General features: G+C 35.6%; 1 protein-coding gene, 1 long non-coding RNA gene and 1 pseudogene across 3 annotated transcripts; all 3 read left to right on the plus strand.

Annotated features, from left to right (window-relative positions):
• The first annotated feature begins 6,873 nt into the window (after positions 1 to 6,873).
• On the plus strand, positions 6,874 to 9,288 carry LOC117338029 (annotated as a pseudogene).
• Positions 9,289 to 16,845: 7,557 nt separating this feature from the next.
• On the plus strand, positions 16,846 to 60,580 carry LOC117337036 (Wilms tumor protein 1-interacting protein homolog). The gene is given in 8 exon segments (XM_033897788.1): positions 16,846 to 18,473; positions 25,731 to 25,846; positions 37,100 to 37,153; positions 40,403 to 40,465; positions 42,445 to 42,575; positions 50,993 to 51,044; positions 52,152 to 52,220; positions 54,580 to 60,580. Coding segments are annotated over 8 exon segments (2,502 nt in total). The 5' UTR covers positions 16,846 to 16,963; the 3' UTR covers positions 55,087 to 60,580.
• On the plus strand, positions 24,102 to 24,793 carry LOC117337037. Of its 2 annotated transcripts, none has more exons than XR_004534740.1 (3): positions 24,102 to 24,491; positions 24,532 to 24,635; positions 24,728 to 24,793. It is a non-coding gene; the product is annotated as an uncharacterized LOC117337037 (long non-coding RNA). The 2 variants fall into 2 exon arrangements; XR_004534739.1 differs by having other exon boundaries at positions 24,103 to 24,491; positions 24,532 to 24,687; positions 24,728 to 24,782.
• Positions 60,581 to 64,510: the final 3,930 nt, after the last annotated feature.

The raw sequence follows: 64,510 nt of genomic DNA on the forward strand, positions 1-64,510 counted from the left end.
TACTATCTTTTCGTAGGTCATTTGCAAAATTAATTTTATAATAAATTTCAATATCTTAAATCAGTGCATTTATGATTGATGATTTTCTGATAATTTATAACTTTCATTATTATTACTTGTAATCAGAGACCTATATAATACACTCTCATATTTTTGAGGAATAAAGAATGATGATGATGAGCCGCTCGTCAATTTGACGCTTAAAATTTTGACTAACACTAGTGCTGCATGCAAGTTCTTTTGTGTTGTCCTATATACAGACTCACCAAAGTGTAGCTATGGTCAGTGACACTAATTGACCTCAAGGGGTTAATTACAAGAGTCAGCCAACCGTGAAACACTCCAACTGTCGCCAAATTGGGTCACAGGTGAATTCTCCAATTAACAACTTTACCTGAAGTGAAATTATGTTATTTACAACCTAGATATATTTGCTAAGAAACAGTATATTTCAATTGACTTAAGGATATTGGAACTGAACTGCAGCCATTCTCACACAAAAATCGGCAAAATCTCTCTCTTTTTTTTTCTCAAACGAAACTTATAAACATGAATTTTTATAAAAAAAGACAGAGACGTGTATATACTTATATACATATTATGACTGTAATAACTGTATGTTTAAAATGTTCTGAGTATAAAAGAAACACAGATATATTAAATAAATTCTTGTAAAAACTCTGTCGTCTATCTTCACCGGATATTGTTTTAATATTGATCCGAAATTGACTTTATGTATTTAAATTGGAATGTAACAATTTTTTAATCATATCTGCACCGTGTAAATTTTGAATTTTTATAGCCATCTAACATTTGGTGGTCTTACTCTAATTATTATATTAATTGCACAAGTACATATGTTTTAATGCAAAAGAAGTGTAACTAGATCTAGCTCAGTAGAGTTTTCTGATCCGATACAAAACGATAAATTATACTGTATCTTTAAACCTTCAGTCAAAGATGATTTACATCTAGTTAAAGTTATTATAAAGACAGTCTAAGGAAATTCTGGGTATATCTCGCAGGTGAAAAATGGAGGTCTATAGGTTAACACTCCCCACCCCTACCCCCTCCCCTCCTCTCCTCACCCCTGCTGATACAGGTGTGATACCCTTTGATTACCTGGACAGTTCAGGTATAGCCTCAGAAAATATTTCAATACACTGGCCGGTTAGAGATACACAGATATGTCAACTTATAAATCTTCCCAGGTGTGAGAAATTAATCTTCATATATGGTAGAAATTACTTCCATAACTGTGAATGTATAAGGTGACTTTAAGAGTAGGATGGAGTAATTTTTAGTTGAAATATGTTGAAAGTCGTATTGACCAGTAAATCTATATAACACACGCTATAATAGCAACAAAAATTAAATAAATATTTCATACAGAAATTAAATCTAAGTAGTCAATCATATATACTTCATAATCTTACTTATCAAGGTAAAGTAATAATACAAACTGGTAGTTCCGTTGCCTTTGTATAATTTATATAAAATACCACTTAAAACTGCAAATCACCATTCTACTGTGCCATGCACTCACTATTTCTTGCATATTATGTAATATGTATAACCATGGATAATATATTAAATCATTATCTTTTATTCTTATTTTGTATTATACAAGTTCATGTGGAATTTGCATGATGAGGATGTTGGAATTATAAAACGTGTAAAAAAGTTATAGTGTAACATATGTATATCAAAATAAGATGTTCTTAAAATTTAAATGATTTCAATACAGTAACCTTTGTGTTGATTATTGAATAATATACAGTTTATTAAAGTGTCTTTAATATTTCAATTTATGTCTTAATAATTATGCTATTTCAACAACATAGAGAACTATTGAATTAATATTCAACTCAGACGGAAATCGGGCTGTGAATCACGAATGATTAAAAAATAAACCCCTAAAATTTTACAAATGATACAGTTGTGCAATAAAGAACATATATTTGAGTCCATTCTCTGAAATTAATACCGATTAAGACCCCGTTTTTAGCCCACATTCTGATTTTTAGCCCACCATCACATATGTAGGTTGCCCTTGGTCCCTAGTTACAATGTATGAATATTTCATTTTGGGACCAGTCAGAAAACAACATGGCCGACAGGCAGCCATCTTGGATTTTGACGATATCTATCGTTAGCGATATTCAACCGGAATTGTCTTGTGTCATTTATGTTCACACACACACACACACACACACACACACACACACACACACATATACATAGTGAAAAAATAGTTTGTTTCCATGTGAAAGTAAGAATAAAGATATAATAATAAAAAAAAACCTCGACGACTGGCTTTCAAGCGCTTTCGCAGCTCTTGCTGCTCATCAGGAAAGTGTTTATTTTGAAAAGACAACTTAATGACGTAATAAATAATGTGACGTCACAATGGTATACATGTATATATATCTATAGTCCCCAGTACTTGATTCTCTAGCTATATACATACGATATATATAGTCCCCAGTGCTTGATTCTGTAGCTATATATATACGATATATATATATATATATTCTCCAGTACTTGATTCTGTAGTTATATACATACGATATATATATATAGTCTCCAGTACTTGATTCTGCAGCTATATACATACGATATATATATATATATATTCTCCAGTACTTGATTCTGTAGCTATATATATACGATATATATATATAGTCCCCAGTACTTGATTCTGTAGCTATATACATACGATATATATATATAGTCCCAGTACTTGATTCTGTAGCTATATACATACGATATATATATATAGTCCCAGTACTTGATTCTGTAGCTATATACATACGATATATATATATAGTCCCAGTACTTGATTCTGTAGCTATATACATACGATATATATATATATATTCTCCAGTACTTGATTCTGTAGCTATATATATACGATATATATATATAGTCCCCAGTACTTGATTCTGTAGCTACATTTGTATATACATACGATATATATATTCTCCAGTACTTAGTAAATAGAATGTCGCCCGTTAGGGCGACATGAAATATTTATCTGTCACCCAAATTGTATTCATATCGACTGTATACTACCATTTGGTAACAGTTCAATGCTTATACATGTATTTACATTCATAATGATTTTTTATTTACTGTAGGCAGAGACCTATATACTATATATAGGTCTCTGCTGTAGGTTATGACGCGTTTAAATTTGCCGCTTACTCTATCACTGACGTCATCAAGTTCAAATACCGGAACAGCCGAAATTTCCAGAAGGAATAATATAGTCCCTGATGACGTTATTAATAGCAAGCACATAAGATCGTTTTTGTACACATTTTGTGTATTTTTCATTTTATATACGTTTGTATGTATCGTCAAATTGTTCACAATTGCATAATTTCTGATTGTTTAAAATCGAAACCGTTTTTTTCTGCGCAATGATATAAGTTAACATTTAGAAGTGATGCGGCGTTGAACGGGCATTGCCCAGGACAAACTCGATTCCTCGGCAACACTTATGTTTCTATTGACTGGATTTACGTTATTTTAAGAAGAATATCAGCTCTTAAATTCTAAATGAAAGTCGTCTTGACAGTAGGGGAAAACGATTGCAAGGATATTTCGTTCGAAATAGATTCCAGTCTAACCGGTCAACTCAGTGTCGCTAACTTAGCAGACGATTTTGTAAGGTAGGCCTTTGACATCAGTGAATAACTACAAAACTAAAATCCAGTTGGCCTACACATACACAACCGGAAACCATGTTGATACTCCCGATATTTATACAATATTTTTTTTATAAATACTTTACTTTTATTGTTGTCGTGTCTTGCTTTTCTGAAAATTCGGAACGAGTCCCTGTGAGTGTGACGACATTGACAATTTGATCATATTTCGTATAGATCAAGAATGGCACTTACAGTTATTTCGTGTTGACTACATTTTTCTAATTATAAAATAATACTCTCATAACTTGTGACGTTGCTTTATTTTTCGTTGTGGTTTCTGTAAATAAATGCTAGCATTCCAAAGCTCTCTAAACCGAAAGTAACTGGCGGCCATTGTTTAACCTACAACACCTGGAGCTGTATTCATACACTGACCGAATCACTGTAAATTTTAGTATACAGTCTCATGAATACAATTTGGTTTACTAACGACATATAGACAAATGCAACACAGAATGTAAATATACGATATATATATAATCCCCAGTACTTGATTCTGTAGCTATATACATACGATATATATATATATATTCTCCAGTACTTGATTCTGTAGCTATATACATACGATATATATATATATATATCTAGTCCCCAGTATTTGATTCTGTAGCTGTATACATACGATATATATATATAGTATCCAGTACTTGATTCTGTAGCTATATACATACGATATATATATAGTCCCCAGTACTTGATTCTGTAGCTATATACATACGATATATATATATTCTCCAATACTTGATTCTGTAGCTATATACATACGATATATATAGTATCCAGTACTTGATTCTGTAGCTATATACATACGATATATATATATAGTCTCCAGTACTTGATTCTGTAGCTATATACATACGATATATATATAGTCCCAGTACTTGATTCTGTAGCTATATACATACGATATATATATTCTCCAGTACTTGATTCTGTAGCTATATACATACGATATATATATAGTCCCAGTACTTGATTCTGTAGCTATATACATACGATATATATATATATATTCTCCAGTACTTGATTCTGTAGCTATATACATACGATATATATATATAGTCCCCAGTACTTGATTCTGTAGCTATATACATACGATATATATATATAGTCCCAGTACTTGATTCTGTAGCTATATACATACGATATATATATATATATTCTCCAGTACTTGATTCTGTAGCTATATACATACGATATATATATATATAGTTCCCAGTACTTGATTCTGTAGCTATATACATACGATATATATATATATATATATTCTCCAGTACTTGATTCTGTAGCTATATACATACGATATATATATATAGTCCCCAGTACTTGATTCTGTAGCTATATACATACGATATATATATATAGTCCCAGTACTTGATTCTGTAGCTATATACATACGATATATATATAGTCCCAGTACTTGATTCTGTAGCTATATACATACGATATATATATATTCTCCAGTACTTGATTCTGTAGCTATATACATACGATATATATATAGTCCAAGTACTTGATTCTGTAGCTATATACATACGATATATATATATAGTCTCCAGTACTTGATTCTGTAGCTATATACATACGATATATATATATAGTATCCAGTACTTGATTCTGTAGCTATATACATACGATATATATATATTCTCCAGTACTTGATTCTGTAGCTATATACATACGATATATATATAGTCCCCAGTACTTGATTCTGTAGCTATATACATACGATATATATATATATAGTCCCAGTACTTGATTCTGTAGCTATATACATACGATATATATATATAGTATCCAGTACTTGATTCTGTAGCTATATACATACGATATATATATATAGTCCCCAGTACTTGATTCTGTAGCTATATACATACGATATATATATATAGTCCCCAGTACTTGATTCTGTAGCTATATACATACGATATATATATTCTCCAGTACTTGATTCTGTAGTTATATACATACGATATATATATATATATAGTCCCCAGTACTTGATTCTGTAGCTATATATATACGATATATATATATAGTATCCAGTACTTGATTCTGTAGCTATATACATACGATATATATATTCTCCAGTACTTGATTCTGTAGCTATATACATACGATATATATATATAGTCCCAGTACTTGATTCTGTAGCTATATACATACGATATATATATATATAGTCCCAGTACTTGATTCTGTAGCTATATACATACGATATATATATATAGTCCCAGTACTTGATTCTGTAGTTATATACATACGATATATATATATAGTCCCCAGTACTTGATTCTGTAGCTATATACATACGATATATATATAGTCCCAGTACTTGATTCTGTAGTTATATACATACGATATATATATATAGTCCCAGTTCTTGATTCTGTAGCTATATACATACGATATATATATAGTCCCAGTACTTGATTCTGTAGCTATATACATACGATATATATAGTCTCCAGTGCTTGACTCTGTAGCTACATAGCTAGATATATATACGAATGATTGTTCTTGGCTGATTCATACTATTCAAGTCGGTAAGATGTTTTCTGTTCATCAAGAACACGTACAATTTAGAAATAAATAATAAATAATAGATAACTATATTTTCTTTAAACAGCAGTACCTTACCATGATTGTATATTGTATGGTGTTTAGATGTGATAACAGTTTTTGTAAATGTAATTTTGCCATGTTTATGTAGGTATGCTAATATTTCATTTAACCCTGTAAATATTATTGCTTACAATAATATAGTTATATATGTATATAAATCTAATTATTAAGCCATAAAAATCCAGTACTATAAAAATCAAATCTCTAGATAAATCAATGAGAATTAATAGGTGTTAAAATTTATACATAGTGGTTACATATTAAATATGCTAGATTAACTGATTAACTATAGTATCGTGGTATTTGTGGTGTCAAATACTGATTTATTGTTTTAGAATTTTAAATTAATTCATAGGGACGACATGAAAATACTAAGAGATTGATTGAAAATAATACATATGTGTACTGAGTCATCAGTGTATGCATGTGCAACGTAAACCGCTGACCTAAATTCTTTCGATACCTCTCTAGAATGATCCTTCCAGTAGAACTTTCTAGACGTACTAGATCATTCACGATTTACCAGTACGTTCTAAACACACGAGATGATTCCTGAAAACATCGGCGAAGGGTATATAACCATGGCGTACACAAGTTGTGGTCAGATTCAGAAAAGTGATCAGTCCTACACGGAATTAGCAGAGAGGAGATATTATAAATCTGTGTACAGTATACATACACAGCTTCAGGACATAGTAAACAGAATATATTTCTACTTTCGATTTGACACTTGAAGACGGACATGGCGAACTCACGTAAAGCTCCAGCTATTGGAATAGATCTAGGTACGACATATTCCTGTGTCGGAGTATTTCAACACGGAAAGGTGGAGATTATTGCCAACGATCAGGGCAACAGGACCACGCCTAGTTATGTGGCTTTCACAGACACGGAGAGACTGATTGGTGACGCAGCCAAGGGTCAAGTGGCTATGAACCCACAGAATACAGTGTTTGATGCAAAGCGACTTATTGGGCGTAAATACGATGACCAGAATGTCCATTCGGACATGAAGCATTGGCCATTTAAGGTCGTAAATAACGCTGGTAAACCAAAGATTCAGGTGGATTCCAATGGCGCCACCAAACAGTTTACACCAGAGGAGATTAGTTCCATGGTACTTACTAAAATGAAGGAGACGGCTGAAGCCTTCTTGGGTCAAAAGGTCAAGGATGCTGTGATCACTGTGCCAGCCTATTTTAATGACTCTCAGAGACAGGCGACAAAGGATGCTGGGATGATCGCTGGGCTTAACGTCCTCAGAATCGTCAACGAACCGACCGCTGCTGCTCTGGCCTATGGACTGGACAAGAATATGAAAGGAGAGAAAAATGTCCTCATCTTTGATCTCGGTGGAGGAACATTTGATGTGTCCATTCTAACTATCGATGAGGGGTCAATTTTCGAAGTGAGATCTACTGCTGGTGACACACACTTAGGTGGGGAAGATTTCGACAACAGGATAGTCAATCATTTTGTGCAAGAGTTCAAACGTAAATATGGTAGAGACTTGAGTCAAAACACCAGGGCATTGAGGAGACTACGTACTGCATGTGAACGTGCAAAGAGGACTCTGTCGAGCAGCAGTGAAGCAAGCGTTGAAATTGATTCTCTGTTTGAGGGAATAGACTTTTACAGTAAGCTCACGAGAGCCAGATTTGAGGATTTATGTGCCGACCTATTCCGTTCAACTCTAGAACCTGTGGAAAAGGCACTTCGCGATGCCAAAATGGACAAATCGAAAATCCACGAGATTGTCTTAGTTGGTGGATCTACACGTATACCAAAGATCCAAAAAATGTTGGAAGATTTCATGAACGGAAAACAGCTCAACAAGTCCATCAATCCTGACGAGGCAGTGGCGTACGGTGCTGCAGTTCAGGCCGCTGTGCTAAATGGCGACAGCAGTGACGTCATAAAGGACGTTCTTCTAGTTGACGTGGCCCCTCTGTCCCTCGGAATAGAAACAGCGGGAGGCGTGATGACGAAGCTGATCGAAAGGAATACTAGAATTCCAACCAAAACCTCACAGATATTTACCACGTATTCTGATAACCAGCCAGGCGTCAGTATTCAAGTGTTCGAGGGAGAACGAGTTATGACCAAGGACAATAACCAACTAGGAAGGTTTGAACTTAACGGTATCCCTCCAGCACCACGAGGTGTTCCACAGATCGAGGTCCAATTTGACATCGACGCTAATGGGATACTCAATGTGTCGGCCGAGGACAAAAGTACGGGGAAATCAAACAAAATCACCATCACCAACGACAAGGGACGTCTGAGTAAAGAGGACATTGAGGAAATGGTAGCTGATGCGGAAAAATACAAAGATGAGGACGAGAAACAAAGGAAAAGAGTTTCTGCCAGGAATGAGCTCGAGAACTATATTTTCAGTGTCAAACAAGCCATGGAAAATGTTGGAGACAAACTTTCGTCAGAGGAAAAATCAGCTGTCAGTCAAGGATGTGATGATAATCTGAAGTGGTTAGACAGTAACACAATGGCTGATGTGGAGGAATATGAATATAAACTAAAGGAATTCCAGAAACTGTGTTCACCTATAATGACCAAACTCCACGGAGGTTCCCCACAGGGATAATACCAGAGGGGCACCTCAAGGGAACTGTGGTCAGGAAACACGGGACGGTACAAGTACAGGTCCGACTGTGGAGGAAGTGTATTAAGGAATCAGTCATTAGCTGTAAGATTTATAGTTTCAGGGACATTTCATTATTTATGTTTGAGTAGTGATTCACCTAAACCATAGAAATACCTTGAATATGCATTGCTATTTCCAAGGTTTTGCTCTGATATTTGTCTCTGTTTTCTTAACTATATTAATTGATCATTATAATGAAATACAATGATAATTTCTTGCTTAAGCGTGTTGTTCCTGTGCCAAGAATTACTTTGTCATTATTAAGTTTAATTTGTTGACTTTTGTGTTGATGTTGTTATCAATAAAATAAGATAAACATTTTTTTCTGTTATTGTTTTTTTTTTGTATTAATATTATTGATAAACACCATTCTAGAATATGGATTCAGTTTCGCAGGAAATCATAAAGCTGTGTTTTCTATTAAGTCATATATCTATGGGATTACATGCATATATATACATTGTACGTTCATTGCTGAAATGAGTACACGTGAAACGAACATCATTTCACTAGAGAGTGCACTATAGAGTACACAAAAAACCAACACCAGGTTACTAGCTAGTGCATAAAAAAGGAACACGAGTTCACTAACTAGTGGACAAGAAACGAACACAAGTTCACTAGCTAGTACACCTAAGTATACTATACTATACTATACTATACTATACTATACTATACTATACTATACTATACTATATACTATACTATACTATACTATACTATACTATACTATACTATACTATACTATACTATACTATACTATACTATACTATACTATACTATACTATACTATACTATACTATACTATACTATACTTGAGTTAACACTAGTACACTGGAGTCAATATCTTAGTGCACTGGAGTTCACGATGTAGTCACTTATAGAGTTAGCATGTTTGTGCACTAGACCTGATATACATGATAGTGAAACTGGACTGGTCTGAACGTTGGCCATGTTTCTCAAATGGTTTGAGTGTCCGTCTAGAGTTCGGAGGTTCCGGGCTCGAGTCCCGCTCTTGTTGTTGCACTTCTCCTCTCCTGTTACATATGCATGTAGATTGAAAAATTGTATACAAAGTACAAAGGACCTCTTACAGTAACAATGAAATTTCCCCACGTACCAATTCGATCAAAACCAGATGTTGTTTGTAGCAACCTTAGAGACAAACCATGAGGTATGTTTGGAAAATTCAAAGGGTCCCAGGGGCCTATGCATAAAATTAGTAGGTCGATGTAGACTTTGAACTATCTGTGGTAACCATGGTAATACACCGCAATACATTGTACACCTATCTGTCGTAACAACGGTAACACACTGCCATACATTGTACATCTATCTGTGGTAACCACGGTAACACACCGCCATACATTGTACATATATCTGTGGTAACCACGGTAACACACCGCCATACATTATACATCTATCTGTGGTAATAACGGTAACACACCGCCATACATTGTACATCTATCTGTGGTAACCACGGTAACACACCGCCATACATTGTACATCTATCTGTGGTAACCACGGTAACACACCGCCATACATTATACATCTATCTGTGGTAACAACAGTAACACACTGTCATACATTGTACATATATCTGTGGTAACCAAGGTAACACGCCGCCATACATTATACATCTATCTGTCGTAACCCCGGTAACACACCGCCATACATTGTACATCTATCTGTGGTAACCAAGGTAACACACCGCCATACAGTGTACATCTATCTGTGGTAACCAAGGTAACACACCGCCATACAGTGTACATCCATCTTTGGTAACCACGGTAACACACCGCCATACAGTGTACATCTATCTGTGGTAACCAAGGTAACACACCGCCATACAGTGTACATCCATCTTTGGTAACCACGGTAACACACCGCCATACAGTGTACATCTATCTGTGGTAACCAAGGTAACACACCGCCATACAGTGTACATCCATCTTTGGTAACCACGGTAACACACCGCCATACAGTGTACATCTATCTGTGGTAACCAAGGTAACACACCGCCATACATTGTACATCCATCTTTGGTAACCACGGTAACACACCGCCATACATTGTACATCCATCTTTGGTAACCACGGTAACACACCGCTATACAGTGTACATGTATCTGTGGTAACCAAGGTAACACACCGCCATAGCTTGTACATCCATCTGTGGTGACTACGGTAACACGCCGCCATACCTTGTACATCTACATGTATCTGTGGTAACCAAGGTAACACGCCGCCATAGCTTGTACATCTACATGTATCTGTGGTAACCACAGTATCACACTGTCATACATTGTACACTCTGTATGTGGTAACCACCGTAACACACCACCATACGTACATTGTATATCTATATCTGGTAACCACGGAAACACACCACCATGCATTGACATCAAGCTGTGGTAACCAATGTAATACACTGACGTACACTTGTACATCTCGCTGTGGTAACCATGGTAATATACCGTTATATGCGTCTCATTGTGGTAACCATGGTGATACACAGACATACAGTACATCAAGCTGTGTAATAACCATGGTGATACACAGAATACACAAATTTATATATGGTAACCAAGATAACATGATGCTTCATCACAGGGTCGTAGTAAGTTGTCTTACCTCTGTACATTGTATAAGTATTGTGACATATTATTAGTACTCACCTAGTCAATCATTCATAGCTATAGTGATCTGGCTGAATGTTTCTAACGTAATTACTTCGACTTACACAAGAAAGTGAAAAATAACAAAACAGACAGTATAAGTTCTAATTCACCCCTTAAGTGTACCCGGAACGATTTGCTATGTTCAGCTTGAAAATTTTGATTTAGGATGAAACTGAAAATGTTGAAAATCCGACTTTCATAGCGACTTCAGTTTTAGAGTAATTGCGATTTTTCTCGAAAACACACCTGAAGCCCAAAGCAGTTGACCTCGTTTCGGTGACCTCTGACCTGTGACGTCACAGGTTTAATGGCAGAGCCGCCATATCAGTGTTTGATTAGACAACAATAATGTAAGTACCGAATAAACGTTTTGAGTTATATTTGTGAATTATTTAATAACAAGTGTTACCGAAACCAGGGAGATATAATTTTCTATTATTACGTGCCAAATACAACGTGTATCATCTTACTAATTTTCTATTATAACAGGTCGTATATAACATGTAAAATTTGAATAATTTTCTATTTTAACGGGTCGTTGTAACAGAGACATATATCTCTGGTTGTAACATGTATAATATTTGAATAACGGGCCGTTTATAACATGTAACGACTTACATCATATAGCCTTTATTGTGAGCAGAGACGTATGGTTTGTTGCATACCAATATTGATTTCGGTTATAATACTTCTAGTAATAGAAGTGTAAAATACAATTCATACATGATGCGAAATAAATGCTGAAAATTTTGAATTTTTACTAGCCAAAACAGCAATGGATACGTTGCAAATCCACTTGAAGAATTGTCCGAAATTGATAAAACTTGTCCATGAAAGTTCAACATCGTGGTTATAGGAATGAGCCAACTTCGGTTAATTATTCTATAGGCAAACCTTTGAGATACGAAGTTGTTTTGCTTGTAAGGAAAACGAAACTCACTGAATTCCAAAAATGATGTGCTTGATTTCAACAACTTGAAAATGTATTCCCTATAGTATAAATGCAATTCTTAACAAAATTCAAACTCAATTTACGTACAACCTGTAAAAGCATATCTTCGGAACTTTTTTGAAGTGCATGGAAACCAAACGCGTCAACTCACAAGCAATTATCGGCGCGTGCCGATTAGAACACCAGAAATCACAGACACCTGTGGTGCAGTGACAGGTGTGATGAGCTTGTGGACCGTAATTTCACACCTGGTAATTGTTTAGCGGGTATACTAACCCACTCAAACTTGAGAATTCATAATTCTCCGAACATGTTTGTATATGTTTTTCTAATTCCTATTTTAAGAGAAGACATGAATACACTTTAATCATTGCGACTTTATAAGTTTTAGTATTAATTATGATTAGTCAGTGCAGAGACATATATATATATGTCTCTGGTCACTGTATGTCTCTGGTCAGTGACTCACGATGAACTAAATTGTATGTTTTTTATCATAAAAACACGGAACTAAAATTATGGTTTTAATAAGTACCTATGATATGTACCTGTAAGCACTTAGCCCCACTCGATTTGCTCTCTTCTCAGAAGAGAAGCCTTCTAAGAAGATCGCATTCCGTTATTTGTAAATCGAGTAAACCGGGAGAATATAACCCAAAATAAAGTTTTTAAGTTTTCTCCAACACTATGACACAAACACGTGCATGTATGTGTCATATATCCTTCTCTAGTGAAACTCATCACTCGCACATTTAAAACATGGTCGCCGCCATCTTGGAAGATAAATCTTCCAGCTTCGAGATAGATCTTCCAGAAGCAGAAGAGTTACAAATCGAGTGACCGGTTTGGTTTGGTTTGGTTTATTTTGTTTAACGTCCTATTAACAGCTAAGGTCATTTAAGGACGGCCTCCCGTGCGTGCGACATGCATGCGTGTGGTGAGTGCGTATGTGTTTTGGGAGGCTGCGGTATGTTCGTGTTAAGTCTCCTTGTGATAGGCCGGAACTTTTGCCGATTTATAGTGCTACCTCACTGAAGCATACTGCCGAAGACACCCAGCAGGACACCCCACCCGGTCACATTATACTGACAACGGGCGAACCAGTCGTCCCACTCCTTGTATGCTGAGCGCTAAGCAGGAGCAGCAACTACCATTTTTAAAGACTCTGGTATGTCTCGGCCAGGGGACAGAACCCAAAGCCTTCCTCACAGGGGCGAACGTTCAACTAAAGGCCAAAAGTGAGGCAGTGTCAAGGGAGACGATATATTCTAGAAGAAGAAGAGTGCAAATCGAGTGGGGCTCAGGTTTACATACGGGGGAGGTTTTGTCTATTGTAGATCATGACGAATCTCTATAATATATTACTTTCTATTCTACCATGTTTGCTATGCAACGCCAGTTTTGATTGGTTGAAAACCATGTATTACTTCCAATAATACACGCTCGTGCCAATAGTACACGCTCGTGAGTCACGGCTGTTACAATTTTATATATCTAATATTCACATATTTCATATAAGGTTACTAGAGCTGAGCGGGCTAATGGGTTAGTCTTTCATTACATTTTTATCACGACGCGAGTTCGAATCCTACGGAGGCCCACCTTTTTTCTTTCTTTTTTTATCCCCCCCCCCCCCCCACCCCCTTTTTTTTAATTTTCAAAATCAATGCCATATGATAGATGCTCTTGATCGTAGTACTGTATTGCCTGTAAAGAAATGTATATTTCATCATTAAATAATGCAATACTCAAGAAATAAATTACAAGATTTTCCCGGGGTTTCTTTGCTGTTTTTCTGTTAGAAAGAGGTCGAGAAAGAGGTCGACCAGTACATGGTAGAATAGAAATAATCAACTTTGACTCGTGTATTGTTGCGGCCTTCGTTATTAATTTAATTGCAAAATATCCTCGTCCTCGTTGTATATCCTGCAACAATACACGAATCATCGTTAATTATTTCTTAATTAAAAGCGGATTTTGTATAGAATACAATGTATAAGTTTACTGTACGTGTGTATCGTCTTGTCTCACAAACCAGAGTATCCAGAACTGCTGTATTGTTGGTATGTTTATTAATATTAATTTGCGAATAAAATGGCACATTATTTTATTAGAAAAAAAAGTTGATGCCGTGTTCAATTTTATAGAAATGAGTAAGAAATGGTTAACACATAACTAATATACATTTATTGGTGATTGGCCGATTATTGGATCGTGTGTAACATCTGTATGTCCCTGGTATAACATCAGTCTGTGTTACCCAAGCGGTCATTTTCAGAGTCCTTTTCACTAAGTTTTTTTTTTTTTTTAAAGCTCAAACTGATATTGTTGGATTCCGACTTCTTGTCGGCAATATTCGCCAAATTCAACAACCTAAAATCTCATGTCCAGATCGTATTCAGACATGTCTGGGTTGCTACTGTTCACACTGTCGTCTTTACTGCTGGCCAGTGGCCACCATTTCAGGTACTCCGTTAAACCTGTGACGTCATAGACTGAAGAGTGACTGACCACAGGCGCTTGCATAGAAAATGTGATTTTCATTATATATATATATATATATATGACAGTGGTATGTGTAATCTGTTAAGTACTTGTACTTAACAGATTACACATACCACTGTCATATAAAACAAGAAATATCTTTAAAAAAGATAAACGGCATAGTTCTAATGCTGGTGGTATAATTTACACATACCACTGTCATATAAAACAAGAAATATCTTTAAAAAAGATAAACGGCATAGTTTTAATGCTGGTGGTATAATGTAAAACTGCAGGTGAAATAAATTAACGAACTTAATTAATGCGTTTCAGCACGGATAACAAAATTATATAAGTTTGAATAATTTTTGGTGATAATAAGACTGCATTTGAATCTGGAATATAATTTTAGTAATGTGTCATTTTAATAGATACATCCACTTATTCAGCTTGCATTCAATCTTAATTTAGTTTCGTCTTTAACTGCATATCTGCATTTTGCATTTACCACTACATTGACCAATCACATACTTCATCTTGACCAGTAACGCCACCCTTCGCGTCATATCCGGGCCAAAATAAAATTATACGGCTGTGCCGAAAAAATGAAAATCACATTTACTATGCAAGCGCCTGTGTGACTGACCGATACGCTGATATCGCGTACTTCGATGTGCGATATCTCGGCACTCGGCCAACCGATTTTGATGCGGTTTGCGACATTCTTCTTTGATGGTACATATAATAACATATTTGAATATCGTTTTTCGTTCCGGATACACTTTAATAAACAATGTACGTACATTACACACAATGTTTTATGGTATACAATTTTTTCCGTGTATTGAGTAAGGGGGGTAACTCGTGTGGACTTGGATCTTCTAAGTTGTTTCGTTGCGATATCAGAATCGTTTTATGATACAAAAAATATCTTTATATTACATTGGAATTTGTTTACGAATCGGTACATTTATGGTAAAATACATTAGTGACGGAACTGTAGTTATTTACTTGATAAAAACATGAACCGTCATAGTCAGGGACCAATGATTACACTTCATGAATACTCTGGAAACTGCGTAATAATATTTTTTTTTTCATAAATATATATATTTGTGTGTTTGTATATTTAATTCGTGCATCATTTCAAGAAGTATGTTAATTTTTGAAAGAAATAACACTTTGGTTGGAAATCAGAATTTGTTGGGAATAAGTCTAATTCTATTTACATGATGCACATTGTCATTGATTGTATCGAAGCACGTGTCACCAATTAAACATCAATTAGGAAACACGCGATAATTAGCCTTAGCTAACTAAGAGTTGGCATTAAAAGTGGCCATTAGGGAAAAACTAATCTATCATTACTGTTACTTCTAAACCTGTACATTTCAATGATAAGCTAGTTTTAGATGGCTGCAAATACTATCAACATTCCAAATAACGTGGTTTTCACTAATGTTTTCATGCCTATGTTAATCATCAGTCGAACTTCCGGCACATCGCGCATATTGATAAAATATAGTTCTACGTGTTTTTACTAAAAAGAACCTCTCCTTTACAATATTGTCTATATCATACTTAATTTTGAAGTGTTCATTGTATTGTTCTTGATTTGCTATGCGTGAATATATAGTTAAATATGCGTAAACTATGATGGTAAATGGGAAAATTTATCCCGAGTGCACTACTTTCTCATGTGTATTAGTGTAAATATGAATACGCCAACCGCCATTGTACGGCGGTAAGAGGTTGTGTTATGGTTCGGAGATAGTGTTATTCGGTTCATTTGTGATTCGATTGGATCTACGTGAAAATATACCAATGTATAGATTTATGGTGAAATGGAGAACTTTTCTCACCAGCTTGAAAATGGTGTTACCGGGTCAAACGCGGATTTAACATACTTGAGAGGGGTGATCGCGAACCGGGCTTCGTCTGCCGTCGCTGACGATCTCAAAACTAAACAAAGTATTTGTATGGATCGCAGACAGGTCATAAACAACCAGGGCCAGCTTCACGTGTCAGAAAACAAGACTGTCATTCGATCTGGATTTCAGAGTCAAGGGTTCCAGGGATTAGAAAATACACAAAAGTTACCTAGGTCATTAGAAGGGTTAATACACAACGGCGGAATGAAAGTGAATCCTCAAAGTCAGTTACCCACTACCGTTATAGGTAACGGAATGGTGGAGACCGAGCGGAGTATTGTGATCGGGGGTACGTCATACCCGGCACCTTCCAAGGAACAGCTTCTTCATAACGCAATGCATCACATTTCAGGATCTAGTCACTACGTGTTGAGGCAGCAGGGATCTAATTATTCCAGTCCGAGGTCAAGTATGGGTAGTGGTGGTGATTCCAAAAATTCAAGTCCTAGAACTAGTCTGATCAATCCCCCGCCCCCTCCCCCCTATGAACAGAGGTTCATGAGTGGCAGTCCACGTTCGAGTCTAGCAAGTCCGAGGTCAAGTTTAAGTACAACTTCATTGGAATCCAAACCTTCAAGTCCACGGACTAGCCTTGCAGGAATGTCCGGAGTGCTGTATGATAAATTTCCAAGTCCAAGAACTAGTTTAGCAATATCACAGGAAAGTCTACAAAATTTACAATTGGGAATGCATCACATGTCAATGCCTAGAAGTAATATACAACTACTTAATGACAGTCGTTTTAATGAAGGGGCACCCCCTGCTTATATCTATACTGACCCTCGTGCTAGAACGTTGTCTTCTCATAACCACACTAGTGTTAACATTACGCACTCTCAGACAAACAATGTCAACAGCAATAACAATGTGACTAATATAAATCTACTTAATAATCAAATGAATCGGGTTGGGAGCTCTGATAAAAGCTCCCCGTCACACTCGGTCCCTCCAGCTTTACCTGCCAGAAAGCCAATAAACCAACAAACACAGCCTAAGCATTTAGACTTTGAGAAAACTTTGACTGCTCTTACTCAGCAGTTGGAGGAAAATATACGTGTGTCAGCTTCCAGGAAAAACTCTTTGGATTCTCAGTCTTCAATTCCCAAGGAGCCCCCTCCGCCATATCATGGTCCCCACAATACCGAACTACCTGTGCTACCCCCAAGAAATCCCCGTTATACTAGTCCCAAGCCCTCGCCCCAGCCCCAGGTGTTTGGTCAACCATCATCTTTGGGGTCCCTACCCACATCCCCAGCCCACATGGTGCGGACACCACCCTCAGCTGCAGTCAAGCCACAGGCACAGCTGCAGTACCAGGTACCCCAGTCACCACGGGGGTTGACCGAAGCCGAAAAGAAAGTGGCAGCATTGACACAGCAGTTAGAAGATGAGATGGAGAAAACCCCGCAGGGGGAATACTTTGGTAAGTAACAAAATCAAGGAAAAATAAAAGATTTTTTAGTTATCACTTAGTGTTGATAATGGAATCCTTGGGAACTCCCTATTTATACATTATTTTATATATTTTAATTTTTTTATATTTCTCTGCAAAATATTATTCAAGTTTGCCTAAAATTATACATTATTACCGTATTTGACACAATAAACACACTTGGCCCTCAAGTGCACACCCACCTTTTTCAGGAAAGGAGATGTTTGTGCTAATATGAAAAGTTCCTTACCTAACTGATCAACCAATGTAATCTTCAGTCTTTTAACCAAAGACTCTGGATTGCTTTTCATTATACACATAAAGGTATATAAATGAACCCATTTTGTGTTTTTTGTAAGCACACACTGTATTTATTAGGTTGACTACAACATTTGCTTTTTCGCAGAAATATATTGATCTGTGTATTCTGTTCATTTTTTTAATATGGAAATATGTTGATTTTTTTCAACAAAGACTGCATGATATTAACATTTTGATATGTTCAGTGTTTATAGCTAATAGATTCGGCTTTAATGTGATGGTGAGTTTAAATAGTTATGACAGGATGCACAGTGATTATTTAATACTAGAGTAATTGTATTTAATCTCAACCCTGACATGGTAACTTTCACTTTCCATTATATTTGTACAGATAACACCTCTAGGTGACATTTGTCACCTTTAGATTGTAATCACCTGTTGTTTACTGTACTGGATGACCTGTACTGGAACATTGTGGTGATCTTTTAGGGTGCTGTAGTTCCTTCGCTGGCCCTTTGTGTGTCACTGAAGTGACATGAGGATATATTGTAGTAAATCTGTACAACACAAAACACTGAACTTGTATACCTCTAGGTCATTCAATCAAGGTTACATGTTAAAAAATAATTACTTTTTGTCACACGCAAATTCAGGATTCTGTGGAATTTGGATTATGCTTCTCTTTGGAAAAAAAACTTCACCCACCAATTAAAGTTTAGGTCATGCTTAATATGTTTTGTACTTTAATTTCATTACACAGGCCAGGGAAATATATATATGAATAATATGTTATAGATTCAATATATGAAACTTAATGCAAATATGTTGGTATATCTGGAAGAAAATAGATACAGATTAAAGAACGGTTTTAATTTCAGGTTCCTGACTAACTGGATTCTAATGATATTTCTACACAAAATTCTTCTTGATTGCTATGATTTGACCATGTCAGCTGCTCAATTAACACATGTACTACAGTTAATTTTGACAAAGAATGTTGGAATTTTAAGTAACATTATTTTAAATGTTGCAAACAGCTTTATATAAATTTAGAAAAGAAAACTTAATATTTGAAGATAATGATATATAATGTAGGAGATTGTATAATTAAATACACTGTATAATGTATCTGTTTATATGTAAATTTTATGTTTGTTATTCATGTAGTAATACAGAATCTTTGCATGATCATTGTGTCAGTAGCACACAGGTTTGCTTTGACATTCCTGGCACATGCTGCTCTGGTACATCTGTATGCCAGGAATGTGAGGGATGTGGATCCCCCGACAGCTTGCTATTGATTTTAGGGTAACACTAGTGTCGATGTTGTACTCCAATTTTACTATAGGGATATGCACAGGATCACTACATTAAATTGGCTGATTATTCTAGCAACATCAGTAAATTTCACCTTATTGAGGATGAATAAGGGGGTTAAAATTAGGAAATGCAGATTTTTGATTAAATGATTAAAAATAAGAATTTGAGATAAAATGATTATCTGCTTGCTGACTATGTGATTAATTGAGGAATAGCTGATAGAAATTCTTGTATCTTGAGCAGTATAATGAATGGTGGTTTAAAAGTTTGCTTAATACAATAATTTTCATGTGCATAAAAAAGCCACTAATTATATATATATATTAAAATAACAGCAGGAAAGTTTTATTCTTTGTAATATTATTAATTCATTTATAAATATGGCATATAATATATTAGTAGGATTTTAATATGCAAGTAATGAGTGCCATGGTGATATTGATCTTTTTTAACAAGCTGTGACGGTATAGGATAAAACTATCCTAACAATTAAATCTGTCAGAGGTGTGTAAGCCCAATGTGACATAATGATTATAGATATAAAAAAAACCCAAAAATATCACGATCCATAATCAAATGTCTTTTTATAATGTAACAGTTAATTACAATGCACTATACTGCTGGTGTAATCAGTGAGAATACACTTCCTATCTAGATCTGTTACAGTGATATAGCACTATACTGCTGGTGTAATCAGTGAGAATACACTTCATATCTGTTGATATTACAGTGATATAGCACTATATACAGCTGGTGTAATCAGTGAGAATACACTTCATATACAGTGATATAGCACTATACAGCTGGTGTAATCAGTGAGAATACACTTCATATACAGGGAGATAGCACTATACTGCTGGAGTAATCAGTGAGAATAATACACTTCAAAAGTAATAATGACTTAAATGTGGGTAATTGTATTATTGATAAGTCAAGATCAAATTGCAGACAATCACATCCTTGCTGAAATATGGATAAATAGATGATTACATCAGTTGTATCTTTTTCAAAAATGTATATAAACTAAGTCATAAATGAAGAAAAATACCACATACATGCATTTACCAGTTAACCTGTAAAGTCCAAATGACAAGTTATTCATCAGCTAAGTATTGACATCTCATGAAGTGAAATGTGTTTATAACAATGATTTTAGGGCATACACTTACAGACCTTGTTATCATCAAAGTACATTACTAGACCATCACCCCCCTTGCACAGGAAGTTCTTATGACTTAGTTTTGTACTATATTAGGACATTCCTTCGGTTTTAATCATTGTTTGTATATACTTTTACAGGTATGGGGTATATGTGTACCTGTCGGTGATATTGCTGTTAATCCATATATTGTACTTTAGAAACAGATTACTGGCCAGGTGTATTGTGCCAGATCTACAAAGTTCAAGAGGTTTATTTTTTATTTCTTGACTATATAATTTACCTATAATAAAATAGGAATATAAGTGGTCACAAGTTAAGACTACTCTCTGCAATCCCTGTTCCATATTGTGATAGCTATAGGTAGGAAGTTTATTAAGATTGGAACCACATTTTTATATCATACATGGCCATACAATTATGAAAATATTGTGCATCCATATTTTTTTGCAGCTACATGTCTAAAATGTGGAAAAATCATGATTTGATTAACATAATTAATGTACAAGGAAGATATAATTTGAAAAGATTTTTTTCTCAGAAATTCACAGCAGTATCTGAACATAAGTCCTGTCAAAGACACTTGTGAAATCAGACCTGTCCATGTATGTGTTATGATGTGGACACAACTGCTCAACCTCTAACATATATCTTAAATGATTTAGGTAAACATGGACAGTACCTTTCATAAACCATACCTTAGTATGCATTAGACAGCTACAGTACATAGTATGTCCATGAAAAACCATTGAATGCTTTTAAACAGTGAAAATGTGGACAAACAGAGGACATGAATCATGGTGTTTTTATATCTCGGCTTTATTTCAGGGTGACTATTCAAGCAAACAAAATTAAATGTACCAGAAGTAATATCGTACATTAGATTTAAAAAGATTTTTATTTCTCTTAAAAAAGAATTTCTTAAGGTGGCATTTAATTTAGTTTCAAGAGACTTTATTTTGTTTTTAATGACAAATTATGACGCTTTCTTGATGAATAGACAGTCAGGTGATCGGATGCGCTTAGCATGAGTCATAGTTCTTTGTGTCACCCAGGGTATACCCAGCAACAGGCCAGTGTCGCCTTTGTGGATGCCGTCTAGAAATATACTTTTTACCCAGAAATTTTCTATTATTTTCACATGTATACAACATGATAGAAACACTTAGTAAAATATCAATCTTTTATTTGTTATTTATTGTGTTGATGTGGGGAATTCTCCTTGAATGGCATGCCATTGAAAGGAAGCTTTTAAATGTTTTGAATCTTTACGGACACTTTGAATTGTTTGCACTAAAATTGTTTCTGTAGATTGTTGAAGTTTTAAAAGTTTCACTTTTATCTAAAGCACCATCCTTTGTGTTTCATTGTTTGCTTGTATGTGAAGTATTTTGATATCTAAATGAACAGGTAATTTTTAGCAAGCTACAGTAGCTTTTGAGAATTTAATCAAACACAGGTAAATGTTGGACATACCAGGTTTGCTGTGGAGGATTTCTCTGTATTGACTGTTACAGTCAGCAGGATTATTACACCCTTTTACCTCTAACGGTCTGTCCACATTCAAGGGGCGCTTGTTTTCATTGGCCTCGACCACCTGTCTCCCTGGAATGTGGGTCTGTTTTTCGGGTAGAAAACTAAACTTTCCATTAAACTGTGAATCAGAGCACCCTGTATATTGGTTCATTAAATAAGTTCTTCAAGTTAGCCGACGTATCACAGCTGTCATACACTAACCATAGCAGGTCAGCATAGAACTAGGGAAGTTTGATAGCTGTCATACACTTACTATAGCAGGTCAGTATAGAACTAGGGAAGTTTGATAGCTGTCATTCACTAACCATAGCAGGTCAGCATAAAGCTAGGGAAGTTTGATAGCTGTCATACACTAACCATAGCAGGTCAGTATAGAACTAGGGAAGTTTGATAGCTGTCATTCACTAACCATAGCAGGTCAGCATAAAGCTAGGGAAGTTTGATAGCTGTCATACACTAACCATAGCAGGTCAGTATAGAACTAGGGAAGTTTGATAGCTGTCATACACTAACCATAGCAGGTCAGCATAGAACTAGGGAAGTTTGATAGCTGTCATACACTATCCATAGCAGGTCAGTATAGAACTAGGGAAGTTTGATAGCTGTCATACACTTACCATAGCAGGTCAGTATAGAACTAAGGAAGTTTGATAGCTGACATACACTAACCATAGCAGGTCAGTATAGAACTAGGGAAGTTTGATAGCTGACATACACTGACCATAGCAGGTCAGAGAGTTGGATAGCTGACATACACTAACCATAGCAGGTCAGTATAGAACTAGGGAAGTTTGATAGCTGTCATTCACTAACCATAGCAGGTCAGCATAAAGCTAGGGAAGTTTGATAGCTGTCATACACTTACCATAGCAGGTCAGTATAGAACTAAGGAAGTTTGATAGCTGACATACACTAACCATAGCAGGTCAGTATAGAACTAGGGAAGTTTGATAGCTGACATACACTGACCATAGCAGGTCAGAGAGTTGGATAGCTGTCATACACTAACCATAGCAGGTCAGAGAGTTGGATAGCTGTCATACACTAACCATAGCAGGTCAGTATAGAACTAGGGAAGTTTGATAGCTGTCATACACTAACCATAGCAGGTCAGTATAGAACTAAGGAAGTTTGATAGCTGTCATACACTAACCATAGCAGGTCAGTATAGAACTAGGGAAGTTTGATAGCTGACATACACTAACCATAGTAGGTCAGTATAGAACTAGGGAAGTTTGATAGCTGACATACACTAACCATAGCAGGTCAGTATAGAACTAGGGAAGTTTGATAGCTGTCATATACTAACCATAGCAGGTCAGTATAGAACTAGGGAAGTTTGATAGCTGTCATACACTGACCATAGCAGGTCCGTATAGAACTAGGGAAGTTTGATAGCTGACATACACTAACCATAGCAGGTCAGCATAAAACTAGGGAAGTTTGATAGCTGTCATACACTAACCATAGCAGGTCAGTATAGAACTAGGGAAGTTTGATAGCTGTCATACACTAACCATAGCAGGTCAGTATAGAACTAGGGAAGTTTGATAGCTGTCATACACTGACCATAGCAGGTCCGTATAGAACTAGGGAAGTTTGATAGCTGACATACACTAACCATAGCAGGTCAGCATAAAACTAGGGAAGTTTGATAGCTGTCATACACTAACCATAGCAGGTCAGTATAGAACTAGGGAAGTTTGATAGCTGTCATACACTAACCATAGCAGGTCAGAGAGTTTGATAGCTGTCATACACTAACCATAGCAGGTCAGTATAGAACTAGGGAAGTTTGATAGCTGTCATACACTAACCATAGCAGGTCAGTATAGAACTAGGGAAGTTTGATAGCTGTCATACACTAACCATAGCAGGTCAGCATAAAACTAGGGAAGTTTGATAGCTGTCATACACTAACCATAGCAGGTCAGAGAGTTTGATAGCTGTCATACACTGACCATAGCAGGTCAGTATAGAACTAGGGAAGTTTGATAGCTGTCATACACTAACCATAGCAGGTCAGTATAGAACTAGAGAAGTTTGATAGCTGTCATACACTAACCATAGCAGGTCAGTATAGAACTAGGGAAGTTTGATAGCTGACATACACTAACCATAGTAGGTCAGTATAGAACTAGGGAAGTTTGAGAGCTGTCATACACTAACCATAGCAGGTCAGTATAGAACTAAGGAAGTTTGATAGCTGTCATACACTAACCATAGTAGGTCAGTATAGAACTAGGGAAGTTTGATAGCTGTCATACACTGACCATAGCAGGTCAGCATAGAACTAGAGAAGTTTGATAGCTGTCATACACTGACCATAGCAGGTCAGCATAGAACTAGGGAAGTTTGATAGAACTAACCATTCTCTTGATACACTCGACTTAATATTATGAATTTTAAGTTATTGAGTTGTAAGTGAGTAGAAACATTAGGCATGTACAGTATATATTTTGATTTAGACTTTAACTGATGTGTGACTGTATGACTAAGTGAAGACTTTAAACTCTAGTCGTCAAATTATTAATCACTTGCTCCCATTCTAAAATAAAACTGAAAGAAGAAAACATTTTAGAAAAATCAGGACAGTGTTTTGCGTGGATAGATTTTGACTTTCTGTTTGAGGACAGTGTTTTGTGTGGATAGATTTTGACTTTCTGTTTGAGGACAGTATTTTGCGTGGATAGATTTTGACTTTCTGTTTGAGAACAGTATTTTGCGGTATAGATTTTGACTTGCTGTTTGAGGACAGTATTTTGCGTGGATAGATTTTGACTTTCTGTTTCAGGACAGTGTTTTGCGTGGATAGATTTTGACTTTCTGTTTGAGGACAGTGTTTTGCGTGGATAGATTTTGACTTTCTGTTTCAGGACAGAGTTTTGCGTGGATAGATTTTAACTTGTTACTTTCTGTTTCAGGACAGTGTTTTGCGTGGATAGATTTTAACTTGTTACTTTCTGTTTCAGGACAGTGCTTTGCATGTGGAGATCGTGTGGCAGGATCCAGTGAAGCATGTCAGGCTATGGGCAACCTGTATCATACCAAATGCTTCGTTTGCTGTTCCTGTGGTAAGTGAATTAAAGCCGCTGTGCCTTTGAATTTCAGACCATCCCCAGTGTCTCCTGTGACTTTGTGGTAAACACTTGTCTCATGACCTACAGACAGATTGGTAATGGTCACCTCTCTTGTCAGGTGTTGTAATGGTAGCCTGCTGGGTGGGTAGGTCTTGTATGCCAACCTACCCAGTTATTTCTGCCTGGTCAAAACAGCTTAGACTTTGAAGGGAAATAGGAGCGGAATTACCAATGTGTACATTACATATACCTGTGATGGTCAACAGTCAACAATGTCCTGCTGAGGTCCAGCCAAGTCCCTGACACCTCATATTCTCTACCACAAATAGACTCGTAGCTGGACAGAAGGTCCACACAGTATGGACACAATTTTTCACTTTCAATAGACCTAGATATACAGCTCTACTTTCTATAGACAAACAGCAAGACATCCTGATGGTTTTCTATTCATCCAGACCAGATAATGGATGGACAAGACTAGATGTGTGTTGGGGTCGATGTATTTATTTATATAGACACTCGTCACTTTCTGTTTTATAACTATCTTGTCCTCAAAGACATGACTTGTCACTTAATCTTGTATGCTCTCCGTGTCAATATTCATCCAGTTATCCTGACCTATCCAGCTATCACTAATCTAGTTGTTCCACTAATCCAGTTATTCTAACCTATTCAGTCACCACTAATCTAGTTGCCCCACTAATCAATCACCACTAATCCAGTTATCCTGACCTATCCATCTATCACTAATCAGTCACCACTAATCCAGCTATCACTAATCAGTCACCACTAATCAGTCACCACTAATCAGTCACCACTAATCTGTCACCACTAATCAGTCACCACTAATCCAGCTATCACTAATCAGTCCCCACTAATCAGTCACCACTAATCAGTCCCCACTAATCAGTCACCACTAATCCAGCTATCACTAATCAGTCACCACTAATCAGTCCCCACTAATCAGTCCCCACTAATCAGTCACCACTAATCAGTCCCCTCTAATCAGTCACCACTAATCAGTCCCCTCTAATCGGTCCCCACTAATCGGTCCCCACTAATCAGTCACCACTAATCAGTCCCCATTAATCAGTCACCACTAATCAGTCCCCTCTAATCAGTCACCACTAATCAGTCACCACTAATCCAGTTATCCTGATCTATCCAGCTATCAGTAATCAGTCACCACTAATCAGTCACCACTAATCAGTCACCACTAATCCAGTTATCCTGACCTATCCAGCTATCACTAACCTTAAGCTTGTATATCCCTTACAGTTGCCGGATTTTATAGTTTTACACAATACCTTTCATTTGAGGATGATGGTGTTTTATGTTGGTAAAAAAGGATAAGAATTCAGACCCTTTGTTTGTATCCTACTGAGTATTGTCCAGCATTGGATGTAGTAAAAGTTACAAAGTCAGTTGTGGCTTCGGAAATGAGCTTCTTAAAATTTTGTGTCTGTCTGTTCTTGTTTGATTTTGGAATAATACATTTTATTAATATCAGGAGATCAAATTTACGTGAACAATATCTGGTAGTATTTATATTGCAAGTGAATGTCGGTCATCATCCAGTAACAATAGTACTTCACTCATTATAGTACAATATGGAAATTCTTCAGCTTATACACAATTCAAGTGATTAGTCTAGATGACTGCCTGTCAGAGCTTGTCAAACAGACTTTAAAGACTGAGCGAAATATTTACTCTGTGTGTCCCGACAGACTTACGGTTCCTAATCCGTTTAAATTTTATCTGGTGTGTTTTGATCCCCTGTCTTTATAGTGTAAACCAAAGGTTGAGGTCAATATTCTAATATTGAATTTACTTTTGAAGTGTAAATTGGAATTTTCATTTTACCTTTATCTGAAATGTTTGAAAATGAAAAATGTTATTTCATAATGTTAGCCGTGCATTTAAGAAACAAAAAAAAGTGAAATTCATGTTGCCAAAGCAGGGCATCCAGTAGACCCTTGAGAGTATATTTTTGACTCCCCAAACAGAGATCTGACTCTTGGGTTTGAAGGGACATGTCTATTTGACATATGTTTTGACCCTTCAGATTTCTTAGAAATAGTGATTTGACTTCTGAAATTGCTAAAAGTCAAGGGTCAACTGGATGCCCTGCAAAGAAATAGTTCTTACTTGTACTGTTGCACTATATATTAAAATATCACGTTAAAAGTTTTTTTTTCTGGCAATGTCATACGTACACGCAAGTAAAACAGAAATAGCCTTTAGCTTGTCCTAGAAATGATATGAACCGTCAAAATTAATACCAATTATGAATTAATATTGAGATATCATATTTATCATTTACTATGGAGATAATTTATTTATCAATTAATATAGAGATTTTTTCAGTTAATATTCATCAATAAATATGAAGACAACTTTGTATTCATGGATTAAACATGTAAACTTGTCTAATATTATGTTCTGTCTCTCAATCTATCACATCAACCTAATTTAACATTCATCAGTGTCATCACCCAAGAAGATTCCCTATCAATATCCCATCCAATGTGTAAGCCAAGGTGTTAGAGAACCTTAGCTGATAATTACCATGTATGACGCGATATCGACCTGTTCATCATCAGTTAAAGGTAGTTTGTAATTTATTCTTTATCCTCAAACAGGTCTTTTTAGGACTGTTAATGGGTCCCAGTCCCGGTTGAAATTATTTCATTTTTAAGCCAAATTCCCAAAATTTGTAGTTAACTCTTGAAAAAGTTTTTCCGAATTCACCAGTGCCAAACCAGTGAAAATCTTTTATTCGATCATGAATGGTTAAACATTCTATCAGGGGCTTCATATTTAATGGCTTGCATTTACAAACGTGGCTTTGTGTATAAAAAAAGAAAGAAAACCTGCACAGATCATATGTTATATAATATCATAACGATAAATTTCATGTAAAAATGAATACATGATCACCACATTGTCATGTAAAATTTTGCAGCGTCTGAGACATAAGCCTATTGAGGTGTCATGATCAGATTGGACAGGATCCATGAACAAAATCTGGCACCGTGTATCAGAATATAAAATCCCTACCTATGGTGTGATGATACTGTCTCCATTTTTCACAGTGTTATCATTTCTATAACTACCAGAGTAAGTCTTGGGTAATATCTGTGTTTTTTATGCTTCCACAATTGTTAATGATGAGCACTGCCTGATAAATCCAATACTACTTTTACATGGTTACAGGACCTTTGGACCTCTTTTGTTTTAGACTGACAGCTAAGTTTGGTGTAACATTCTACCACTCCCGACAAATCAGTGAATCTTCACAGGTTGGGACAAATCCTGAAATCTGTAGCGTAATCTGTGTCTTGGTACAGTAAAACAAAGCACTTATCTAATTAGGGAGGTTGGACTGGGTTGGGTAACAGTTAAAGGGTTTACTTGTGTATTTTGGTGGTTTGTTGTATGGCGAGGTTCACCAGACCTTGTCGGTGATTAACATTGTGACAGCACCAAAGCATACATTGAAGTTTTTTATCACAAGTCAGATCGACAGGCCTGTCAGAATAGAGAATAAAACTGTTTAGTGACACTGGAAGCATTTAAACGCACCTTTACAGATGTAAAATGTGTGCAAAAACCTCTCCTTGTCTATATCGGGATTATGACAGAAGTCAACTGAAATAGTTTGCTCATGTATCTATTAGCTGCAGGAGCTTCTAAATTTGAACATGACTTAATGTTAATAATGAAAATTCAATTATATAGCCTCAAACCTGTCCTCAGGAATTTAAAAAAAAAGCTACAGTACAAAATTGATTATGATGTAATTTTGTAATAATGAAAATTGTAATTGTATTGCTTCGATTGTTTTCTCATGAATTTGGACGAATAAGCTACCGTACAAATTTGAACATATTCTAGTATCAATTAGATACACGTTTCATTTTAAGCCAAATAGGATATTTAAATCACCATTGATTCGCCACAAATTGTTCAATTACATTAACTTTGCTCAATATTCTAGGAATCATGGATCCATTTAATACTGTTATAGATTATTTTCATAATGAATGGAAATTGAAAACTGCTATAATGGAGTTTCACATTTGAAACATGTTCCAATGTCTATGGTACAGGGTTCTGTTTCAATAATGTGATTGTATATGCGACAGGAAATTACTCTGCATATTTGATGAGGATAACTGGACAGGAAGGAAGGATTCACCGGCCCATTGTGGGTTCAGGACACAATTTGTGTAGTTGACAGTATAAAGGAAGTACGCACATGTCTGTGTGGTTGGGGAAATACCAGTCACAATACAGGTTGTTCCTGATCCTGATCATATCATAGGCCAAGTGGTGTATCCTTATGTACATTATAATGTCATGACTGTCATTTATAGAGCTCAGTGGGAGACACTGTCCAACTCACAACGTAAATCTCCCAAAATTTCTGCCATTCGTTTCAACGTAAACCAGTTCAAGGATTTCTACTGATTCTAGACTTACAAACCTTTGAATTGGGCAATATGTAGAGATATATAATGGTCAGACATCAAGTAGACCTTTTGGAATACATGTTTTACTCCCCAAAATGATATCTGATTTTGGGTTTAAACCATGTCTGTCGTCTTGACCATTCAGATTACTGAGAAATAATGATTGACTTCTGAAATTGCTTAACATCAAGGGATCAAGTGGATACTCTAGAGAGGGTATGAAACTTGTTGTCATTTGAGGTGTGGTATATTGCAGTAGAGTTAAAGGTTTATATTTTACAGGTTCTTAAGGTGAATTACTTTGAAATCTGGAACCTGATCGTGCTGTATCTGTAAATAACCTTCTAAACAGCAGAAGTCTAAGACCAAGACGAGGCAAGAAATATTCCTGGGCCAGTAGATTAGGTCAATAGGGCAAGTAAATGTTGGTGATGAGTGGAAATTTCTGGTAATTTCTGCCTTTTCTTAGCGTAAAATAAGCTTCCACTAGCTAATTCAGTTTAACTGGACCACAATGTTTCACCTTTGGGCAAGTACTTTTGAACCCAAAAATGGACCAGAGATGCTGAAAGTTATTCCATTTACCCTGCCAAGATATTCTAGTGTACCCTCAGCCTAGATTAACAGTACCCATTTTTGATTCTGAGCGGGTCTGAATCCATGGTGATAAAGCTACTATGTCCTATTCACAAAGCCAGTCTTTTATTAGGTGAAAAATGTGCAAGTGTATAAAAGATTGCTGTGTTGCTGTGCTGATCTGACAGATGAAAGGCTGCAGGGGTCTCCCAGGTCAGGCTAGCTATGCACAGACTATTGGGAGGTATTTTCTTACTGTGTGTATACACAATTTCCACAATAATATCCAGGATAAGTACCTAGGTCTTAGAAATCCCTTGATCTATATATAACAACTGATTTCTGATTTGACTACAGGTTTATGTGCGAACATTTCCTCTTTATGAACAGGTACTGTATTTTATGTATTTATTGTTTATGTTCATGAGAGTATGAATACATACCTGTACAGATTCAGTTTTAGTTCATGGTTATAGACTACTGGTATGTTCCAGCAAATAGTACTGCAGGGCTCCACTATATTGCTTGTGTATCTTTTGTACAACCTGTTGATCAAGTTGTAACTTATCATTTGAAGGAATCAAAGTGAATCAGTATTTTATATTTCTGTTTTATTAGTATAATTACTGAAGTTGTTGCTGATTTGCTGGGTCAAAGACATTCTTATCGCCATGACTGCTTGTAGAACATTACCTCTTTCAGCCTCTGTAATCAGGATCTAATCACCCTCTCCAGGTACTACCTGTCTGTACTGCCATCTGTGGTGAGGAGTCGGTTGCCTATGGTGGTATATAGGGTTTGAGCTTTGCCAGCGCTGCCTATCGCTGCCCGTCTGTGATTGTAGTATCAGTAACACTGAACCAAAAACCTACACACCACATCAACAAGGTTACTACCCAAGGAATTTTCATAGAAAAGGGATCTGGAGAGCAAGAACCATTTTTTTTTTAAACTTTGACAAGACTTGGTTAATTATGTAGGTGAATCACTTCGAGAAAATTAAATTTACCACATGAGTGATTGGAAGGTGAAACTGATGCTCGTCTTGAATTTCCATACCCTGATGAGACTGAAGTCTTATGCTTCTATTCTACTTCCATTCCATCAAAGTTTATGATAGTTTTCTGGTAATTATTGGTGTGTGATATTCTGTTGTCCTGGTGACTGACTGATCGTCATGATGAGGTTGACAACGGTTGTTGGTAGGGTTCACCAGCCAGGTTTATTGATTGACTTGTCTATGTCTGCCAAGTTTATCTTGTCTTCATCCTGAATAATTAAACATCACAAGCAACTGCTCCGATATAATAAACCTTTTTTTGGAGCTGTGAAATATCCCAATGCATAATTAATTCAGGCGATGAGTCGGTTACGTTAGTCAGACTGCTTGCTGATAATGTAACATAATTGTGGTGTGTTGTGAAAAGTGTGTGATAGATTATCTCAGTACTTGGTGAGCATGACTAACACAGTATGTAACTGCCCCGGGCATTCCACTGTGATAAGAGCCAGGTGTAAATGTTATAGGTAAACACAACACACGTGGCATCCACTTTTCAGTCACATTTGTTACTTTGCATCCCGCTACCCTGTGTATTAACACAGCAAAGAATTATTTTTTTTTTCAATTTCATTTTAAAACAAAATCATTTATGTATTATATAAAGATATCAAATGATATCCAGGAAGTATTTGCTGCTTGTGGGTAAACGTATCACCATTGTGTTCAAATTCTAGAAACGAGGAAGTTAACGACCAGGATACACGGGAATGTATGTTTATATGGAATGTTGTAAAAAGTGATTCATGTTTAAAATGGCTGGAAGGTTCTGTCATTGATAGTTTGTGTTATAGACCTGTGATTATATAAACAGTACCAATAATTAACCATCAGGCTATAGAACAAAATGGTTCTGGTACTAGGTACTGAAACATTCTAGTGAAGTTGATTGATTAATCTTCATGAAAAGGCTTACTTGGAAAATGTATGAAATAATTTGGGAATGTAAAAAAATGCTCAAATTAAAAAAAAAAAAATATTATGCCATGGTGAATGGGTTAGTCCAGATTTAATGAATCATTGTAGTAAGATTTTATGAAATGCATTTATTGGCTAATATTGATTGCTTAAGTGCACATTGCTTGCCTAACTACAGACTATAAATTAAAACAAGACCGACTGAAGTTATCACAGGTGACATGCAAGTTGTATAACTTGAGAATGCAGCAGATATTCGATCATGAAATGTCTACCTTTATTATAGAAACACCAGTGATCATTGTAGCACCTCTAAATACTGTTATATACAGGTATACAATTTTATATATCTGATAAGTCCAATATTATATAAGGTTTAGGGGATCTGTTCTAGGTAGCTGATTGCAGTTTGAAATGTATAGGTTATCTATCATGATCAATCTTGCCTTGATGACAAGGCAGTCTTGGTACTGGAAACATCATCAGTTTTCTAGAGTAATCGTATTTCTCTTTAATTTGGTCCTATGTTTTGCTTCTGAGATTTGTTAACATTTTTCTAAGTTAAATAAAAAACTTGCAGAATCTTAATAAATTTCAGGTGATATAGTTCGCTAGTTGATTTGAAAATTTATTAAAATATGTTACGTGTAAATCTAGCGAAATGTAGTTCTGCGGAATATTGTGTGACTGACCTCCATCTTTATACCTGTTGAAGGGGGATAATTATAGGGAACTCAGAAACTCGACCAACCCATATATCACCTGTGGCACACAAAGCAGGGAGGAATTACCAACAGGGACAAGCATCAGAGGTTTTGTAAGACTTCTGCCTACATAATGAATTGTGAATTCTTCTGTCATGATTCGCCTAGTAGTCGCAGTGTTTGCTGTTCAGTCTCATTATCTCATTAAAATGTCGGGTACCTACCTAGCTTCATTCCTCTAGGCGTTCTGATCACGATGACAGCTGGTCCACAGGGCATGGGAATGCTGCTTGCTAGTCAGTGTACTGCATCAGAATTGCGAGAGTCGGGTGTTTGAATATTAAAGATTGGTATCAATTATTGCATTGTATGAAGAGTTCTGGTAGCTGGATATGTGGTGTGAAATTCTTTCGAACAGTATGTGCAAATCTAAAACCATTAAAATAGAATTGGCTAGATCTCTTGTTCTTTTGCTGAATACATTGAAAATATTCTATTGTTACATTCAAGTTGAAATAATCAGGCTTTTGAGAACTGTAACAGAAACTTTCGCATTATGATTAATGTGATTTTTCGCTCTTTGTTTAGGATTTAAAAAACATACATGTGCCTTGTATTCATACAATAAGTGAAATATATATTTCAGTCTTGATGGCATCAGGCATCTATGAAAACTAAAACCCTGCACAATGATATAATTCTTTAATAATTTGATAAAAATACATGTATTATCACTGTATGGCATCTGTTCACCATAAATATCCAGCTACCATATTACTGTCTTCTGAAAGGTTTTATTTATGTACTTTAAAATGGAAGGAACCCTGTAGCACAGACGTTCCTTTGTTGTATGTTACTCAGTGGTAGCTAACACGTAACATTCATTACACGACTAAATGTGAATATCCGTGTAAACCATCTCGATACTTGTTAACCGAAACTCCAGGTAATGGGTTGACAGGTGAAAATCAGAGTGCCAGCTGACAAAATTTATACCACAGGACCGTGCGACAATTTCAGAAAATCTTTTCTGAATGCACGCTCCATAGTCTCCTTTATTTGCCTGTCTTCTCTAATGCTAATTTCCAACTGAGTCCTCTTTAGGGTATGCATACCCTCCATGTCCAGAGACTCATACTCGAGACTCGTGTCGTTTCAGGCCAATCAATGCACCATTTCTTATCAGGCTGGTCAACTTCAGCCATAGAAAAACCTTGTATTTGTAATAAAAACTAAGAACACCTATTTTTACCATAACATTTTTATTTAAGATATATTAAAATAGTACTTTTTGATTGATGAAGCCTGATGACATGAGATCCTGTGTAAATATTGCTGAAGATGTAGAATATTTATAGGTAAGCTGTTGGGCTGACCTGAGAACTGTCCGTCATGGAGTGGTAGTCCAGACTGTCCAACACACACTTCAGCTTTTATCCTTCCAGACAATCCCCCTCAATTTTTCGCAATCAACAAAAAGCTGACTTTCTTTACATGAATGGACAGGTGAATTTCACAGCTGAGTAAAACTTTGTGTGGAAGAACAGCCCATACTTGTGTTCCAATAGCCCTCATGAGGGAGCCAGGCTTCATTATTCAGAGTTCATTCTAGCATTTTAGCCAGATATTCAGTTTATTTTTACTCTAGAGCAGGTGTTATTTGGTGAGGGCTTGAAGTTCATGCATGAAATTGTTTACATGTGGTGACATTCCACAAAGGACATTCTATTCTGTATAAAGATTATAGACAGATTTTGATGATGAGCATAATACCATTTTAATTTTTCGAACAAGTATAGACAAATATTTGTGTTAATTCTGGATAAGATCCAGACATATTTTATAACCAGTGCCATGACTTTTAATATCGGCAAAATTGTACATGCTTCACCAAGTTCACTGGGTTAATTTGTAAATGTCCTTGTTTCATTGCCATGCCTGTCTGTACAGGAATTCAACATGTTGACTCTGAATTATTTTAGTGGTTATTTATCAAAGTCATCCTGACATATCACCAATCACTGAGAATTTTCATTAGGTTCAATTAGTGGATTTCACATTCCATACAACTGTGAACTGTGGTGAATGCTTTCCCATGGGCACATTGGAATTCTCGTTATTTCATGATGAAAATAATTTTGCATGTACAGTTGAAATATGCCATTTAAACTGAAACAACCCTATCACTTCTCATTGCAATCAATACATCTGGTGAGAGAGTTATATCTAAACCGCTGATCGCGTTGGAAACCATGTCACACTCACAGGTTATTCAACTCACAATTCTTTCTGTTGTGATATTTTCAGTCAGATAATTTTATTTTGACGCTAAATTGAATGCTTTACAGTGTTCCATAGAGCCAGTATCGATTGTAGCTCATTCGCCACATTCCATGCATTCTTCAGAAGTTGGGGCCTTTTCCATCCTCGATTATTGGAAATTGTTCAATAGAATGATATGGTTGCTAAAAATGTGAAGCGGTCTGTTATTGAGAACTTGATCTGTACTGCTCACACATGTTGTTATAGCTTTATGTAAATACAATTCATTTTTTTATTAGGAATATGACCCTTAAACTTCCCTGTTTTTATTAGAATGCTAGGTATTTCTATACACAAGGTCATCCAATGTTGAAATTTCATTCACTTCTCACCATAAATGCTGGTAATATTTGTTAAGCTAAGGCTTATTCAGTAAATAGTGGTTTTCCTTGGCCTGTAGATGGCAGTGATTGGTGATCTTTACTTTGTAAAGTTTGATTCCTTGGATTTTTGTTATTCATTCATAATCGTAGATTTGAAAAGAAGATTCGAAAGACTAAGAGGCTTTAAAATGTCATTTCAAAATCAAGAAAATATTGTAAATGTTGGACATTTACCAAACATTTTCTTATTGTTATACTATTAAATTGGTTTAGTGTCATGCTATATCTCACTGTCAGAATAATGGTATGTAATAGTTAACAAAGACTTAATGTCTGAATGATGAAATTAAAAAAAATAGGAGCAGCAATCATCTATCATAATCTGTGTAAGCGAGACTTCAATATAAAAGGATTATATAACTGGCAATGTTCATAATGACGCTGAGAATTAAATCTACCTCTCAATGTCTATTCATGATCTTAAATATACTAAATTTAGACAGACATTTTGGTCTTCATGCATGGCAACTATTTATCTAATCAAATACCTAGCGTTTGTGATCTTCTAAGGTTGAAGCTTGTTATATCACCAAAATAGTTTTTATTTGTTATAAACTCAAAAACAACCAGTTTACACTAAAGTGTAATAAACTTGATGTTAATGGTCAGTTACTGTAATAAATAGTTGTTTTGTTAGTGAGAGTGAGGAGGACTGGAAATAGGGATGAGGTATCTGATCTCATATTGATGACATTAACAGCAACGTCTCTATTGTCTATCAGTATTTTGACTTCATATGTTCAGACAACACTTATTAATTTAAAAAGACGACAAATATATATAATATTGTTGATTTTTGTGTTTCCAGGACGTACTCTCCGAGGGAAAGGCATTCTACAACGTCCACGGGAAGGTTTACTGTGAAGAGGACTACTTGGTCAGTGAAAGTTTGACTATCTACTTTTATGGGGAGAGATATTAGAACTATAGTGAAGTGAAGTGGTATTGAGGCTCCAAATTAACCTATTAATGTTCTAATTATTGAGTTTTAGTGAAAGATACAGTCTAAGTATTCAACTTGTGATTTACAGTTCCCTGTATTCATAACTTTTACTGTCACTAACAAATGCAGCACTAATTACCTCGATCCACTTAAAAGCATTATTAGATTAACTGGTAATTATCTCAGAATAATTTCAATTCAGTTGAATCTTGTCTAAAAATAGAAATATTTTTGAATTGTTTGTCTTGTTGAAAAATAATCATAAATGTAATACTGTACTAGCATTTAAAAAAAAAAAGCAGTTTAAGCTGTCAGTTGTCAGATATTTCATGGGATTCAGATGAACATTAACACTTGTGCCATATGTACCTAACCATTAATTGTTTTAAATGTGAGTCAGCAGTTGTAAACTGAAATTGTTTTATCGGAACCAATTTTCACCTTTATGTTACTGTGACATTTACCATGCTGTCTAATTTTCACAAGAGCTTTTTTGTGGACATGTATACCGTATTTGACCTAATAAGGGCGCAGGGCGCGGGTAATTGACAGTGGGGGCACCCTTATTAAGATTAGTTATTCTGAAGTTTTATGAAACAGACTATACCTTATAGCAGAATACCCAAGGTTGTGGAAACGGTAAAATATTCAGTCATAAAAATATTCCAGATGAAGATATCTATTCATTATCATATATTAAGCTTAAACATCACTTGAATACTCCTGTAAACTTGTTAACCATGCCAGCTGATCTTTAGACCAGAGAACGTGTGTTCCACCATTTATGTTCAAATGGAACTCTTTTGTGTTCTATTTATAGAAACAGGTGATTTCCCAGATCATATCAGACATCGTTTTCTTTGACCTAATAATTGATTTACAATGTCTTTTACTAGCTTTCTGTTCTGAACAAAAGTTATTTATCAACAAGAATGAAGTCTTTACTTTATCTTCAAATAAAGATGGTAAGTTATTATTTGTATGTGTGTTTAGTTTTGGGTGCTCTTTGCACTGACATGTCATCTGTAGCCTGTAGGAATTCACAAAATGTGGCGAAAACATGTGTTTCAGTTACTTAATTTGTTGAAGAAAATTGAACACATAAAGTAGCAAAATATTTCACATGAATTATTACTTTTGAACACCATTTTGACACCATTTTGACACTCAGTCAAAGATTTATTTCCTTGAAAAAAGGTAGGGGCGCCCTTATTAGGGTAGGCGCCCTTATTAGGTCAAATACGGTATATGAACACATTTCTGTAGGAGTCAGCTCTCATAGATGTCTGCATTCATCAATTGTTTCTTGAAAAAGAATTCAGTGAGTGATTAGGAGGTGACATTTAAAATCCTGTTTAGTTAATTATAAAGCAATGATGGTATGTTTCTTACTTTACAACGGATATACCACAGAAATTTCAGTTTACTTTAGAAGTTTTTATAACCATTTGTCGTCAAATACAGCCTTTTCAAATTATTGATAGTTGTCTGCATTTTTATCATTGTATGGATCTTTCCAGCTCATTTAAAATATCATTAAAATAATTCTTTTCTGGACAAAACAGAAAACAATTACAGGTGCTAGTCACTAAAGCATGGGGGTAGCCAGATGACAATAGTTTGAGACGTTTTCCTCCGACAGTAGGACTCCCATCCCCTCACGCTATGTAACCCTACTCTCATATTTACATGTCCCCTAACGTGTGTCCCCACAAGTTCCAAAGAAGTAAATGTGGTCCGGTTATATACACCCAGCCACCTTACCACAGACAAAACAATATTTGTCAGGTTCATTGAACACTAATAACTTAATGTTCCACTTTCCACACTTGAATTACTCAGCCAAAAGTTTGTATTGTAAATTCTTAGATTTCCTGGGTGATTTAGTGTATGCTTTTCAGAGTTAACAAACCAGTAATATAAAGGCCTTTTTTATGCTACTAAACTCCCTAAGTATTGACATAATTAAGTTAAAGCTGTTTTAAATGAAATAGATGGAATCACTATTGATCTTTAAAGATAATGTCATACATACAATAATGTATTGTTTTTTTGTTTTTTTTAAATAGTAAAAAAAACATTTTCATTAATTAGGAGGCTTATTATTTTCAAATGTGCTGTGTAAAGTTGTCCAAAATTTCAAAATATAATGCTTTGTCATGAAATTGTTGACGATCAACTGTTATGATGAATTGGACAAATATTGTTGTCTCTGCGGTGTAGAGATAAAATATTTGGTAAATTGGACAAATATCCTATTCAATTTAGGATTTGTGGATGCATGCGTACTGGCATATTGCTGCTATAGCTACTATATATCTTGAAATACTTTCTTACTGATTTCTCTCTCTTGAATATCTATGACTTGATGTCATTGTGTTATGGTTTGTGCATGGTTACAGATGTGTACAGCCCTGTCTCTAGCAGGTGTGTAGGTATTTTGATAGAATTTCTTGTTTCCAGGTACTGTAATAGTTAAACTTGATGAAGTAGAAAATGTACTCTGATAGAATCATGGGTTGAAATTGAGTAGGGTGTGGAAGAGTTCAGGATTTTCTCCTGGAACTGAATATTACAGTCTAACAAGGATCCCAGATTGGTGGTTATCCATAGGAAAGAGTTAACAGTTAAGAGGGGGTAGAAGAGTTCAGGATTTTCTCCTGGAACTGAATCCTATAGTCTAACGAGGATCCCAAATTGGTGGTAATCCATAGAAAAGAGTTAAGGATTTTCTCCTGGAATTATTGAATACTTATATAGTCTTACGAGGATCCCAAGTTGTGGGTAATCCATAGGAAAGAGTTAACAGTTAGGAGGGGGTAGAAGAGTTCAGGATTTTCTCCTGAAATTAAATACTTTAAAAGAAGGAGGAACCATGGAGGGGAACCAGTTGCAGCTAGTCCAAAGGAAAGAGTTAACGGGGAAAAAGCAATGACTGGGAGTTAGTTCTACAGAAATGAATCTTACAATAACTTTAATGGATCAGAGATAACGAGGGAGGGAGGCAGTACTCTTACATGATGTATTTGGAATAATGTCTTGGATCAGGAGGTGGTAGTCACACCACAAACCAAGGTAAAGGTGGGAATGGGTGTACTGCCACTTGGGGCACCTCTCTCATTCCTATCCAGAACAGGTGTACTGTGATCCTGATATAGACAGACTTTTGTTTGTATTTTTCAGTACTCTGGGTTCCAGCAGACAGCAGAGAAATGTTGTGTTTGTGGTCACCTCATCATGGAGATGGTGAGTACATCATATAAATTGTAACAATGTGTGGTATTCCTGGAACATTATCAATTCTTCTGTCGAGACATGCATTTCCAGCATTATAAACAGTCTTGTGTTATAGGTCCTGGTCAAAAAACATCATTTATATATCATAGAATGCCTTGCAACTTTCTGGATCTTTCTACAAACATCATATAGGTGATTTTTTTAAACCCTGGAATTTTTTTGTGTTAAATTTTGAACATAAGAAATGACCATGACAAAGGCATCAGAGCATGTTTACAGCTTTGTTTACATGTAAACGTAACATTTCAGTGGGTAACCCTGGGAAGCTTTAAGATTGTACACAAGTCATCTCTAGTGATAGCCAGACCCACTAGGTTTGTTCTTACATCCAAAATGTGCAACCAGATTAAATCCAACAAGTATCCTGGTCCTATCTGGGGAATCTTAGTTTGTGATGTGTCTACAGACACCCTGATGTGCCAGGTAGAATCAGCCTGGTGTATGTAGGAAGGTGGGTGTGGGGATGATGTGCTACTCCAACATATTAGTATTACTGGGGTGTTCTAATTACATCAAATACACTGTCATCATCCTACATGAATCATAAGGCTCAGCGGTGGAATAGGTCCAGTCTGGGCCAGACTCCTGGTGATAATTCCCAGGAGAGCCTCTAAATGTGCCTAGCACTGTTTTGTAGCTTGTTTATGTAAACTGGCCAAGATAGCATATGGCAGGGTGCCATGGTTACTATCAGATCTCAATTGTGTTTAAAAAGATAGAAACAGAAAGTAAAAAATGTTGATAACAATTTCTTTTATATTTTATGTGTATTTGGTAAAGTAAAAGTGAGGAAACAGGTCATTGGGAAGCAAATAAAAAGCATTTAAAGCATAAATTTGGTTTTGGTGAAAAACTTCATTAATTATGATATATTATATATAGGATATAGACAAATGTAATGATTTCAACATCTGGTTGTTCCTAAGAATGCGGTAGATTATAGCTTATTTATAAGGAACCTCTGGGACAATGACCTTACATGCTATTAAATATCACAAGAAGACTTCTTATAGCACAAGGTCTGGTTCTGAAAATCTGTAAACTGATTTGGCCAAACAAGTAGAATTAGTTCTACAGTGTAGTTCTGATCTCTTTTGGCCTAATAATTGAACTTAACTATTTCTGAAATGAAACCTCTGCACAAAAAGTGTTACTTTGGTATGGAACATATGGTGATTTTGATCAACTCCCTTTCACAACCGGCTTATTTGCATTGTGGACAGTAGTATGGAGGTATCAAAACACAATATACCTACAGTGGTTGGATCTCTGCTATTGGTTAAAACTTAAATCTATGGCTAATTTCTCAGAGTGATGATGATAAGAAAAGCATCAGATGGACTTTTTACAGCCAACACTGCAGTGTAGTGATAATGTATTGTTGCTGGTCTGGATGTGCATGTAGGGCAGTCATGCATGTGTGCACACACGGATAAGTTGGGTCTGTATAGGTACAGGGTTGGAGTAGTACAGCCACTGGGCATCGTTCCAGTTCAGACATAGCCTTGTCATGGTCATTTACTACTGGGTATCAGCAACATTAGTCATTGAATTATAGATTATACAAACTTTGTGTTTTTTTTTTGAATGAATCCTATTTAGAATAGAACATAAATAGTTGTGAATCCACATATCATAGTGAACTACTATTTAATTTTCCTGGTAATGCCTTGTAGTTTAGAAGAACTAGGATATTTGATCATGTAAAATGTAAACATTTCCTTATTTAGTAGACTCTCCTGTCTGAAACTCAAATTGTCCTTATATGGTCACTGTACCTTAATGAAAGAGTCTTCTCCCATGCTTACCACTGTTTAGTTGGTAATATACATGTTCATCAAATAAAGTGTTGAAATAAATGCCATATTTGGTACTTTCATATGTATATATATATATATAAGCTATACCCATTCACCATTGTTTTGTAGATCCTTCAGGCGATGGGGAAATCATACCACCCTGGCTGTTTCCGATGCTGCGTTTGTAATGACTGTCTAGATGGTGTTCCCTTTACAATAGATGTAGACAACAAAATCTACTGTATTACCGACTACCACAGGTAATTATTAACATTGACACAAAGTTAAAATCTACTGTATTACCAACTATCACCGGTACTTATCAACATTGACACACAGTTAAAATCTGTTGAGATGTAGCCTTTCGTAAGGTAACCAATTGATCAAACAACAAAGTTTCGTCATCTTGAAAAGAAAAGTAATATTTAAAGCAATATTCATGGTAAAAGTAGTTCTGTAATATCTCCCATTAATCTATCAAACCTTTCAATGTCAAATTGATGAGTCAATTTTTCAATGTGGTTGGTATTTGTAAGATGACATATGAAGAATCTTCTGCAGTTTTCAGTCCTGGATGTTTTGATACAGTTTCAAGGTTTACAGCTGTAATGTTTGAATATGTATACCTGACTGACAAACACCTGAAGTATTTATATATATCTGGATCAGAGGCAGCACATGGCAATACCACTACTGTGGAATACCATTGGTATGTGACCTAAAGTCGTAATAAATGGAGTTGGTGCATGACCCGTTAAAAAGAAAGTGATCTGACGGTGTCGGGCAGCATTGCTGGTCTTTTGGTTGTGAACTAGGGTTTTAAGTGTATGACTCATTGTTTAACTTGGGTTTGATATTGGCAAGATGTTTTGTCCAGACCTGGTCCTATTTTGGTCATATATATTGAAAAGTTTGGTCAACATCAACGGAATAATACCAAGGCATCTAAAAATAGGAAAATGTGTTCCATTTTTGAAATTGATAATTCTGTTGTTATTAAACCTTGTTACTCTACAGATACATATTTATTGGATTGAGGATTAAATAAGTGTGTTGACGTGACTGTTGATCTTATCGAATGTTTGTACTGTAATGTTATATATAACTTGCGGTGTTGATATACAGATGTACTGGAGAATTTCAAATAGTGACAGGTCTTTGTTGTCTGTTTGATATTGTGGTAAAAAGGGTCTGTTTCGTATATCAAACATAGTTATACTTTATGTACATGTCTTATTATCACAAAACCACAGGAATTGCACCTTGTGGCATACTTATCATTTGACTGTATACATAATTAGGGAAATTAATTAGTGGATAGGTTACACACTAATTCAAACTAGTTACATGTCTAGTTGTGCACTTCCAAACCATAGGAATCATAGATACAGGTTCATACTTGAGGTCTTTGGGTGTATTGCAAACTTTCATTCTTCTGACTGCTGAGGTCAATAAAGTATCCTTATTCAAAACTGGATTTGAAAAATAATCAAGTTTTGTGAATATGTTTCATTCAATTAACAAAATTAAAATCTTTTATATGGTTTAAAGCTAACAGCACTTGTTAAGAGGGATGTGACGTTCTCCCGAGATGATGACAAAAAGGGACATTCCAGCGGTAGCTATTGATAGATGGTGTCACTTATCAGACTATAGGGATAATTATAGAGAAGGAGGTATTCTGTACCTGCCAGATAAAGGTGTACTGTGTTGGCCCTGATGGTTTACCGAGCCTTGTACAGACAAACATTCACCGTGGTACATGATTTAATAGATCTGTGACGTTTCTTCTCTACAATTAGTTAGATTAGAATGCTTTCTTCTTTGAAACAGGTCACCAAGCATTGAATTCTCCAGTCCCAAGGCCAGGAGATAAGATTCTACTTTTTCAGATTAAACTTAATTTTATTTTGTTAATTTGATCAAAGTATATAACAGGAACTTTGCTGATTTTAAGAAAGGGTTCTGTCAGATATATAATGCATAGGAAGGGTGAAACTTTGGTGATTTAAAAAAGGGTTTGGTCCGGTGTATGGTATGTAAGAAGGAAGGTAAAACTCGGTGTATAAGTAGGGAGCAGTGTTACCCTCCTGTATCATGGGTCAGTGCAGGGTGGGAATGTCACACGAGGACAAAATAAAGTTACTACCTCAGTCGGTAATACATTGGATGCAGTCAGGGGGTGGCTGCCTAACGACTTCACACCTCCGTATCTCCTGTGCACATGGAGGGTGATGCCATTTTCTGTAGTAGATCAAAGGAAGCTTTGGGATTGACAAACTCACTGAACAGTTTATCCTTGATGACAGGCTGAGTTTTCATGGCCACTGACTTATCACTTGACAGCCAATTTATAACTGAAGATTTTTCATGCCTGACTTTCCTCTGACACCAGTTGATGTAGGAGACATTTCATTTGCACTCATAACAAGAGAAAGCATGCTGGGCTGTACACATGTTATTTTGTTGTGGTCTGCCTATATCCTGCTAGTGTTGTAGTCTGTACTCATGTCTCCTCCATTGTTGGGTACAGGCATCTCATAAAGTTCCAGGATTTTGATTTCACACCAGATTACAAACTTGCTATATAACCAGATCAGGAATGATAATGTGGAGTTACTGCACCACTGTCCTATTCACTAGTATTTAGTCTGAATACTTGATGATGTGGATGTCAGTTCTGACTAGCATAGATCTAGATGAGACCATTCTGGATATTCTCCAGCTAATGTTGGGCTTGAAAAAGGAAAATTCCATGGACATGTCGTGTGATGGCTTGCTAGCAGCTGGACTCTGTGATTACTTTTCCCTTCAAAAATATTCTACGTATTTAAATACATTTTGTATTTATAACTTATCGCAATTTTACCTTCCGGATAATAAAAAGTGTACCTCATATATGTGTTCTGATACAGGTGTACCATGATACACTTTTGATTATGTACATGATGAAAGTGTAATACATTCAACATTTTCAACATAAATGTAATTAAAAAAGGAAATTGACCTTTTCTGTCTGTGTGGGGTTTTATTTGCTGTACATGGAAATAAAAAGCAAATTAAGCAGTAAGATACAACCATGTATATTAGGAGGCGATGTAGACATGTTGACACTTGTCGACTTTTATATGTAAAGTACTTTGACTTAGTATGCATTTATGTTACGGTGCCTAATATAGGTGAATGGAACATTGGGACATGTTTGGTTTAAATTTGTAAACGAATTCGTAAAATTGTCAAATCTTTATATATTAAGGTAGCATTTAGGCTAATTCATCATAGTTAACAGTACCTACCTCAGTAAGTTAATTAAAGAAAACCAATGTGCAAATATGTTGTTACACCTGATATTATGTATGCAGACTAGACGCCAACTGACATAACGAAATGCTTGCGTGATCGTTTTTATCATGTAGTAATTATACAGAACATTGGGTTTCTTTTGTGGTAATCAATTGTATAGTTTTTCATATCCATACATGATAGAAGCTAATTTGATTTCCCTGTTAGAACAAGATTCTTTGGTCTAATTAGAGTAGTTGATATGTGATTTTAAGTTCTGATACACCTCAGGTATACATACCTATGTCCTCTTACATCAGCCTGCACTATAACTAAATGTTCAATGTACATGTCTGAAGAAGCTATCACATACAAATGTGGAATGTATGACATTTCTTACAAATATAAAGTTATATTTTGTTTTGGGTGGTAATATATATCTCACTATTCTGCTGGGTTGAATGGTATAGTACCGTAGATTGCTATAACTATACATAATATACATTCCAGGAACTGCAATGTCATACCTGGATATTTGAAAAAATTGATTCCATTTCAATAGTTAATTACATTTCTATAATTTGGTCCCAAAGTTTTCTGTTTGGCTTTTCAGGATCGATCACTCTGAGAATGAAATTCTAGAATCAAACAGAAGAAAATAATTTCAGATCCTTTGAAATACATGTATATTATAAGTAAGTTATGAAGAAAAAACAGCAAACATTTTGATTAAATATACACAAAAAAGTTTTATACAAATTGAAAAGCTTGTTTGTAGCATTGATTGATGCTGAAGGTTAAAAACATTGGCCAAATGTGTCAATCATATTCTCGGACATTTACTACACACAAGACTTGTCTATCTACAAATTTGCTACACATGTAAATGTACCTTAGTTTAATTCCACTGCGAAAAACCCACACAAAAATACTCCATGAAATTAATTCTTGTGATTATCTTAATTACACTCAATTAGAATTAAAGTAATTTGGGGGCTGTCATTGGTTGTGTATAGAATTTCCATAAAATCTACATTAAGAAATGTATACGGTTACAATTAGTTAGGTCGTTGATAGAGTAGAGGGTTATTGTGTGAGGGAGTGCACGGACTAGAACTAGACTTATTAGGGAGACGCAGATAACATCTAATGAACAGAGTGAGATGTTATAATACTGTATGTACATGGACAACTACAGAATAATTTGTGATTTAATTAATGACAAAGTGTCCAGGTAGTTTTATTTTGATGATAAAATATGGATAAGTTAGGTATGGTATTTAATGTCAGTGTAATAAATTCATGAGTTTGCAAGAGCTTCCATTGAACTATATTTTAGTGAGACATTCCATTGTACCATTATCCAATAATACCTGATTTACCATTAGCTGTGTGCTCACACACTAGAGGTAGACTGAGAGAGAAAGGTGGAGGGGTGTTATTTCATATGAATATACATATGTATATTAGGATGATTGTTATGGAATGTATTCATAAATTAAGATTGAGGAATGTACTCAATATAGATATATGATATATGCATTAATCCTATATTACAGAGGACATATGATAATGAGACCCCAGTAGATGTCTGCCTTTATCTACCTGTATCTACCTGTATCTATCTATACATGTCATCAATGTACTTCACACCACTAGCCTAATCAATTTACAGTATTCATCCAGCAATAAGCCCATGCACTCATATCTATTGTTGTTCAGTAAATCCTTGAATAGGTCTACCCCCGAGTCTGAGGCTACCTCCTGGGGTTATTTCTGAGGACAAAGATGTCAGCTTCTGCACATTTTTTCACTTACTTTAGAAATTTTTACCTTTAAACCTTTATGTATAATTACCGTAAATATTCGCGTATAGTGCGCACTTTTTTTCAAAAATTGACAAGTGAAAAAGACCACTGCGCACTATACGCAAGTACAAGCCTTTTCCCAGTGAGAATGGATGTGATTTGACGGAGATTTGTGATCGTTTCCTTTCACAGCAGGATTGTTTTAATACTTATATATATATATATTACATGTATAAAGCATTAAGAAAGTAATAGTTAACAAATAATCAAAGAAATGATTAGTTATTTTAATGTTTAATTTCTTGAAATTGTGTATTTATCAGCAATTACGTGGATTTATCTAATATAAGTCGGTCGTGAGCCACATGTTCCGTACACATACGATCTCACTTGAGCATGTTCCCGTATTCAGGTCCAAAACGATGTATAACATCTCAATAAACATCAAACAAAACTTGAAATGATATAGCAGTACTTAGTTATTTCATACTTCTAAATTAATCACCTTATAAATCCAGAATGTTGCCAGAAACTGATAATGTTCAACTTGTTTATTTACGGAAGCTGTAACAGCACGCATGCGCAATTAGGCTCGGGTAACACTAATGCCTTGATCTCGTGCGGCAGTCACTGACCAACTGGCCTTATAAAATACGATATGACTGTGAAAACTACCGGGTTACTCTTATTTATCGTCTGCACTGTAGATTTATCCATTACACATTTTAATTCATTGATATAAAAGTTGTGACCAGCACGACGACTGCAGACTTGTTTCCGTACTGTATACAAAATGGCGGCCTGTGTTACATTCGGCCTACGTAGCAGTCAGCTTACTATTCAATCTTGTTATAATTGAGCTTAATTAGCTTTGTATGTTCGTGGAAAAATACCACAAGAGACCATACCTGCGTGAAAATCACAAGGTAATTGAGAGTAGGATTAATTATTTTGTTGGTACAACAGCGTAGATGGGACCGCTACAATTTGCAAGCTGACTAGGCCTGTGGCGATATAATGTAAACAACCTGTCAATCCAATGTGTCAAATCTGACCGGTGATTCCAATTAAATGTGGTACATTGTAAATTAGCTTTCATAAGTTACAAAGTCCTATCATCTTATGCTTTAAAATTCATCTACCGCTCAGTTGAAAATTGAAAAAAAAAAAAAAAAAAAAAATTGAAAATGAACCTCAAAAACGTACCTGCGCACTATACGCGAGTGCGCACTATACCCGAATATTTACGGTAATATTAGAGGTTCTGAAAAAACTGACTGAGTAATTTGGAAATTTTTTCCTTTAAACCTTTATGTATAATTAATGTTAGAGGTTCTGAAAAAACTGACTGAGTAATTTGGAAATTTTTTCCTTTAAACCTTTATGTATAATTAATATTAGAGGTTCTAAGAAAACTGACTGGGAGTAGTTTGGAAATTTTGATCTTATATCTATTTGTTTCTTATTCAAGGTGTCTCATCATCTATATATAGTTTGTGGAAATAATGAAAAATGTGTGACACCAAGCTAGTTGTAATAAGACTATGTTTTTGTGTGTATATGGGTGTTGTAACACTACATTTGATGTTTTAGGACAAGCCGAGGTTTGATGTTCCCTGATCCATTTAAATGAACTCGTTTATATACAACAGAGGATCTTAACCTTCTGAGGAAATATTATCAGAATGTTGAAATCCTATCACGTCATAGACTTGTGATGTCTTTGTCTGATTCCTCTACCTCTATATATATACCCTGCTATCTTTTATCATTCAGGCAGAAACGAAATAGCCACCTCCAAATAATGCACTGGGTATCACATATCTGTAAAATAGTGTTAAAAGATGACTTAATGACAGGGAACACAATGACATTCCGTTTCCACTAGGTTACGAGGTACATCTGATGTTTGTGATCTTGGAGATTTTTATTAACCTACAAATTTAATCTGATTTTCTCGGGAAATGGGTGAATATTAAACCATGCGACTGTGTTCATCTCCTTATATACTGGTGATGCAATGAAGAAGTTGACAATGGAATTTATGACCAGACTAAAAAAACAAGGGAATATTTCCGGAATGACTTCAGCTTTTTCAAAACAATCCCATTTCATTGTGTTATGGTTTCCACATGTCTAAAAGACATCCCAGGGTTTTTGTTTTATTGATGAATTAAAATGCTTTATTTGGAATTTTTCAGTGACTCAGCTATTGTGTTGGTTATGATATAATACAAATACCTGTGAGGGATATTTGTGTGGGTTTTGTTTAAATAATACAATTGTTGGTTTTCTCAATGGTCTGATGCAATATCTGGACAATGAAATATTTTCATGATTTTTGAAAAATTGATGAATGATTGAATGAGTCTATGTCAAACTTTTGAATACCTTTAACAGTTCTTTATGTAATGTTGATGAGTCATGTTAATTGATTAGGTGTTTGATGTACGTTAAATGTGTATCATATTCTGTGATTGGATAGTAAATATAATATAAGATATCTATTTCTTACTTGGAATCTATGTATTGTTTGGGTTACTGTTAAGGTTTGGTTATCCAGTGTTACCGTGTGACATTTTTTGTGGTCGTAAATTGTTGAGATATTTCTGAAGCCCCACACACATGTCAGGTCTGTGTAATGAATTAGCATGAGTCAGATTTGATGTAATTATTACATGTTGTACAGGCTAGGTGGCATTTTACATAGGGACTTGTTCTCAGGTCTGACCTTCCACAACCTTGTCTGCTCTCATTCCATCTGTCATATCATATCAACTTCAATTCATGGTTGTAGTTAAGGTGGTCAACAATTTAGAACAATGGGGGTTTTCTACTTTATCATGAATACATGTATCTACTACAGTATCAGTATCGACTGTAATAGATACCTGTATCTATAGTTACATTAACAAATACCTGCATCATTGGCCATAGTGACAACTATCTGTATCTGGTTACTGTATCTATATATGGCTACAGTGACAAATATCTGTATCTATAACCACAAATACATGTATTGTTGGTTACATTAACAAATACCTGTATTTGTGGTTACCATGATATATACCTGTATCTATGGTTACCATGATATATACCTGTATCTATGGTTACCATAATATATACCTGTATCTATGGTTACCATAATATATACCTGTATCTATGGTTACCATAATATGGTTACCATAATATATACCTGTATCTATGGTTATATATATACCTGTATATATGGTTACCATAATATATACCTGTATATATGGTTACCATAATATATACCTGTATCTATGCTTACCATAATATATACCTGTATATATGGTTACCATAATATATACCTGTATATATGGTTACCATAATATATACCTGTATCTATGCTTACCATAATATAAACCTGTATCTATGGTTACCATAATATATACCTGTATCTATGCTTACCATAATATATACCTGTATCTATGCTTACCATAATATATACCTGTATCTATGGTTACCATGATATATACCTGTATCTATGGTTACCATAATTGTACCTGTATCTGTGATTCCTGTTATGATACATGATTACTGATATTACATCAAATGTATTACAGAGTGTATGCACCCAAATGTGCAGCGTGTGGCCAGGCCATTACACCCGTGGAGGTAAGTCTTTAATACCAGATATATACAGGTAGTATGTTAATGGTGTTGTTTATTGAATTTCTCTGAAGTAATGATGCATTTAATGTGCTGGATTATTACCATGAGAATGCATGCATTGAAGCATTAAATTTGAATTAAAAAATAATGGCATATTGTAGATTTTTATGTAAAATTTTACAAAAGCACTAAAAATCAAGCTAAACATTAAGAGACATTTTCAATAAGTGTTACATAATAAGAGTATATTCTACCTTTGCACTAGTAAGTGAATCATTGGCACATCCCACAATCCTAGAATTTTATAAGTTAATTTAACTAAAGCACAGAGATATATGGTATGGTCCTACTGGTGTATCTTAATGAGCCTATATATGGTGATGACACAACCTAGTCAAGAGGACAGTACTCTGTATCTGGTCTGTCATGAAAACATGTAGAATGTGTGATCTAGAATATCATTGATGTGTAAACAAGCGATAATATTAGTCATCATAGGTGTGCTGTCACATTATACTATTGTAATGTACAGGTTTACTACAGATTCATTATAGTTATCCCACATTAACTTAATAATCATGTGGCATTAAGTTTTTAACAGCACCAACTTTCTCTGTCAGTAGTACGAGTCATCAATGTACATAAAAAGTACTGTGTTTTCTCTCTTAGATATATGTATGTAACTTTTAATTCCCAAGTAAAATTATCCAATTCTTTAAATAAGAGTCAATTCAAAGCCATGTTTAATAATTCACGAAGGCAAGGAACCTAAAGACCATCACTCTCCTGTTTCATGTGTACATTAATTAGATAATTTGCATATTGGAAGGAAATCATGGAATTTATAGGAGAAAATGCCTCATATTTATAAGGACTTTATTAAAAGGAAGATAATTCACATTGCATAAAGGGAGATAATTTACATTGTAAAAGTAAATAATTTGTTGCTTTCTATTTTACAAGGTAAGATTCTATGAACTGTACCAGTACATGTAATACAATGAATAAGTAGGGGAAATATAACTGACATGTGGAATATATGTCTGAAACAAGGGGAGATAATTGGTGTGATTTTTGTATAGGTATCTAACAGATAAATGCATGTTACAGGGTACAGAGGAGACTGTCCGTGTTGTATCTATGGACAAGGATTTCCATGTCGACTGTTACCATTGTGAGGTAAGTAATATAATTTCAGTAAATTATTGAAGGCACTGGGGATAGAAATATTGAAATACCTACTCTTCAGGTTACAGTACTGTACTAAGACCAAATTAGTGTATTTTTTCATCTGTTTAGGTCTAAGGTATATCTGCTTCCTTTTCTGATGTCATTTTGTATACTCTACAGCTTAGAAGTAATCAACCTACATTGTCTTGTAATTCAATGTATCCAGTGTTCTCATTAAAATTTGGTTACTTGGAAAAACAGCCTGCTTTTCATCAATTTTGAGATGAATAGTTCTTGTGATAGGCTGATGTTACACCATATATATACAACACAGACTATTTCTTAGAATCAACCACCTGTCTGAAAATTTAGTGAGAACACTGATGTTATATTGTCCCAAACCTGTCAAAGTAAATAATTTTGTTATTTCCCCCTCATCCTACCAATACAACATAGAGTTGCCCCTGATGTATACAGCTACCTGTACCCTAAGTACCTTATTTTGGACTATATGTGTACCTGTAACGAGTATCTGTATCCTGAACACCAGATGCATGTGCTGGGAGAATTCTGCCGGTACACCACCTTTTGGTTCTGATGTTGATTTTGTTTTGTTTTGCTTTCACAGACAAAGTAATGGAAGGCTGGTAGTTGTTATGACAGTAAGCTGGTTTTGTGATGTACCTTTAGCCTTTTGTTTGTGCTTCAGTTACATTATATTCATTTTGCAATTTTATTACTCTGATAAATTCCTTTTAATTCACCAGGCATGGAATTTTTATTATTATAGATTCATAGTTAAAAGTTTGGGAAACCTGTTTCAAAAAGATTACATCTTGACAGTTCATTATGTAATTCACAGCTTGAAATCATTTATTATTAATAACATTTTCATAAAGCATTGCTAATTTAACAATAAAGTAGTTTAAAATAAAAGTACTATTTCTGGGGGAAAAATTAAATAAATAAGGTATCTTAGTGACATGTAATTTGAACATTTCATCAAGATTACTTGGCATTTCAGCCTGATTGCACAATTAACAACAGAAAAATGACCAATTGTTCTATATATATGTATGGATTTTTATGGATGGAGGTATTCGGTGTTGTGCTGCGGTATGTTGGTGATATGGGTGTGTTATTGGTATACATGGGTGATATCTGCTGGACATGTATATCCTATATAACAATATTTAGTTTATTTTCATTAATATTCTTTGTACCCGTTTCCTGTTACCCTCTATCCCAGTATATAACCCTGTGTTATAGATTTTTTTTTTTCAGTTTGTTCCTTTTCTATTGTAAACCCCAGTAGTGTTCCTCATAGACCTTTAGAATCCCAAGTATTGGTGTAATTGTTACAGTTTCTCTCCATGTACATGATTAATAGTAGAAGTTGATTGATATTGCCATGACATGGAAATTGATTAACAATAAGTTAGAACTTGTTGGTAAACTAAACATAGGGTAAGGACTCGCTAGCCTGAAACTGTTGGTGGCTTCATCACGCTAGATAAATCTTCCTCCTATTTTGTAATACAACTACAGTTTATCTGGACTCATATTGTAATTCTAATTTAATCGAACCATTAAATTCTTTTATTTTATAAATTTGATATAAATCGTAAGGTACAGCCATGTATTTTCTCTCTCTTCCCTCCCCAATCCTAATGGTCAAACTTTAATTACCATTATAATCAAATCACAAATCCTTCATTCTTTCATGATGAACAAAAATATCACTGCTTCAGCTTAAATGCAAGTATCCTCCATCAACATTACAAGCTTTAAAAACAATTTATCAGAGTCTGGATCAAACATATGTAGGAGATATCAGACCTCAAGGTTAGTACTCCTGCATGGAAGTAAGTGTGATAACATTTCACTAGGATAGGTGTGGAAGGTCATTCAAAGCTTAGAACCACCTAACAACATGGACACATATATCGGACACAAATAGATAGACAGCAGTGAAGATGTGTGTAATATCAGTTGATGCATGAAGTGAGGGTTAGACGGTCCCCACACATAACACTGCCACTATACTGTACATAACCTGTTTGCTGTGCACCTCATCAATGCATGAGTACATATACAGTTTAATTTGCCAAGCTTGAAACATCAACTATTTAACAACAGATATGCTAAATCTCGAAAAGAAACCCCAATAAAACAAGTTTCCAAATTTTTCTTACAGCTAAAAGATCTCAAATAGAAACTGCTAAGTGTAATACAAATTATAAATTGATATCACCTGTTAATTGATGAGGGTTATAGCCAGCCATTAGAATACAGTTTAATGATACTGAAGGTAGTTGTCTCCCCTGTCACTGTCTGTGATTCTCTAGTAACATTGTATATTTTACAGGACTGTGGTATCCAGCTGACTGATGAACCAGACAAGCGGTGCTACCCACTAGAGGATCACTTGTTCTGTCACATGTGTCACATTCAGAGACTTTCCCAGCAGTACCCTGATGAGACCTTCTACATAGATCCCTACACACACAACATACAGAATAAACTGTATCGTGACGCCAGTGGAAAACAACGTGACAGCATTGCCATTATGCCTGCATCTCTAGAATCATACCCCCATCCACCGGGGCCCCAGTCAGATTCTGCATTCTCACAGGAGCAAGAACCACAATTAGCTCCCAGGGACTTATACGGACCAGGCCAGTCTCCAACTGTGTCTGGGTGTAACAGTGGCCCCTCGACCCCCACCCACAAACCTACACAGAATGGTGTGGTAGGGTACATAGACTATGGGAATAATCAATACCGAGGCTCTAGTCCCTTCCCACAACAACCAGCCCCACAGGTTCCCCCAGCCAAGCATGCTGCAACACGTTACCAGATCACTGACTTGTAGCTCTTCATTCATCCCAAAGTCATCATATATTTTCACGAGTTTTGTCATAATTATCTCATTAATCATTTACGTTGATATTTTAACTGCAGTTATTGCCACACAGAGGTTTTTCATCAACAGTACGAAGCTATACATCACTTAGACATAGTTGCCAACCTTTTAAAATTTCCAGGGGGAAAAGGGGTGGGGGATTGTTCATGTTCCAAATTTTGAGTCCATTTAAGACCTATAATTGACAATTATTAATGACTACATTTTTAAGGTGATCCTTCTGTTGGACGTCATCAATTTTAAATAAACTTTTGTGTAAATTTAAGGTAAATTTTGGACTCTTCCTGCTAACAAGTAGGGTTGGCGGTCTTGTGCTTAATCACTTAGTACCTCGGGACTTCCAGTGGGTGTACTTAGAAGTCACTGTATCATGTACAGGTTCATTAAATACATTTTTCCGGTTTTCATGATTTGGTCAGGCACATGTTCAACACTATGAATTAGAGAATAAGGTACTTATTTATCCCTAGGTTTTTCCAGAAAGCCAATATAACTTACCCATAAAATTAAAGGAAACTACTATATATTATATCACTGTACAATCCTGATAGTGCTAACTAGATTATTTAAATGTTTGATATGATTGACTCTGTGTAGTTTACTTGTAGCGACCATGAAGGCAGCTTTGATGATGATTTATAGCTTTTTTAAACTATAGAATTGCTTGCTTATAGGCATTCAAGATGTTAACAGCATTTCTTTTTCTATAATTTCTGCTTTATAAAGTAATTTTGAAGCTTTATGTTTCCCCCAAGAATATCAATCACCTTTCAGACATATTAAGCTTTGTATGTTGTAATCACTTACAACAAAAATGTCTCTGTTTGATTATTGATGCATTAAACTTGAGATCATTCTGAATCGTGAAATATCATAAACACTTTTCATTATTGTTACCCAAAGGTAAGCGAGAGTACAGTATTACAGATTGTTTTGCTTGTGTATTTTAAGGACACTTTATGAGACAGTTTCCTGTTTTCCAATATTAATTTTTTGATCATTTGACAGGGTAAGTCAGTTGACAGTTTATATACACCGATAGTTATTTTAGTATTTTGTGTCACATGGTTTTAAAAATACAAGACAATAGAAATGTTAAGCAACCTTACATGTGCGTGTGTATGCAGGCTACATGTACACGTTGATGTTATCTGGAACGCTTTTTCATGTTGTACATATAAGTGTACATTTATGAAGGGATGTTTTAAGCTTCTATTTTGATCACTTGATTTCTAAATATTTTGTAAGTAAAGCAAGAAAGACAGGTGCTCAAAAACATAATCTACAAAAAATTTCATTGGGAAAATCTGTCATTCAGACACAATTGTCTATGCGTTTGGACTTAATTGTAATCCCTGCGCTACAAGTTGTTGCTACATAAAGCAGTTGAAAAATCACATAAATCGATGGCACCATGCACACATAGTTCTAGGAAATCCCTTTCTACACGTAGGGTAGCTTAACATCTATTTTTCTGCACTAAGTGTATTCAGTTAAGTTTGAAAGCTTTGGAATTCTGGATTATCATTACATTACATTGCCAGTAAGTTATGGTCTGTGCTAGGGAGCACTTGTTGAACACCTATTTCAGAACTAGTATGCTGGCCAGTTAAAGCTGGACAGTAAATGTATTATAAATTTTCTTTAAAATCTGCATTTTAAAGATATCATAGTATACTATTATGTACTTTAAAGCTACTTTTAAACAGAATGATTGGTTATGGTTTTTGCATAATAGTTCAGTCATTAATATATTTTACATCCAAACAGCTGTATGTTAAATTGTTGATTAAAATAATATATTCTGCAATATTAATACACATTAACCTGATAAAAATCTATACATTACATAAAAAATAGATCTGAAGAAATAATAAAGTGTAGACTGTTACAGGTATCGCTGTGATTCTAGTAGACTGGAATCATCATAACAGTACCATTAAAATGATTAAGTTTCAATATCTGTAATCTCTTAAAACTTGTAGATATGGAAATAAAATATTCTTAACTGTGAGAGCAAAGGGCTGATGGTGAGTCTATTTTAGCTGAAATTTTTCACATATTGTAAATTTAGCTGAAATTTTTCACATATTGTAAATTAAGGGAAAACTTAGTATAAGCTAGCATGTGTTAACATATCCTGATTCTGTGGCAAAGTGCAGTAATAAACATTTTTATGTATCTTTTTTTAATTTGTAAATGATTGCTTGTTTCAATATCTGTCAAATATTTTGTTAAAAGTTGATGATTTGTATGTTTGGCCTGTAATATGTTTTGTAGTAGAGGATTTTCTGTTCTATATAAAGTAGTTTTGTTTGTTGTTATTCAATTTGAATCTGTCTCTATCTTGTTGTTAACAAGTTATTTGTTATGTTTTGTACTGCAACCTTGCTAGCTCACCCCTCCCCAACCATGTTCCTTCCAGTATCACTACCCGTCATAGCCATTTTCTCCCTCAACTGGTCGCTGTCCACTCATGGTTGAACATCTATAAATCCTGGCCAGGACCTCGGTATCCCTCGACTCACTTGTACCTACTTTTTCCTTTGGGTAAGGAAGTAAGGAGAATTACTGGTTACTTTTTACATCAGTATAAGAAGTTGTTCCAGCTGAATACACATACTGTAAGTCAAACCCTGCCATTTATTATAAGTTAATGATCACATGTACATGAACTGAGTGAAATTGAAGGAGATTTTAGTTCCTTGTAAACATGTCTCTCCTATGATAAGGCTCCAATATTAGTTAAAATTGCGTTTACAGTCTCATGAAAAGTTGTATGCTGCCATTGTTCATTACACAGATCTAGGCTACCATTGGTATTTACAGATGTATGAACCTTCACACTAGCAGTTTAACATGCTCCTCCCTTGACATTCAAGGGGCCGAGTGGTTAAGGTGTCCCGACACTTTATCACTAGCCCTCCACCTCTGGGCTGTGAATTCGAAACCTACGTGGGGCAGTTGCCAGGTACTGACTGTAGGCCGGTGGTTTTTCTCCATGCACTCCGGCTTTCCTCCTCCACCAAACCTGGCCCGACCTTAAATGACCCTGACTGTTAATAGGACGTTGAACAAAAACAAAACAAACAAAACAAACCCTTGACATTCATTAATACCCATGAACACCCCCATACATTTGCCAATCAAGTTTATATAGATCCATGAACCCATATGTTCTTCCATCGATAAAGATATCAATAAACACTCATACATTGCTATTGATATTTACAGACCAATGAATCCTCATGCACTTGTCAGTGACATATTATATATGCTTTCCCTTGAACTTAACTTCACTGCCATTTCAATTTATGGACACATGAACCCTACTACTCTGCCATTAATGAGATGCATTAGAGAATCACAGTATATTTGCATATTTGTAACGTTATCATATACAAAACTACATAAATTAATTTACCCCTGAAACTGCTGTTGCAAAACAGTTTATGTAACTTGGTCTACTACATATTATATCGTGGCATATGTCTTTATCTCTCAATTTACCTGGCAGAACTTGTTTGGAATAAGTGCAGTGTGTCGAGTCTTTACTTACTAAAAGCAATCAATGTTGATGATTTATTCATAAGATTTTTTTTATTGAAAGCAATATATTACAGGTGATGTCATCAGGCTTTTTATACCTTGGTGTAAACCTTTACATTGCAGCCTTTTTAATCTGTACTTCTATACTCCAGACTGATTTCTGGGCAATTGTTTCTGGAATATCTTCCTGTTGTAGGCAATTACTGAATGTTTCCTATGTGTTTCTAAGTAACCGATATTATTGTGGAAATGAGGTCCCATTTGTCCTGCTTTTGTATCGTTCAGTGTTCTGTAGGGATGCAGGGTGATTGCCCCACTGTCAGTATTAGTACCATTAATTAGGGACGCCATCAGAGCTGTGGAGATCTGTTTGTTATAGGTTTTTGAATGACGTGTTCTAATGAACATGTTTAATTATTGGTTAATTGCTTTGTTTATATAATAAGTGCTTGTTGTTGTACTATGTGTGACCTGAGAGGTACGGTTTAATGCCGTCATACAGACTGAGCGCGAGGCCGGTATGACTGTTAACATTGTTCCCTTAGAGATATTACGTATGTAGAAAGATTGTTCAGTGGGAAGTTTTTATTTATATAACTGTATATTGAGAATGAAAATATTGATGTGAAGAGAATGATCAGTTTTAGGCATGTTTTTCATTGTTGTACATTTTCAATTATAAAGACGTTTATACAAAACAGAAAAAAAAGAACATAAGATGGATCTGAATTTGGTGAACGTCTGTGGTGTTACATTGAGTATTGGTCCCGTAGTCTGAGCTTGGTCCATTGACTTCAAGCTCTAACACAGTGGTGTCCTGTAACTCGTCTCTTTAAAGTCCGACAGAATACACATCACCACTGTACACTTGATACTGTAGGCTTCAGTGATGATCTGTTTTAAAACAGATTGCCATGGAAACAATACCAACATTTCCATATGTATGATTCTGGACCCTAATATTCCTTTTTAGTTGTAAAGTTTCTTGGCCGAGATGTTGTTTGTATTGTACGTTATTGAGCTGGGTATAGGACTACTGAGATGGGTTAGGACTGTAGGTAGGACACAAGTAGTGTTGGTCTCCACATGTGGTGCTATCTATAGAGACCTATACTACAGCTGTCTTAGGACACCAAATTGTGATTACCATGGAAACAAATAATACAATTGTCATATCTCTCAAAATAATGAGAAATTATAATATGGTTGTGCTGGTTTTGTTGCATGTTAAATTTGCTGATTCTTGTTACATATTTTGTTTTTGAGGCTGAACGTAAACATGTTTCTTTATTTTGTCAGTTATTTTTTAAATGTGAAAATAAGTATTTTGACTGCCTCCCAAACATTCCTGTACTTTTACCTTTTCCACTTAGACTTACTAAAGTTCATTAAATAATTTTCTAAATGGAACTCTAATTGATAAAGACTAAAGGTTCAAAGTGTTCAGTCATGAATTGAATATATTCCTTATGTGTTCAGAAATAGACTTCTTCTTGACATATTTTTCATTGTTTGTGCAGGTTGCATTCAAAGATACCACTTGTGGATCATTTAAAGTTGAAATCTTTAAACGACAAATTCTGAATCATTCATCAGTATTTGGCCAAATTTCCATCACGAATATGAAATCATGCTGCTGAATTTGCACAGTAAGATCTTATGAAATTACTGAAATAGGAGACAAAAGTAAACATGGTCACAGCTAGTGTCTTTGAATGCCTGCCACATGTTGATTTCTGTGTTTAACGTGCCTAGTGAGTTTGTACAGACGTGTTTGTTACAGCAAGCCTGATATGTGGGCTGCTTCATTTAGCTTTATTTATAAAATATGGATTCACCAATATGAAGGGTAGATATTTTGCTGAAGATGAATAAAAAACAGAAAATATTTAAACCTTTTTTGTTATGTTTTGGTGTAGACTAGTTTTTACCCGGGTTGAAGAAATGAAAGAAGAAAATATTGGAGAAGTACTTTCCATGTGTAGATCAAAAAGAAAAACACACTGGGACAAAGTATTTTTGATGAGCCTACCTGAAGGACCTGGGGTTTAAGGAGATACTAACTGCCTGCTCTACAGTCACAGACAGCATTATCTGGTTTTGTCAAATCTGTTCTCCGAGTTAAATAGAATTTGTACGTGATATTATGCTGTCTTGTTTACCGGTGGTCAGTCACCTTTGTTAGGACAAAGACAATTATACTGTATAATTCAGTAGACATTAATTAATTAGTCAAACCCTGAATCATTCTATCAACAAGTGTGTCTAGATACTTGAGAATTAAACAGTGTGACAATTAAGGGTTACACTCGGTCTTCTCCAAGGGTCAAACCGTTGACCTGTATCAAGTGACCTGAAGTGAGGTCAGTCTGATGGTGCTGTTCAGGAGCTGAGAACATGATGGCCACAAGGTTGTATGTTTGACTTTGATAACTATGTTACCTTTTGCTGTCAGAGGTTTGTTACCATGTCAACAGTTTCATAGACTAGGAAAAATGGCAATCATTTCAGCAATCTGGCCCCAATTCCAAAAATATTCCCTAACTTGAAGAAATTTCCATAGGAAAGCATTACAGGATTTAAGGAAGATTCCTTCTTTTATCAGATTTGTTTGCTCAAACAAGCATTCAGCCCAGCCTACATTATATAGCTAGTCCAGTTCTGCCACACCATAATACTGCAAAGGTGTTCAGGTCTTTTTAAGACACTCATATTGAAGATGTTGCATCTCCATGCACGATATCCAAATTGAGACTATTTGGATAATTTCACAGGAAAGGACACGTATAACACAAGGACTTACCTAAATTACTAAAACCATGCTGTGGTTTATGTGCATCATAAAAACATCACACTTGCATTAAAAAGTCGCATCTTGTAACGTAATATATTTTGTTTCTATACAGAAAAGTTTGTTTTAATATATATTGGTTACAAGATGAAATAAGATTGTATTTCCAGTCTTGGTTTAATTAAAACTATGATCTACACTTCAAAAAGCCTGTAAATTATACCCAAAATAAGCTCACTCTCATGGCTCTATGGTCCTATTATAATTGTGTATCTGTGGTTTCCTCTGTTTATCCTCCCAGTATTCCCTACTGTCACTCTCATGGCTCTATGGTCCTATTATAATTGTGTATCTGTGGTTTCCTCTGTTTATCCTCCCAGTATTCCCTACTGTCACTCTCATGGCTCTATGGTGCTATTATAATTGTGTATCTGTGGTTTCCTCTGTTTATCCTCCCAGTATTCCCTACTGTCACTCTCATGGCTCTATGGTGCTATTATAATTGTGTATCTGTGGTTTCCTCTGTTTATCCTCCCAGTATTCCCTACTGTCACTCTCATGGCTCTATGGTGCCTATTATAATTGTGTATCTGTGGTTTCCTCTGTTTATCCTCCCAGTATTCCCTACTGTCACTCTCATGGCTCTATGGTGCTATTATAATTGTGTATCTGTGGTTTCCTCTGTTTATCCTCCCAGTATTCCCTACTGTCACTCTCATGGCTCTATGGTCCTATTATAATTGTGTATCTGTGGTTTCCTCTGTTTATCCTCCCAGTATTCCCTACTGTCACTCTCATGGCTCTATGGTGCTATTATAATTGTGTATCTGTGGTTTCCTCTGTTTATCCTCCCAGTATTCCCTACTGTCACTCTCATGGCTCTATGGTCCTATTATAATTGTGTATCTGTGGTTTCCCCTGTTTATCCTCCCAGTATTCCCTACTGTCACTCTCATGGCTCTATGGTCCTATTATAATTGTGTATCTGTGGTTTCCCCTGTTTATCCTCCCAGTATTCCCTACTGTCACTCTCATGGCTCTATGGTGCTATTATAATTGTATATCTGTGGTTTCCTCTGTTTATCCTCCCAGTATTCCCTACTGTCACTCTCATGGCTCTATGGTCCTATTATAATTGTGTATCTGTGGTTTCCTCTGTTTATCCTCCCAGTATTCCCTACTGTCACTCTCATGGCTCTATGGTCCTATTATAATTGTGTATCTGTGGTTTCCTCTGTTTATCCTCCCAGTATTCCCTACTGTCACTCTCATGGCTCTATGGTCCTATTATAATTGTGTATCTGTGGTTTCCTCTGTTTATCCTCCCAGTATTCCCTACTGTCACTCTCATGGCTCTATGGTCCTATTATAATTGTGTATCTGTGGTTTCCTCTGTTTATCCTCCCAGTATTCCCTACTGTCACTCTCATGGCTCTATGGTCCTATTATAATTGTGTATCTGTGGTTTCCTCTGTTTATCCTCCCAGTATTCCCTACTGTCACTCTCATGGCTCTATGGTCCTATTATAATTGTGTATCTGTGGTTTCCTCTGTTTATCCTCCCAGTATTCCCTACTGTCACTCTCATGGCTCTATAGTCCTATTATAATTGTGTATCTGTGGTTTCCCCTGTTTATCCTCCCAGTATTCCCTACTGTCACTCTCATGGCTCTATGGTCCTATTATAATTGTGTATCTGTGGTTTCCCCTGTTTATCCTCCCAGTATTCCCTACTGTCACTCTCATGGCTCTATAGGTCCTATTATAATTGTGTATCTGTGGTTTCCTCTGTTTATCCTCCCAGTATTCCCTACTGTCACTCTCATGGCTCTATGGTCCTATTATAATTGTGTATCTGTGGTTTCCTCTGTTTATCCTCCCAGTATTCCCTACTGTCACTCTCATGGCTCTATGGTGCTATTATAATTGTGTATCTGTGGTTTCCTCTGTTTATCCTCCCAGTATTCCCTACTGTCACTCTCATGGCTCTATGGTGCTATTATAATTGTGTATCTGTGGTTTCCTCTGTTTATCCTCCCAGTATTCCCTACTGTCACTCTCATGGCTCTATGGTGCTATTATAATTGTGTATCTGTGGTTTCCTCTGTTTATCCTCCCAGTATTCCCTACTGTCACTCTCATGGCTCTATGGTCCTATTATAATTGTGTATCTGTGGTTTCCTCTGTTTATCCTCCCAGTATTCCCTACTGTCACTCTCATGGCTCTATGGTCCTATTATAATTGTGTATCTGTGGTTTCCCCTGTTTATCCTCCCAGTATTCCCTACTGTCACTCTCATGGCTCTATGGTCCTATTATAATTGTGTATCTGTGGTTTCCTCTGTTTATCCTCCCAGTATTCCCTACTGTCACTCTCATGGCTCTATGGTCCTATTATAATTGTGTATCTGTGGTTTCCTCTGTTTATCCTCCCAGTATTCCCTACTGTCACTCTCATGGCTCTATGGTCCTATTATAATTGTGTATCTGTGGTTTCCTCTGTTTATCCTCCCAGTATTCCCTACTGTCACTCTCATGGCTCTATGGTCCTATTATAATTGTGTATCTGTGGTTTCCTCTGTTTATCCTCCCAGTATTCCCTACTGTCACTCTCATGGCTCTATGGTCCTATTATAATTGTGTATCTGTGGTTTCCTCTGTTTATCCTCCCAGTATTCCCTACTGTCACTCTCATGGCTCTATGGTCCTATTATAATTGTGTATCTGTGGTTTCCTCTGTTTATCCTCCCAGTATTCCCTACTGTCACTCTCATGGCTCTATGGTCCTATTATAATTGTGTATCTGTGGTTTCCTCTGTTTATCCTCCCAGTATTCCCTACTGTCACTCTCATGGCTCTATAGTCCTATTATAATTGTGTATCTGTGGTTTCCCCTGTTTATCCTCCCAGTATTCCCTACTGTCACTCTCATGGCTCTATGGTCCTATTATAATTGTGTATCTGTGGTTTCCCCTGTTTATCCTCCCAGTATTCCCTACTGTCACTCTCATGGCTCTATAGTCCTATTATAAT

The sequence above is a fragment of the Pecten maximus genome, chromosome 11, assembly GCF_902652985.1.
Source record: "Pecten maximus chromosome 11, xPecMax1.1, whole genome shotgun sequence".
Lineage (NCBI taxonomy): Eukaryota > Metazoa > Mollusca > Bivalvia > Pectinida > Pectinidae > Pecten > Pecten maximus.